Below are 72,089 nucleotides of genomic sequence, written 5' to 3' on the forward strand. Positions count from 1 at the left end.
AAAGGTACAGGGATTGGACTGCTGAGGACTGGGGTAAAGTCATTTTCTCTGATGAATCCCCTTTCCGATTGTTTGGGGCATCCAGAAAAAAGCTTGTCCGGAGAACACAAGGTGAGCGCTACCATCAGTCCTGTGTCATGCCAACAGTAAAGCATCTTGAGACCATTCATGTGTGGGGTTGGTTCTCAGCCAAGGAAGTGGGCTCACTCACAATTTTGCCTAAGAACACAACCATGAATAAAGAATGGTACCAACACATCCTCCGAGAGCAACTTCTCCCAACCATCCAGGAACAGTTTGGTGACGAACAATGCCTTTTCCAGCATGATGGAGCACCTTGCCATAAGGCAAAAGTGATAACTAAGTGGCTCGGGGAACAAAACATCGATATTTTGGGTCCTGGGCCAGGAAACTCCCAAGAACTTAATCCCATTGAGAACTTAATCCCATTGAGAACTGGTCAATCCTCAAGAGGAGGGTGGACAAACAAAAACCCACAAATTCTGACAAACTCCAAGCATTGATTATGCAAGAATGGGCTGCCATCAGTCAGGATGTGGCCCAGAAGTTAATTGACAGCATGCCAGGGCTGTCACGTTCTGACCAGTAAAAGGGGTTATTTGTTATTGTAGTTTGGTCAGGGCATGGCAGGGGGTGTTTGTTTTGTGTGTTTTGGGGGTTTTGGGTTATGTTCCATGTTAGTCTATTTCTATGTTTATTCTAGGTTGTCTATGTCTAGGTTGGAAGTGTTTGGGATTGGTCTCTAATTGGAGGCAGCTGTATCTCGTTGCCTCTGATTAGAGACTATATTTAAGTAGGTTTTTTTTCTCATTGTGTTTGTGGGTGGTTATTTTCTGTTCAGTGTTCTGTGTACCTGACAGTACTGGTTGGCTGTCGTGGTTTTTTTCTTGTTTTGTTTAGTGTTCTAAATAAAGTTAATTATGAGCACTCAACCCGCTGCGCCTTGGTCTACTCCCTTCGACGGCCGTTACAAGGGCGGATTGCAGAGGTCTTGAAAAAGAAGGGTCAACACTGCAAAAATTGACTCTTTGCATCAACTTCATATAATTGTCAATAAAAGCCTTTGACACTTATGAAATGCTTGTAATTATACTTCAGTATTCCATAGTAACATCTGACAAAAATATCTAAAGACTACTGAAGCAGCAAACTTGGAGGAAATTAATATTTGTGTCATTCTGAAAACTTTTGGCCACGACTGTAATACAGTGACAACTGAAAGATACCAAAAAACGATTTAGTCCAATCAATGTAAGCTAAATATGATGTGGCCATCCCTGGTTCTGATTTCTGTTTGCGTGAGCGTTTGTGCAAGTAGAAAAAACATTTTGACTCACCCTACTTGTAGAGAAACGCCAATGCCATCCTCCTCTCTTTCATGTTGATGAAACTCTGTCATGCAGTACACGCTTTTATTTTTTGTTGTCCTAGGCTACTTGGCTAAAATGTTTGCTCGCTAGTCTAACTTCCTTTCATGGGCAACGTTAGCTAGTTAACATTAGCCTTCTACATCTAGCTACATATTGAACTTCCATCCTCTCAGGCCAGGGGCATGATGTATGAATTTATGGTTGGATCAGAATCGCCGTTATAATCATTGGCCAGTATGGAGAAATAAGTAAAACCACAAGTCCAAATCCCAATCTCCATTCATGGCTAATTTAGGAAAGGGACCATTTTAGCTAGCTTGCTAACCACTGGAGGACAACAACACAACGAGATGCAACAATTCAAGTTGTTTCTGTCAATGACGTATGCTCTCAATGCAATTTGACAGGAGTGATGCCAAATCAAAACTGCCTTCCCTTGACACTTTTTTTTGGTGCGCCAGGACCATTCACAGTTGAGCTGTTTGGCTTTTATATTATACATTTTTTATATCAAGGGAGGCCAAATGCTCGCTCGCTTCCCTTGCGTTCAATGCAACGGGCGGCAACAATATCATACTCTTTTTGACCAGACAGCATCGGATAGATGGGCTACACATACAGAGACAAAGGGGTGCTGTTTCGCTCGCTCGGACGCTTTCTCCATTGAAATAAATTCAGCCTCTTGTGAACTGAAGGAAAATTATGAAACACAGAGAGACAAAAGATTAATTATTTCCTTTTATTCTCAATTTATTGGGGAAGCCTGGCTTCCCATGGCATCCACGAATACACCCTACTGGTTTAGTTGTGTGCCGAGGCATTGAATCTGCAACAGGGCCAGACAAAATGACAGACAGGCCCACCTAGACACCCCCCCCCCCCCCTATCTCACATTCCATCCCCTGTGAAAGTCACACAGGAAGTTAGAGCAGCATCAGAAGTACGCTCTGTTCTTCTCTGAGGTCTGGCTTAACGCTCTGACACTGCCGCGTCCCCTCGCCTGTGCCTTCAGTGTCTTCACACAGTGTGTGTGCGTGTGTGTGTGTGTGTGTGTGTGTGTGTGTGTGTGTGTGTGTGTGTGTGTGTGTGTGTGTGTGTGTGTGTTTGAGTGTGTGTGTGCTTGAGTGCGGTGCGATGCAGTGCAGTGAAGTACAGGAGAGGCAGATGTTAAATGTTGCAGTACTGCATCTGCCTCCATCTCACTGCAGTTGCAAAGGTGGTCCGCAACTTTTTTTTTAATGTTTTCTAGTATTCTTTTTTTTTATCTTCCAAAAATAGATTGGAGCATTATGGTATAATAAGCTATTTTACATTAGAATAGGCCTTTAAACTGTTACATTGACTGATAAGACTGATACATTATACACTGAATAAAAATATAAACACAACATGCAACAATTTCAAATATTTTACTTAGTTACAGTTCATGTATTGAAATCAATCAATTTAAATGGATTAGGCCCTAATCTAAGGATTTCACATGACTGGGAATACAGATATATCTGTTGGTCACAGATACCTTTTAAAAAGGTAGGGGTGTGGATCAGAAAACCAGTCAGTATCTGGTGTGACCATCATTTGCCACATGCAGTGCGACATATCTCCTCCCATAGAGTTGATCAGACTGTTGATTGTGGCCTGTGGAATTTTGTCCAACTCCTCTTCAATAGCTGTGCGAAGTTGCTGGATATTGGCGGGACCTGGAACACGCTGTCATACACATCGATCCAGAGCATCCCAAACATGCTGAATGGGTGACATGTCTGGTGGGTATGCAGGCCATGGAAGATCTGGGACATTTTCAGCTTCCAGGAATTGTGTACAGATACTGTAGATCCTTGCGACATGGGGCTGTGCATTAACATGCTGAAACATGAGATGATGGTGGCGGATGAATAGCACAACAATGGGCCTCAGGATCTTGTCACGGTATCTCCATGCATTCAAATTGCCACTGATAAATTGCAATTGTGTTCATTGTCCGTATTTTATGCTTGCCCATACCATAACCCCACCTCTGTTCACAATGTAGACATCAGCAAACCGCTCGCCCACACAACGCCATACATGCTGTCTGCCATCTTCCCGGCACAGTTGAAATTGGGATTCATCCGTGAAGAGCACACTTCTCCAGCGTGCCAGTGGCCATCGAAGTCAGTAATGATGCCAACCTGCAGTCAGGTCAAGACCCTGGTGAGGACAACGAGCACGAAGATAAGCTTCCGAGATAGAATTTCTGTACAAACAGTCAGAAACTTCGGTTGTACAAACTGAGTTTTATCAGCTGTCCGGGTGGCTGGTCTCAGACTATCGCACAGGTGAAGAAGCCGGATGTGGAGGTTCTGGGCTGGCGTGGTTACACGTGGTCTGCTGTTGTGAGGCCGTTTGGACACACTGCCAAATTCTCTAAAACTACAGTGGAGGCGGCTTATGGTAGAGAAATTAATACTCAATTATCTGGCAACAGCTCTTGTGGACATTCCTCCAGTCAGCGTGCAACACTTGAGACATCTGTGGCATTGTGTTGTGTGACAAAACTGCACATTTTAGAGTGGCCTTTTATTGTCCCCAGCACAAGGTGCACCTGTGTAATTATATGCTGTGTAATGATCAAGCTTCTTGATATGCCACACCTGTCAGGTGGATGGGTTATATTGGCAAAGTAGAAATGCTCACTAACAGGGATGTAAACAAATTTGTGCACAACCTTTGAGAGAAATATGCTTTTTGTGCAAATGGAACATTTTTTAGATATTTTATTTCAGGTCATGAAACATGGGACCAACACTTCACATGTTGTGTTTATATTTTTGTTCTGTATAAATTATTCTAACAAGGCATAGGAAAGTATGTTGCTATTTATGATGGAATTCAGTGTAATTGATTACATTGGAAAACTTCTCATTTAGGGATAAGGTCAAGGTTAGGTTTCGTCGCATATGCAACAAAATATTTAGCTGTGTGACAAGGAGTTTTATTTTGGGAGCACTGTGCGACTAGGAATAAAATTGCCCAGATAATAATTGTTGTAATGATAAGGCTTCCCTGTACCTTTGTTTCCGAGTTCCCTAGAGAAAAAAGCCAGCGCAGATTGGTTAGCGTCATGGTTGCACCATTACTACAGTGAAAACGGGTTGCTTCTAGCACAACCAGGTCAAAAGATCCGGCCCATATTAACTGCGCAACATTTTACATTAATAAACATTTTACATTCATAAACCATGACGCGGGCTGTCCTAAAAGTACTTGCACTTTGTTAACCATTTGTTTACACTTTGTTCAGTCATTTTACCTCATTGGCTAGCAAGCTAACAACCTGGTCACTTCACCAGTATATCCAAACATTTGGAGGCACCGAAAGAAAGGAGAAGGGGTTAACTGCAGCCGGATAAGAGCAGATCACCACTCTGAGTGGTTTCACCTCCTCAACCCATCTCAAACCTATTCTTCAGGAGATCAATGATCATAGTAATGAATGACTGACATATCTCCTGCATGTCATTATCACAAACCTGACGTTTTTAAAGAGACAGTGTACAATGCATCTCAATAGGAAATTAGAGGTTTTACACAATGTAGAAACCTAATATTCCACAAATGACTTCAAACGTAGCTAGAATTCAAATAGGTCCAATATAGGCTGTATCTCAATACATTTTCCCCAAAAATGTATTGAAGTTGTGCTCCTATTTTTTTTATTTGCAAGCACCAGTGCTACCAATTATTTTATTTTATTTTTTAGCCCTTACCCTAACCACAGGCTCATATGGTACTCTAACATCAAATCAAATCAAATCAAATTTATTTATATAGCCCTTTGTACATCAGCTGATATCTCAAAGTGCTGTACAGAAACCCAGCCTAAAACCCCAAACAGCAAGCAATGCATGTGAAAGAAGCACGGTGGCTAGGAAAAACTCCCTAGGAAAAACTCCCTAGAAAGGGAGGCAGAGACCATGTTACCATACTACCCACACATTCTACCTGAATGTCAACATTAAAACATTTTTTTTACCTTTATTTAACTAGGCAAGTCAGTTAAGAACAAATTCTTATTTACAATGACAGCCTAGAAACAGTGGGTTAACTGCCTTGTTCAGGGGCAGAACGACATATTTTTTACCTTGTCAGCTCGGGTATTCGATCTAGCAACCTTTACTGTTACTGGCTTAACGCTCTAACCACTAGGCTGCCTGCTGCCCCACATTTAAACCTGAACCTGTGGTATCAACCAGCTTGTCGAGCAGACATTCATCCAATGCAACTAGTATTATTACATTAACATACACGTTACACACAGTACACATTACATATGCAGGAATCAATACCTGAACCCCACTGTATATTAGCCTGGGTACCAGTCTGTCTCTGCCATCATGCCACTCCTTGACATGGCAATGAGTTGACATGATCGCACAAAGAGATCTGGGACCAAGCTAGCCGTAGATGTGACCAACCAGGTAAAAAATTCAGGTTGTCTGCACGCCTAAAGATCATGGTACAGTAGCTCTCTGAGCTAAAGCCTAGGCATTAACTCTGGGAGATAACACAAGTCTGCAGAATTCACTTTACTTTATACAGCTTAAATATGTCAGGCTGCCATTGACATACACACTGTCATGCAAGTCTGCCATTGACATCAATGCACAACTACGGACCTCATTTACTCAAGGATCTGAGAAGACGGGGTATAAATATAGAAGACAGGCTATAGCTACATCTAGTGGCCACTGCATTTCCTTCATCTACCCAGTCCTGTCCGATCTGTTTAGGCAGAAGGCAGGAAACAATTTCTCTGATGAAATGCAGTGTTTCCTCAGTCTCTCAGTCGATGGCACCATCTGCCTGTCAGATAAGAAACTGCAGCCAGCTTTGGATAATAAAAAGTGGCCTGTATGATAAAAGCGTGTTTGTGTGTGCGTGCGTGTGTGTGCGGCATAGGTGTGTGTTTTTTTCTCAACATGGGAATTGGAACTTGTACTTCAACTAAAACTACATTTAGTCCAGGAGGACATTTAATCTGTGTCTGGTCAATAACTCAACTCTCTCCCCAACAACTTCCTTCCCATCTTTTTTTACGTGTCAAGGGAAGGGTTTGAAAAACAACAGTTTAATAAAAACACACCTACACCTACACAATAACACACAGAAACAGTACATCCTCAAAATAATTCATATCATAGGCCTAATAGTACTTTAGAGCTCTTTTTGCACACAATATAGCTGGGTCTCCCTGTCCTGCCCCTAGCGGTCCACGGCCCTGCAGCGCCCCTACCTAACACAACCCACACAGCCTTAGGTTCTTAGTGAAACATAAATTATTGGTTTCAGGTGTGTTAGGCCAAGGCCAGAGTGTCAACCAACAGGACAGCAGACCCCCAGGGCCAGGACTGAGCAGCCCAGCAGCTAGGGATTGCCTAAATAGGTCTGTCCCCTGATGTGGGCATGTTTTCAATACAGACTTTTGTCGTACAGTATTCCATATAAGGCATCCAGACCTTATGAAAGTTGCACAGTATACCCTTAATCTCTGCCATCCATTGTGGGAGGATAACCAACCTTCCAATTAATGGCAATGCATTTCTTAGCCGCTATAAATGCTAGTTTACACAGTTTCTTCTGATAACAGACTCCAGTATCAACATTTCCAAGCAAACAAAAACAGGGAAGGGAGAATCTGTAGACATGCTGAGATAAAGTAACATACTCTTTGCCAGAATTCAGCCAGCCTTCACAAGACCATAACAAAGGCAAATATGTCCCCTTTTGTGTTTAACACCTCCAGCAGAATAGTTACATTTCTGTGTGCATAATATTCAGTTTCACTGGCATATAGTACGTTCTATGGATGGTCTTAAACTGCAGTCATTTATGTCTGAGATTATATGAACATGACTGGGCATTCTAATATATATGTATCCATTCATCATCATCAATACTGTCTCCCAGGTCTTCCTCACATTTTTGTTCCACATGTTTTGTGTCATCGAGAAAAGCCTGTATCAAAAAAGCTTGGTACAGTTTGGAAATCAACTTAGATAGCTCGCCAACGTTAGCCAACTTTTGGCTGGATCTAGCAGTGGTACAATGGCACAACATCAATTTTATAGGACAAACAAAGGCTACAAAACATTTCCATACACACAAGAGCTGTTAGATACTGCTACCTGACAGATAGCGAGAGACTAGCTAGAGCTGAACTGGCTGTGGTAGCTACTAGCTAGCTAGCTAATTAAACGAGCTGCTAGTAGTTCATTTACTTCAGTAGAGAGGGGATTCAATATTTAATATGTAAGCGATAATGCCCCAGAAGCTGGAGTTTGGACGATATATTGGCACCGTGCCAATATATCCTCCAAACACCATCTTCAATGCCCCATAATGTCAGTGGAATTATGTTTTTAGAAATGTTTACAAATGAATTAAAAATCAAATGTCTAAGTATTCAACCCCTTTGTTATGGCAAACCTAAATAAGTCCAGGAGTAAACATTTGCTTAACAAGTCACATATAAGTTGCATGTGCAATAACAGCGTTTAACATGATTTTTGAATGACTACCTAATCTCTGTACACCACACATACAATTATCTGTAAAGTCCCTCAGTCGAGCAGTGAATTTCTAACACAGATTCAACTACAAAGTCCCGGGAGGTTATCCAACACCTCGCAAAGAATGACACCTAATGGTAGGTGGTTCCAAAAAAATTATGCAGACATTGAATATCCCTTTGAGCATAGTGAAGTTATTAATTACACTTTGGATGGTGTATCAATACACCCAGTCACTACAAAGATACAGGCGTCCTTCCTAACTCAGTTGCCGGAGAGGAATGAAAACACTCAGGGATTTCACCATGAGGGCAATGGTGACTTTAAAACAGTTACAGAGTTGAATTGCTGTATTATGAGAAAACTGAATTCATAAGCAAATTAAACACCATTTTTTTAACATCTGGTTAGTAGACTATATAATCAGTTCAATGCAAATAACATATCCTAATATTTTCTGATACACTAATAAAATCACCAATGTCACTATTAAATTACGTTTTTTACATTTTGTGCATTGATCGGGGAAAAACAGCTTGCAATCAAGAGAAGATGTGTTCTGAAAAATCTCAAAAGAATTCTTACCATATTTCTCCAATGTCATACCAGAGTGTCTTGTTTGCAACGAAACGGTTGCTGTTTGCAAATAATAAAAATTTAGACATCCTTATGAATCTAAGCATGGCACCTTCAAAAGTGACCTTCCTACCCAGACAGAGGCTCACCTACACAGAAAAATGTAAGCTTCAACTGCTGGCTACTCATCTATTTCTTAACCCAAAAATAGAAATACTTCCGTAAAAGATGACTGGGTTTCAACATCTTTTTTTTCAATTAATATGGACAAAATAGCAAAGTACATTTTTTGTCTCCTCCAATATTGACGACTAATCAATATATTCCCATATGCATCAGAGTTATGTCTTTTGTGGGCCTTTTAAAGCTTGTGTATAGCATAAGTCATCACGGAGTTAAGCATTGTTATAGAATGCTTTGTATTATCTGGATACCTTTTATTTATTTCAAAATATAAAGCTAACAATAGGTATCCTTTTTGCCCTTTTCTTTAACAAAGGATATGGCATACAGTACCCTCACTCAATTTGAGCCCTGGTTTTAACAGAATACACCAAGTCCTTATATAAGAAAGGAAACTATACAGTGCATTCAGAAAGTATTCAGACCCTTCCACATTTGTTACGTTACAGCCTTATTCTAAAATGGATTAAATAAATGCTTTTCCACATCAATCTACACACAATACCCCATAATGACAAAACAAAAACAGTTTTATTTATTTTATTTATTACAGTTATATTAAATGTAGAAAAACAGATATCTTACGTACATAAGTATTCAAACCCTTTGCTATGAGACTCGAAATTGAGCTCAGGTGCATCCTGTTTCTATTGATCATCCTTGAGAGGTTTCTACAACTTGATTGGGGTAAATTCAAGAGTTCCTCTGTTGAGACGGGAAAACCTTCCAGAAGGACAACCATCTCTGCAGCACTCCACCAATCAGACCTTTACAGTAGAGTGGCCAGACAGAAGCCACTCCTCAGTAAAAGGCACATGACAGCCCGCTTGGAGTTTGCCATAAGGCACTTAAAGGACTCTCAGACCATGAGAAACAACATTATCTGGTCTGATGAAACCAAGATTGAACTCTTTGGCCTGAATGCCAAGCGAACGTCTGGAGGAAACCTGGCACCATCCCTACGTTGAAGCATGGTGGTGGGAGCATCATGCTGTGGGGATGTTTTTCAGCGGCAGGGACTGGGAGACTAGTCAGGATTGATGGAAAGATGAACGGAGCAAAGTACAGAGAGATCCTTGATGAAAACCTGCTCCAGAGCGCTCAGGACCACAGACTGGGGTGAAGGATCACCTTCCAACAGGACAACAACCCTAAGCACACAGCCAAGACAACGCAGGAGTGGCTTCGGGACAAGTCTCTGAATGTCCTTGAGTGGCCCATCCAGAGCCCGGATTTGAATCCGATTGAAAATCTCTGGAGAGTCCTGAAAATAGCTCTGCAGCGACGCTCCCCAGCCAACCTGACAGAGCTTGAGAGGATCTGCAGAGAAGAATGGGAGAAACTCCCCAAATACAGGTTGCCAAGCTTGTAGCGTCATACACAAGAAGACTCGAGGCTGTAATCGCTGCCAAATGTTCTTCAAAAAGTACTCAATAAAGGGTCATTTACTTACGTAAATGTCATATTTATTTTTTTTATTTTTAATTCATCAGTTTTTGCTTTGTCACTATGGGGTAGACTGATGAGGATAAAAAATTGAATCAAATTTGATTTGATTTTAGAATAAGGCTATAACGTAACAAAATGTGGAAAAAGTCAAGGGGTATATTTTCCGAATGCACTGTATATTTAGAATCCCTATTAATTTAATTCCATCTCTGTGGGCCTAGTAATAAAGATTTGTCATTTAACTTTTAAAATGTATTCTTTTACTGTGGCATAAACACAACCAGCAGTGGTGTGTATTTTTTTTTATTTTTTTTTTATTTGACATTTACTTAACTAGGCAAGTCAGTTAAGAACAAAATTCTTATTTACAATGACGACCTACCAAAAGGCCTCCTGCGGGGACAGGGGCTGGGATAAAAAAAATATATAAAAATATAGGACAAAACACACATCACGACAAGAGAGACAACACAACACTACATAAAGAAAGACCTTAGACAACAGCATAGCAAGGCAGCAACACATGACAACACAGCATGGTAGCAGCACAACATGACAACAACATGGTAGAAACACAACATGGCAGCGGCACAACATGGTAGCAGCACAAAACATGGTACAAACATTATTGGGCACAGACAACAGCACAAAGGGCAAGAAGGTACAGACAACAATACATCACGCAAAGCAGCCACAACTGTCAGTAAGAGTGTCCATATTGAGTCTTTGAATGAGTCTCCAGTTTGAGTGTTTGTTGCAGCTCATTCCACATACAACATACTAGTGTATGTTGTATGTGGAGGATGAGGGCTGCAGTAGATATCTCAGATAGGGGGGAGTGAGGCCTAAGAGGGTTTTATAAATAAGCATCAACCAGTGGGTCTTGTGACGGGTATACAGAGATTACCAGTTTACAGAGGAGTATAGAGTGCAGTGATGTGTCACAGAAGGAGCATTGATGGCAAATCTGATGGCCGAATGGTAAAGAACATCTAGCCCCTCGAGAGCACCCTGACCTGCCAATCTATAAATTATGTCTCAATAATCTAGCATGGGTAGGATGGTCATCTGAATCAGGGTTAGTTTGGCAGCTGGGGCAAAAGAGGAGCAATTACGATAGAGGAAACCAAGTCTAGATTCAACTTTAGCCTGCAGCTTTAGCTTTGATATGTGCCTGTATATGTGCACTGATATATTCATGGATGCCAAGGGAAGCCAGGCTTCCCCAAAAAATGTACCAATAAAAAAAAAGTACAATTATTTCTCTTTCGTCTTCTGTGTTTCATAATTTTCCTTCAATTCGCAAGAGGCTGAATGTATCTCACAGGAGAAAGCATCCGAGCGAATCAGCGCCCCTCAGCCTACACGTAGAGAGACAATCTATCTGTTGCTGTGTGGTTCAAACAAGTATGACATTGTTGCCACCCATAGCGTTGAAGGCATGGGAAGCCAGCGAGCATCTTGACAGAAAAGTATACAAAAAAATTAACTGTGAATGGTCCTGGCACATCAAAAGAATGTGTCAAGGGATGCCAGCTTGAATTTGGCGTCACTCCTATCAAATCCAATTGAGAGCATACATCATTGACAGAAACACTTGAATTGTTGCATCTCATTGTGTTGGTGTCCTCTGGTGGCTAGCAAGCTAAAATTGTCCCTTACCCAAATTAGCCATGGATAGAGATAGGGATTTGGACTTGTGGTTTTACTTAATTCTCCGTACTGACCAATAATTATAATGGCGATTCTGATCCAACCATTAATTCATACATTGTTGTGCCCCTGACCTGAGAGGATGGAAGTTCAATATGTAGCTAGATGTAGAAGGCTAATGTTAACTAGCTAACGTTGCCCGTGAATGGAAGTTAGGCTAGCAAGCAAACATTTTAGCCAGGTAGCCTAGGACAATAAAAAAATAAAAGAGGGTACTGTATGACAGAGTGATAGACCATTTCGTCAACATGAAAGAGAGGAGGATGGCATTGGCGTTTCTCTACAAGTAGGGTGAGTCATCATGCTTTTCTACTGCACAAACGTGCACGCACACACACACACACACACACACACACAACATGTATAAACAAGCACACAGAAATGAGAACCATGGAAAGCCACATCATATTTAGCTTACGTTGATTGGACTAAATTGTTTTTGGTATCTTTTAGTTGTCACTGTATTAGACTAAACGGGGGTGATTTGATGATGCTGAAATGTTGAAGTTGAAATGGTGCTGGAATAATGGAGGCAGCACCTGTTTTCTTTGCGACTTGCGGTAACTCTCTGTGGTTCTAAATCAATAGTTGTTTAGTGGTCCGAAAATGTCTTAAACATTAACTTGCTTGACCATGCTGTAGGTCTGTTACTGTACATGCAATATGCTTTGTGGACTTCAATGGACAGAGGTTGCTATCCGGTTTTGCGATAAAACAAAGGTGTGGTTGAATTTATTCTGGCACTCAGTCTTATTGTCTCTGCCTTTATGAATGAGCAGGTTATAGAGCAAACAATGCAATTATGACAACACATATGTTGTAATACGGATTTTTTTTGGGGGGGGGGGGGGGCTTGGCTTCGCCAGTAATTTTACCCACGCACTGCTACTGACAACCAATCATGATGTTTTCATCTGATTGTCAAACAATCCCTTCAAAGGGCACCTATAATAGGCTACACGCGCATGTTCATCCACTTTAAATATATTTCAAGCCTCCAAACAGTGGTGAATGGAAAGAGATATCCGTTACACAAAACAACAAAAAGTGTAATGACATTTGGCGACTGTCATTAGGCCAGAATGAATGCCTCCACTGCTGTCTGCCCGCGTCTTGGTGTCTGTCACTCATCTCTGCCTTGGCAAAATGTCAGTGTTCTCATCAAACCACTTTTTGGAGCAGCCTATAGGCCTACCACGCGTTTTCAAGTTCATTTGCAAAAAATGTTATGCCTCTGACATATGGTAATGGGTTAGGGTTAGGGTTAGGGTTAGTAGTGTGACAATGTTAGCTAGGTTGTGTTGTAGTAGTGTGACAATGTTAGCTAGGTTGTGTTGTAGTAGTGTGACAATGTTAACTAGGTTGTGTTGTAGTAGTGTGACATTGGTGACGGCTGCAGCAGCTGTTATCAACTTCAAGGTGGGTGTTGTTGCTAATTTGTTAACATCACCCTTTTCAAATAAAGTTTAAATAAATGCCTAGTTAAATAAAGGTTAAATAAATAAATAAAATACATTTCAAGATTAACTTCAAACTTTAGATAAGTGCTTCCCAAACTGGGGAGGGTGGAGCAAGGGGTCAGTAGGGGGTGGGCTTTAAACTTACTCTTGAAAGTTGTAATAGTAGAATGCACAAGGTACAATTTCAAAATTGGGTAGTCTATCATCAGTTCCTCTTGTCATTTTAGTCATTGCATACCTTAGAGAGCTATTTCCAGATCAACTAGCCCATGTCAGCTAACGTTTTTTAGCCCATAGATTTTGTTGTAATTTTGTCACTCAAATATCACATGAATAAACATTAGACATGGCTAAATGTATATAATTGCAAGAAAATTAGCTTTAAACCTGCAAATCCTCTCCACCATTTCAGGACCATGAGCCTGTCACCTTTGATGTGACACTGTTGTTGTCGCTATTGGTGATAGTGGTGCTGGCTACCATAAGTTGTGTAAACAGTGCATTATTTTATGCTGTGTGTCATGTTGTGTCCATGCCACTTCTGTCTCTGTGTGTGCGGCAGCCCGAAGCGTGGCCAGGCCGGTTTTATTAATTCATAATGTTATCAAAAAGTATTGCTTCTCCTTCACTAGAACTAGAATGGTGCGACTACAGAAGATATATAATGTTGGGCTCATTAAGTGATGCTATGTTTTCTGTTATTTTCTATAATTTTTTTGTTTGACACAACTTATTGGAAGATTTTTTGTCCCTGTGAAGGCCTAGGTCCTACAGTCACGGTTCGCTTGTAAATCGGCTTGTAAATCTATGGCAAGACTTGAAAATGTCTGTTTAGCTGCACCATTGAGAGCATCCTGACCAGTTGCATCACCGCCTGGTATGGCAACTGCTCGGCATCTGACCGTAAGGCGCTACAGAGGGTAGTGCGTACAGCACAGTACATCACTGGGGCCAAGCTTCCTGCCATCCATGACCTATATACTAGGCAGTGTCAGAGGAAGGCCCAAAAAATTGTCAAAAGACTTGAGTCACCCAAGTCATAGACTGTTCTCTCTGCTACCACACGGCAAGCGTTACCGGAGTGCCAAGTCTAGGTCCAAAAGGCTCCTTAACAGCTTCTACCCCCAAGCCATAAGACTGCTGAACAACTATTCAAATGGCCACCGGACTATTTACATTGACACCCCCCCTTTGTTTTTACACTGTTTACACTGTATATTATCGATGCATAGTCACTTTACCCCTACCTACATGTACAAATTACCTTAACTAACCTGTACCCCTGCACATTGACTCAGTACCGGTACCCCCTGTATATAGCCTCGTTATTGTTATTTTATTGTGTTATTTTTATTTAATTTTTACTTTTGTTTATTTAGTAAATATTTTCTTAACTCTATTTCTTGAACAGAATTGTTGGTTAAGGACTTGTAAGTAAGCATTTCACGGTAAGGTCTACTACACCTGTTGTATTCGGCGCATGTGACCAATTTGATTTGATTTGATTAAGTGCAATGGGTGTGCTAAAAGGTTTTGAGTAATGACAGCACAATGGGGTTTAGAGTGTACTTGTGTATCTTGAGTAGTGCATAAACTAAACATTCAGTACATAATTCCTACATGTCTCTACATAGTCACTACTGCACAAATAGGTTTTGTGTATTAATTCCATAGTACTTTTTCATGAGGGTGGTGTGGTCTTGCCCATGTTGGACTTGATGTGGGCTGGCCGTGTTGGGCTGGTGTGGGCTTGTTGTGGGTTAGCCTGTGTTGGGCTTGTGTAGACTAGCCCGTGTTGGGCTTGTGTAGGCTTGGTGTGGGCTAACGTATTAAACTGGTGTAGCCTGGCCCATGTTAGGCTGATGTGCCCACCTTGGCCACCGAATACTCACATGGGGGTAATGTCTGCTGGGCATCCTTCCAGCTGTGCTTTCTCAATAATCATCCATAGGTCAGTACAGTTTTACTGTAATGTCTGGAATTCCCCTGTATGTACAATACCCAGAGCCTGTGTTCGGCTGATGTGGGCTAGCCTGTGTGGGCTGGCCCGTGTCAGGCTGTTGTGGGTTTGCTGTGGGCTAGCCCGTGCCCACCTTGGCCACCGAATACGCACATGGGGCCAACAGGTTAATGTCTGCTGGACAACTTTCCCCTGTGCTTTTTCAATAATCATCCACAGGTCAGTACAGTTTTTCTGTAATGTCTGGAATTCCCCTGTATAGAAGATGCCCAGAGCCTTATCTCTTCCCTCATCTGCCATCCCACTCATTTCACATTTCACTGAAACTAACTGCTTTGATAATAAAAATGTAAAAGTTTCTCCTGTACCCTGGTATAGTTTACTCCATAACAGCTCAACTGAAACAAACACTGAGATTTTAGACGGTTATCTACTAATTTAGGCTCACGTCTTATTGATTCTGAGATATGAAGTTTTCAGAGAGAGAGAGAGAGAAACTGTCTGTGGTTTTGACAGGTACTGTGACATTACAGGTAACTGCCAAAATAAAGGAAACACCAACATAGTATCTTAATAGGGCGTTGGGCCACAATGAGCCGCCAGAACAGCTTCCATGCGCCTTGGCATGGATTCTACAAGTGTCTGGAACTCTAGTCGGAGTAATGTGACACCATTCTTCCATGAGAAATTCTCCAGAATCTCCCATATGCTGAATTGGGTTGAGATCTAGTGACTGGGACGCACACACACACACACACACACACACACACACACAAACATCCTTAAAGGGGCAATCAGCAGTTGCTACATCCATTTTTGGACAACATTATTGATATGTACCCATTGATTCTTGAAGAATATAACTTAGAAATGCCTCATGAACTTAGTTCAACTGTCGTACCCCATCAGAACCAAAATATACGCTTGTTTTACCAAAACAGGGGATTTGTTATTGTTGCTACTGCTGATTGTCGCTTTAAACCCCCTAAGCTCCTGTTAGACCCCTCTTTCAAAGTCACTGAGATCTCTTCTTCTAGCCATGGTAGCCAAAATAATGAGCAACTGTACATTTTTATAGCCTACATGACCTTATTATGATGGAATGTTAATTGCTTAAATAACTCAGGAACCACACCTGTGTGGAAGCCCCTGCTTTCAATATACTTTCTATCCCTACTTAAAATGGAACTGACAGCATTTTAGCAACATGAAATCTTATAAAGAATATGTTCATATACACCCCAAGGAATAATAAGACACGTTTAAAAAATATTTTCTCACAAGCGAGCACTTAGATATGGTCATTTAAATTTTTCATTAATTCTTAGAATGTTTGTGAAATACATATTCTAACAATATAGAGTGGGAAATCAGCCGTGCGTTTGGACAATTAATAGACACTGCAATAAATAAAACCTAATAAAAAAACTTGTCTCGTCCAAGACCGGAGTCTACACAGATCGATGCGCCATAGCCAAGATCAGCTAAAATCTAACGAAGGAACATTAGATAAACCCTCATTTTCAGCTAGTTGGCAGTCACAATTGCATTAATAAACGACGTGGAATTGTAGCTTACTCGTCCTTCTGCAGCTTGCCTGCCAATGCATGCTTGTCCCAACCAAGCACCCAAGCTCACTGGCTAAAGTTGGCTAGCTTGCTAGCTAGCTACTTCCAGACACAAATGAGAGAACACCTCACTCTGACCATTTTACTAACCCTAGCAGAGCTGGTTAGGTTGATTATCTAGAGCGTTCATGTCTATTACTGACAACAGTCATATTCAGCAGGTGTTGTGCGTTCGTAAATTCATCAGTTATTCTGCACTCTGGCACACTCAGACGAAAGTGCTCTGAAATCGGAGTAGACAACCAGAGTGAATTTGCGAACGCAAGAGATATGTTAACTGGATAACAGTCGTTCAAGTTCTTGCTAGCTAACCAAATGACACCTGCATCTGTCGCTGTGTATAGCCACAGAAAAACAATATGAAGGGAAAAACCCAGTCACTCACCTCCTCCAATGACATGATATCGTCCTAGCAGATAGCTAGCTATCTAGCTAAAGTTAGGCTCTGTGTTTTTAGCTTGCTACATAAATAGATATGCTAGCCTATTATCCACATTATGACTGACTTATGATCATTGCCCTTGCTAGTTTGATTGTGTTGACATTCCCAGCCTTAGTTACATTCGTCCATTTTTGTCCAGAATATTGAGTCATTGAAACTGAAACAGTTCAGGAGGCAGCAAACAATGTACCAGGCCAGCTGTGATTTACAACCTGATAGCAATATTGTTGGGACTACCAAGAAATGTATTGGTGAATTATATTAATCATACATCCATCTGTATTCATCAATGATGTTGCTCTTGCTGCTGGTGATTCTCTGATCCACCTCTACGCAGACGACACCATTCTGTATACTTCTGGCACCTCTTTTGACACTGTGTTAACTAACCTCCAGACGAGCTTCAATGCCATACAACTCTCCTTCCGTGGCCTCCAACTGCTCTTAAATGCAAGTAAAACTAAATGCATGCTATTCAATCGATCACTGCCCACACCTGCTCGCCCGTCCAGCATCACTACTCTGGATGGTTCTGACTTAGAATACGTGGACAACTACAAATACCTGGGTGTCTGGTTAGACTGTAAACTCTCCTTCCAGACTCACATTAAGCATCTCCAATCCAAAATTAAATCTAGAATCGGCTTCCTATATCGCAACAAAGCATCCTTCACTCATGCTGCCAAAATACCCTCGTAAAACTGACCATCCTACCGATCCTCGACTTCAGTGATGTCATCTATAAATATCCTCCAACACTCTACTCAACAAACTGGATGCAGTCTATCACAGTGCCATCCGTTTTGTCACCAAAGCCCCATACACTACGCACCATTGCGACCTGTACGCTCTCGTTGGTTGGCCCTCGCTTCATACTCGTCGCCAAACCCACTGGCTACATGTTATCTACAAGTCTCTGCTAGGTAAAGCCCCGCCTTATCTCAGCTCACTGGTCACCATAGCAACACCCACTCGTAGCACGTGCTCCTGCAGGTATATCTCACTGGTCGCCCCCAAAGACAATTCCTCCTTTGGTCGTCTTTCCTTACAGTTCTCTGCTGCCGATGACTAGAACGAACTGCAAAAATCTCTGAAGCTGGAGACTCATATCTCCCTCACTAGCTTTAAGCACCAGCTGTCAGAGCAGCTCACAGATCACTGCACCTGTACATAGCCCGTCTGTAAACAGCCCATCTATCTACCTACCTCATCCCCATACTGTATTTATTTATCTTTCTCCTTTGCACCCAAGTATCTCTGCTTGCACATTCATCTTCTGCACATCTACCATTCCAGTGTTTAATTGCTATATTGTAATTACTTCGCCACCATGGCCTATTTATTGCCTTAACTTACCTCATTTACACTCACTGTATATAGACTTTTTGTTTTCTTTTGTTCTACTGTATTATTGACTGTATGTTTTGTTTATTCCATGTGTAACTCTGTGTTGTTGTATGTGTCGAATTGCTATGCTTTATCTTGGCCAGGTCGCAGTTGCAAATGAGAACTTGTTCTCAATTAGCCTACCTGGTTAAATAAAGGTGGGGGGGGAAGAAAAAAAAAAATATATATATATATATATATTCTGCCCACAATGTCTTAGTGTACTTATAAAGTTTTGTAGCATAAACTGGGAATGTGATATTTTTTACTAACATTATGATTTTATGTTTGTTTCATATCTGCAAAGTAGTTAAAATGCTGTCATTTCCACTTTAAGTGTTTCCTTTATGTTGGCAGTTACCTAGTGACCTTTGAAACTGACCGGATTCCAGTAGTCCCACTCTAGCTCTGTGGCTTTTCACAGTCACATCACCCTGGGTATGTGTCTGGGCTGAGGTGAGAGATGTGAGAATGACACAGGAAGAAGGTTAGTGGAGAGAAAGATATTGTGAAATGAAGAGATAGGGAGTAGAGGTAGAGAGAGGCGAGGGGAGAGAAAAAAAGGTGAGATAAGGGAAGAGAGAAAAAGAAATGAGTGTGAAAGACACTTGTTTCAGATTTCCTTATCGAGTCCTGATCTTAGTCAAGGTTTTCATCAGGAAAAACCACAGAGAGATACATGTCTGGTCATGCTCTGACATTGTTTACCTTCATGGAATATACATATAACATATTACAGGTCATATTACCCACCATCCGTTATCCTGATATAACACACGAGTATCACTTATACAAATAAATACGTCGGGCTTCGGGCGTTGAAACGGAAGCCCATTCATTTTCAATTAAAGAAGCGATGTGGGCGGAGGGACCGTTGGGTGAGCAAGGCATGGACGTGAAAAGGGTCGGACCAAAGTTGGGGAAAGATGAATATATTATATTCAACAATTCCAGTACATCGCTTTGCTATTGACCAATCGAAGCTCACTACAATTTCCAGCCCCTAATGGATTGGCTTTTGATACATCACACTACCTATGCTAGCTTGTTTGCACCAATAGAGAGCGATGCAAGCGTGGCTACCAGATCTTGCCTGTTAGGAGCTGAAACTAACAAATGTCACCAGTCAACAATCCTATTTTAGAAACTGAAAACAGGAAACATAGAAGAGTTTGTGTTTTTTTCTTTTCTTAGGATGAGTGGGATGTTTTCAGTCACTCCTCTCATACTCACTTGCCGGTTTATTAAAACACAGAGCCGAGATGCCACAGAGCATTCTCACAAGCGCGCGATGATTACTGTATGTGGAATAATCATTGGCAATAAAATGCCATGTAATATAATAGTTTAGACTGGGAAAGACAGGTACAAAGAAGCCTAATATTGGACAGTGTGTCAAGACATTGTACAAACCAGTAATGGATGGAGAAGTTCACGTGGAGACGGAGGTGGAGTACGTCACTGTTCGGGCGCATCCTCTCCGGAGAAGCTGGAGGCTGGCGGTGGTCCTGTCCGTTCAGAACGCGCTCGTGGCAGTTTGTTTGGCTGTAAGCTTCTATTGCTTCTGGCTTGAGCATCAACGTGTGAGTAGCTACAAGAAGACTATGATTTTAGCTATGCATGATTATCTCTTTTTTTGAATAACCAAAAAGAGCCAGAGAATTCTGCACACACAGACCTAAAATCAAATCAAAGTGTATTCATCACGTATACAGGGTAAATGCTAATGCCTACCCCCTGCAATTGACCTGCAATTGAATCTTTTGACACAATGGAAAAATAAAAAGCGCTTCTTACATCACCAACAAATAGACGTACTATTGATAAGGCTATTTACTTTACAAGTTCGGGGGAATTGACTAGTCCTAAACCACTAGATGTCATCATAAACCATACCACAGCAATGCACACAAACTAATCATAAACAACCAAACATAGCAAGTTAATCATATCACCGTATCTGTCAGTGTTCATATACAGTCACCTCCAAAATTATTGGCACCCTTGGTAAAGATGAGCAAAAAAGTATAAAATAAATAATACAAATACAGAGCAATATTGTATTCAAACAAATTGGGAAATTATATTATTTTATGCTAATACAATTGCTCAGATAAAGATATTTTGTTTAACAATTACAACAATTATAATAAAAAAGAGAGGTGTCAAAATGATTGGCATCCCTAAAGATTCTTGAAAATAAAATCAAACAAAATGAAGTCTGCATTAATAGTTAATCTCAGTTTAAGGAACTGTATTGTGGCCTTTCTGTTTCACTGGAGTATAAAAATGAGGTAACACACATGTAAAATCCCTTTGTCATCCATTCAAAGAACTCACAAATAAAAAAAGACACATGGTTGTTGACTTTCATAAATCAGGCAATGGGTAAAAAAATAAAATATGAATAAATAAATATACACCACTTACCACTATTAGGGCAACCATTAAGAAGTGTAAAACTAGAACAGTGGTAAACTTGCCTGGTATTAGACGGAGGTCTATCTTGTCCCCACACACAGTGCGGAAGACGGTTTGGGAGGCAAAGAAAAGTCCAAGGGCCACAGTTGGAGAATTACAGAACTTGGATGCATGTTGCAGTCACCAAGTCTACATGTCTACAATTAGACGCCGCCTCCATGCCAATAGGCTGTTTGGAAGGGTTGCCATAAAAAAATGTTTTATTGAAAGCAACAAACCAATGTATTAAAAAATATATATAATAATAATAATAACCTTTATTTAAATTTAACGAATGTAAACGCCTGGAGTTTGCTAAATAGTATTGGCACTTGCACTGGCACTTGAATATGCTCAGATCTAGGATCGCCTTACCCATCCCCATCCTAACCATAACCATTAGAGTGTAAGCTGACCTTAGATCAGTGTAGGGGCAGCCCCCACACAGACCACAGGACTCCCCAGTGCTCTGTAACCTTTCTGATGGGCTATCAGGGAGACATAGAGGATGTCCCTTACTGACACACTGACTCACTATATACTAATATCAGGAAAGCAGGACGAACAACCAGAGACCACAGACCATAAACATGTGTGTGTTGTGTGTTCTCTGCCTGTGTGTGTTCTGCTGTGCCAGGTGTCTGAGAGGCCGGAGGAGAGTGAGATCTACATCCACTTTGACCCTATTACAGGTGAGTTATCCCCTGTTCGTAATACTCTATCTCATTACACAAGGCCTCATAACAGGACGTCCTGTTATTCACACATTTTTTAACAGTCGGTGTTATAACAGTGTAATAATACATTATAAGGCTAGGAAAGGGAAAGGGGGATACCTAGTCAGTTGTACAACAATGCATTCAACTGAAATGTAGCAGGTGAAGAATATGTTATAACATGAAAGTGATGCAGGAGGTTATCCCTCTCCACCCTCATTTCCTCCCCTCTCCGTCTCTGCAGGCATCACAGACAATGAGCCAGTCAGGTTTAAGAGGTACGTTAACCATACAATGAATCTCTGCGGCGATAGTGGGATTCAGGTCAGGTGTACTGGTCCTTACATGCTGTACATGGAGGTGTGCAGTGAGGGTCTGGATGGACTGTTAGGCAACGGGACCCTGGAGCTGAGGGAGGGGAGTCGGGAGCTGGCCAGCTTCAGCCTGCAGGCCAGAGAAGAGGACTGTAGGCATTCTCACCTCCACCAGACAGTGTACCTCAGGAAGGGGGAAATCGCCACTCTACACTTCACCTCGAAAGGCAAGAAAAGCTTGGTGGTGAAGAAGCTGACTCTGGGTCTGCACTACCTGCTGGGGACACAATGTCAGCACTGAGGGGCTGGGGACAACACACATGTGCGCATGCACGTACACACACACACGCACACACACAGGCTTGCACAAGAACAGCATTTTTATAAAGATGATATTCAGGGAATGATGATGAATGTAGAAATGTAGAAATACAAATTATTTTTGGATATGATATCAACTGTCATGTAATTAACTTTCATGAAAATGATGATTCCATTGGTCTTCATAGTAGATCATATAGTTGATAATAAGGTGCGTGAGCTTTCGGTTTTAATGCAACCTTTATGGTAATAGTCATTGTATTTAATGCCAATAAATCATTGTTTCTGTGTAGTATGTGGTTAAAAGTATAGGTGATTGAAATCTAGATACTGATGTGTCTTCTATTTGTTTATCGTTATTGTCATATTGTACATTTTGAGACTAAGAAGTCTTGTACATCTTTAAAATGTGTGTCACATCAGAGTACTGTATTTCCTGTCCCTGATCACTGACTGGAACTGTTAGTTTAGTATCACTTTAGTAACACTCTTGCCTTACTATTTACTTTCATCTTTCTCTCGCTCTCTCTCTTTCTCCCTCTCACTCGGTTTTGACATCATTGTATCAGTGTACAGACAGATGTATTACATATGACTGCTCTGAAAGTGAAAGTAAGAAATGTTTTTATTGGTTTTGATTCGGCTGGTTTTCACTACTGTTTCTGTTGTTGTTGCTGCTGTTGTGACCTTTATGCACTTCTCCTTTTTCCATTAGAAACCCTTTTGTACTCTTTTTGTTTCATAAATAAAATGAGAAGATGAAACCTCTGTTTCACTGATATCTCAGCTGAGTGTTCTACAGTAGTGGTTCCTAACCATGGGTACTAGGACCCCTGTGGGTACTTGGCCTATCCACAGAGGGTACTTGAGAAGACGCATGAGACCATAGGCCTACTGGTAAAATGCACATGAGGGGGTACATCAGGGGTACTCCGGGCAAAGCAAAATTCAGTTGGTGGTATAGTAACCGAAAAAGGATGGGAACTGTTCTACAGTGTATACACACACACACACAATAGGGTAGAAGCAGCACATCATCAGCCTGGAGCACTGTAGTTGCAACATTTTTATGGCACAATGGAAGTAGGTGGCACCTGGGATAAACTACATTCGGACAGATTTTTCATTCTGAACCTGAGATTCGAACCAGCAACCCTCTGGTTACTGGCCTGCTATGGAACGCCGTTTCGGTCTTTGCGTGTCAGAAAAGATACACGTCAAATAAGCTTTTAATTTGACACGTCAAATATCACAATTCTATTATAGAATGTTGTGTGTGCTGAATTTGCACGTGCAAGCCAAGTGCCACCATTACGATCACTGTCAAAGCTGTACGATACCGCGTTGGTAATAAGGCATTATTTGTTAGGCCGAATGTGAAAACGTCTGTTTCAGCAACTTCTGGGGTAACTTGCTAGCTTTTGCTTGGTACCTAGCTAGCACCAACGCAACCAGCCTGAAAACAATGAACAGTAGAAACGAGTCATTTTCAATATTCTTAGCAATGGTTTAAGTAATCCATGTGAGTGAATATTAGCTAGGTAGACACTTGTTCTGCTATTGAAATAACTAGCTAGCCTTCTACTTAACCCTGCTGCCCAAAACTAACGTTATAAGCATCCAACTAGCTTAATCTGACTACTATACAGTACTATGGTTTGACTTGACCGGGTTATGTGTTGTGAACCTAGCCACAATGAGGATTAGCCACAATAGTGGAATTTGGGATTCGCCTTTAAAATAAAAGTCCCTCTTTGAAAGTGATGCAGAAGGTTACAATTGGTGAAATCATGCCATATTTAGACGTGATGATGTTAAACGTGGTTGGAGTGTTGGAATGTGGAGCAATGAAATGGGGTATCAGTCTATTCGATGACACCCAGAGAACACAATTGTGAAGAGTTTACGGAAATATATGCGTCGTAGCTCATATTGCGGGACTTTCACTGTGGGAAATCACCTCTTTGCATCACTGACAATGTCATACTTTTATTTTGAAGGCTAACCGCAAAGAACTGTTTTACAAATTGGGGTTATTTTAGATGACACCTAGCTATATAGTTAGCTAGCTAACTATAGCTAATGAAACATATCATGTCGTTTTGCTGCGTTTTTGGGGAAGAACATTGTTTGCCTCCATCAGCTAACTTGCTTTTTTATGACCAGCACTGTCCAGAGCTTGGGGAAGGACAGGTGCGCGAGACAACTTTACCAGCATCATAGCATACATATGATGAATCTTTGTGACATATGAAATACGAATGATAGTGTAATCAATGTGTAATAAATACGTAAAAAATAAATGAACGCGTTAAATTATTATGTGACGTGCAGTCATATTCAGGTCCTGATTGGTCAACAAGCTTATTTGACACATTAAATAGTGTTATTTGACGTGTATCTTTTTTGACACATAAAGACCAAAACGGCATTCCATAGCCTACCTCTCTAACCTCTAGGCAAGCAATGAATGCCTACCATGACTGATAACAGTTTCCTAGGCAAAATCAAACATGGATTGTGGTATTCACAGAGCCCACTCATGTCCCCAACTCTAGTCAAGTCAACGTTTATCTACCACCTCACAGCTTCTCCGCGTGATCCCTCTGATCCTGAATTCTGACTCAACCTCTCCTGTCATTTCACCCTATGGTAATACACTGAGTATGCAAAATATTAAGAACACCTGCTCTTTCCAAGACATAGCCTGACCTGGTGAATCCAGGTGAAAACTATGATCCCTTATTGATGTCACTTGTTAAATCCACTTTAATGAGACAATTGAGACATGGATTGTTTATGTGTGCCACTCAGAGGGTGAATGGGCAAGTGTTCACATTTTGCTGTCATAATATACAATTTCAAAGGGGGGAATCCCCTAGCGATCTACACAACCTACTCCAAATTTTACATTTACATTTACATTTAAGTCATTTAGCAGACGCTCTTATCCAGAGCGACTTACAAATTGGTGCATTCACCTTATGATATCCAGTGGAACAACCACTTTACAATAGTGCATCTAAATCTTTTAAGGGGGGGGGGGGGGGGGGGGGGGGGGGGGGTTATAAGGATTACTTTATCCTATCCTAGGTATTCCTTAAAGAGGTGGGGTTTCAGGTGTCTCCAGAAGGTGGTGATTGACTCCACTGTCCTGGCGTCGTGAGGGAGCTTGTTCCACCATAGGGGTGCCAGAGCAGCGAACAGTTTTGACTGGGCTGAGCGGGAACTGTGCTTCCTCAGAGGTAGGGGGGTCAGCAGGCCAGAGGTGGATGAGCGCAGTGCCCTCGTTTGGGTGTAGGGACTGATCAGAGCCTGAAGGTACGGAGGTGCCGTTCCCCTCACGGCTCCGTAGGCAAGCACCATGGTCTTGTAGCGGATGCGAGCTTCAACTGGAAGCCAGTGGAGAGAGCGGAGGAGCGGGGTGACGTGAGAGAACTTGGGAAGGTCGAACACCAGACGGGCTGCGGCGTTCTGGATGAGTTGTAGGGGTTTAATGGCACAGGCAGGGAGCCCAGCCAACAGCGAGTTGCAGTAATCCAGACGGGAGATGACAAGTGCCTGGATTAGGACCTGCGCCGCTTCCTGTGTGAGGCAGGGTCGTACTCTGCGAATGTTGTAGAGCATGAACCTACAGGATCGGGTCACCGCCTTGATGTTAGTGGAGAACGACAGGGTGTTGTCCAGGGTCACGCCAAGGTTCTTAGCACTCTGGGAGGAGGACACAATGGAGTTGTCAACCGTGATGGCGAGATCATGGAACGGTCAGTCCTTCCCCGGGAGGAAAAGCAGCTCCGTCTTGCCGAGGTTCAGCTTGAGGTGGTGATCCGTCATCCACACTGATATGTCTGCCAGACATGCAGAGATGCGATTCGCCACCTGGTTATCAGAAGGGGGAAAGGAGAAGATTCATTGTGTGTCGTCTGCATAGCAATGATAGGAGAGACCATGTGAGGATATGACAGAGCCAATGACTTGGTGTATAGCGAGAATAGGAGAGGGCCTAGAACAGAGCCCTGGGGGACACCAGTGGTGAGAGCACGTGGTGCGGAGACAGATTCTCGCCACGCCACCTGGTAGGAGCGACCTGTCAGGTAGGACGCAATCCAAGCATGGGCCGCGCCGGAGATGCCCAACTCGGAGAGGGTGGAGAGGAGGATCTGGTGGTTCACAGTATCAAAGGCAGCAGATAGGTCTAGAAGGATGAGAGCAGAGGAGAGAGAGTTAGCTTTAGCAGTGCGGAGAGCCTCCGTGACACAGAGAAGAGCAGTCTCAGTTGAATGCCCAGTCTTGAAACCTGACTGATTAGGATCAAGAAGGTCATTCTGAGAGAGATAGCAAGAGAGCTGGCCAAGGACGGCACGTTCAAGAGTTTTGGAGAGAAAAGAAAGAAGGGATACTGGTCTGTAGTTGTTGACATCGGAGGGATCGAGTGTAGGTTTTTTCAGAAGGGGTGCGACTCTCGCTCTCTTGAAGACGGAAGGGACGTAGCCAGCGGTCAAGGATGAGTTGATGAGCGAGGTGAGGTACAGGAGAAGGTCTCTGGAAATGGTCTGGAGAAGAGAGGAGGGGATAGGGTCAAGCGGGCAGGTTGTTGGGCGGCCGGCCGTCACAAGACGCGAGATTTCATCTGGAGAGAGAGGGGAGAAAGAGGTCAAAGCACAGGGTAGGGCAGTGTGAGCAGGACCAGTGGTGTCGTTTGACTTAGCAAACGAGGATCGGATGTTGTTAACCTTCTTTTCAAAATGGTTGACGAAGTCATCCGCAGAGAGGGAGGAGGGGGGGGGGGGGGAGGGGGAGGAGGATTCAGGAGGGGGGAGAAGGTGGCAAAGAGCTTCCTAGGGTTAGAGGCAGATGCTTGGCATTTAGAGTGGTAGAAAGTGGCTTTAGCAGCAGAAACAGAAGAGGAAAATGTAGAGAGGAGGGAGTGAAAGGATGCCAGGTCCGCAGGGAGGCGAGTTTTCCTCCATTTCCGCTCGGCTGCCCAGAGCCCTGTTCTGTGAGCTCGCAATGAGTCGTCGAGCCACAGAGCAGGAGGGGAGGACTGAGCCGGCCTGGAGGATAGGGGACATAGAGAGTCAAAGGATGCAGAAAGGGAGGAGAGGAGGGTTGAGGAGGCAGAATCAGGAGATAGGTTGGAGAAGGTTTGAGCAGAGGGAAGAGATGATAGGATGGAAGAGGAGAGAGTAGCGGGAGAGAAAGAGCGAAGGTTGCGACAGCGCAATACCATCCGAGTAGAGGCAGAGTGAGAAGTGTTGGAGGAGAGCGAGAGGGAAAAGGATACAAGGTAGTGGTCGGAGACTTGGAGGGGAGTTGCAATGAGATTAGTGGAAGAACAGCATCTAGTAAAGATGAGGTCAAGCGTATTGCCTGCCTTGTGAGTAAGGGGGGAAGGTGAGAGGGTGAGGTCAAAAGAGGAGAGGAGTGGAAAGAAGGAGGCAGAGAGGAATCAGTCAAAGGTAGACGTGGGGAGGTTAAAGTCACCCAGAACTGTGAGAGGTGAGCCATCCTCAGGAAAGGAACTTATCAAGGCGTCAAGCTCATTGATGAACTCTCCAAGGGAACCTGGAGGGCGATAAATGATAAGGATGTTAAGCTTGAAACGGCTGGTAACTGTGACAGCATGGAATTCAAAGGAGGCGATAGACAGATGGGTCAGGGGAGAAAGAGAGAATGTCCACTTGGGAGAGATGAGGATTCCAGTGCCACCACCCCGCTGGCCAGATGCTCTCGGGGTATGCGAGAACACGTGGGCAGACGAGGAGAGAGCAGTAGGAGTAGCAGTGTTATCTATGTAACATTTTATACTAATGAACAAAAACTACAAAAATGGTTTATTCCCCAGAGTTAATACTTGATGGAAGCGCCTTTGGCAGCCATTATAGCTGGGAATCATTTTGAATAAGATTCTACCAACTTTGCATAACTCTTAGAGCAATATTTATCCATTGTTTTTGTCAAAATTGCTCAAGCTCAGTAAATTTGGTAAGGAGTCATTGACAGACAGTAATATTCAAACCTAGTCACTGATTTTCAAGCAAATTGAAGTCAGGACTGAGGCTGGAACACTCAGGAACACCGCACTTCTTGGGTAATTGTCCCGCTAGACAATTTCTTACCTTTATTTAACTAGGCAAGTCAATTAAGAACAAATTCTTATTTACAATGATGGCCTACTAAGGGTGTGTTTTCCTCAAACTTTTTACATGAGCTTTGCTACTTTTATATGTATGTTGATACAGACTAACTCCCCAGTCCCTTCTGTTGACAATCATACCCATAACACGATGCTGCCACAACAACACTTGTGACCGATGTCGATAGGAAAAAAGGAGTGTACTGCACACACTCAGTTTCTCTCTCCCAGGGAATCCCTGTACAAAAGTGCGAAGTACATTAGAACACTGTATAGTAACCCTGTGCGTGTGCATGCGTGTGTGTAGTATTTTTCATGAATTTGGAAAATGTTCTATAATTTTGGAAATGTGGAGTATGTTGTGCACATCGATAGGGAAAAAAGTCTAATTTAATCCCATTTTTAAAATTGTATTTAAAGACAGCAAAATGTGAAGACTGTGCAAGGTGTGTGTAGACTTTCACTAGGCACTGTACTGTATATATTATATAATCGAATCCAATGAAGGCGTGGTCAGTAGGCTTCCATGTTAACATAAAGCGTGTGACTCAGTTGGCCGGACAGTCATGTGTTTTGTCCATTTGGCCGAAGCACAATACTGGTCACCTCACAGCAGTCAATAATTCACACATTCAATTTGATATGGAGTCAAAATCTATATTTACACTATTTAATTTTTAACGTGAAACATTAGACATTTGTGGGATCTGTGAGGTTCCAATATTTGCTATTCCCAGGAAAACCTAGTAAAATCTGTATTACTTATCATCATCATAGCTGTCATCCTCTTTAGTTCTACATGGGATCAGTTCATGTAACGGCACACAAACGTTCCACCTTATTTGGACAGGTCACATGGTCAGAAAAACTCTTGGCCCTACACGTTAATCATCTCTTACGATTGGGTCAGTAACTGACTCTGGGGACAAGGACCCTTGTCAAATGTAACACATACAGGAAACTGTATATTCAGTGTTTTGTTGCCTGAAGGCAAAATGGAACACAAGCATGAACCTGTCTTACATTTTCAAATGAAGCAGGTTTGCAGATGGGATTTTACATACCTTTTGTTTTATTAATAGCGTTAAGGGGGTGTTTTTCTAGGTTTTCCTCTCCGCTTCTTTGTCTGCAGGTTATCAAGACTGTTGCAGACAGAATGACGGAATTTCCAAACCAGCAAACCGTTCTTGTTTTGTTGTTTTCCATTTTCCATTTGAGGCAGGGAGAGTGTTCTCATGGTGGAAAATGTGATGAGAGCTCCAGGTCCGGTTGAAGTCAAGTCTCCAACAGGGTTGGGGTCAATTTGAACTTTAGCCACCAATTCAGGAAGTGATTTAAATAAATAAAAATATTTTCAGTATATTGAGAAATTGAAAAAATATGACTTTTTTGCTATAATTGAATTGGAATTTGAGTTTACTTCCTGAATTAACTGCTTTCAATCGAATGTTCCCCAACCCTGTCTCCCAGTACACTCTATCTAAGGGTTTGAAAAACTGGGCGCAGTCCAGATACAACCCCTAGATCCTTCCCTAAGGCCTTACACCTTTGCAGATCTGAAGGAATTGGATAGGTGCAAGCAATATCATGGAAGCAGTGAAAAGCTATCCATCGTCATATTGCTAACACAGAAAACTGTAGTGTAGCCAATCCCCCTTGCTACAAAGACAGACAGACAGACAGACAGACAGACAGACAGACAGACAGACAGACAGACAATGAAACTGTAATTCCCACACTCTCCCCTCTCATTGAATTAAGCCTGTGTGTGTGTGTGTGTGTGTGTGTGTGTGTGTGTGTGTGTGTGTGTGTGTGTGTGTGTAATGCATTTGTGTTTATTAAAATGTGTGTTCTGAATGGCAGTATTTAGCTTTTTATTAAGATCCCCATTAGCCACTGCTAAAGCACCAGCTACTCTTTCTGGGATCCACACAAATCATAAAACATAACATAGTACACAATTTCCTGCAAGACAGGAATGTCAGTGTTCTGCCATGGCCAGCAAAGAGCACGGTTCTCAATCCCATTGAGCATGTCTGGGACCTGTTGGATCGGCGGGTGAGGGCTAGTGTAACAGTATAGCTTCCGTCCTTCTCCTCGCCCCTACCTGGGCTCGAACCAGGGACCCTCTGCACACATCAACAACTGCCTCCCACGAAGCATCGTTACCCATCACTCCACAAAAGCCACGACCCTTGAAGAGCAAGGGGAACAACTACTTCAAGGTCTCAGAGCGAGTGACGTCACCGATTGAAACGCTATTAGCGCGCACCTCGCTAACTAACTAGCCATTTCACATCGGTTACACTAGGGCCATTCCCCCAGGAATGTCCGGGAACTTGCAGGTGCCTTGGTGGAAGAGTGGGGTAACATCTCACAGCAAGAACTGGCAAGTCCATTTATGTTAGTCACATGTCTGTGGAACTTGTTCAGTTTATGTCTCAGTTGTTGAATCTTGTTATGTTCATACAAATATTTACACATGTTAAGTTTGCTGAAAATAAACACAGTTGCCAGTGAGAGGACATCTCTTTTTTGCTGAGTTTACATAGACATGGAACACTGGTCACTTTAAAGTGGAACTGACAGCGTTTTAACTACTTTGCTGATATGAAACAAACAGACAATCATAATATATATCAAATTCCCAGTTTATGCTTCAAATACAACTTTATAAGAGGTTTGAAAAATAGGTTATATTTTACCAAAAAAATCCATGCTGTAAAGTAAGGCATTGTTGGCAGAATAGATGGATGCATTAATGAATGATTAATACATCTCTTTAGAACCCTTAGCGGCCATGGACGGCATTTCTTTAAATTACAATAGCGGCCGCGAACTGCCTTGTTTTTCTAACAATAATATCTGTCAATATCGCAAAATGAATTTGCTTGTCGTATCCGCGTGGCTGTTGTCATCAACCGGAAACAGGGTTTGTTGTCATTTTACTTTTCAATGTTTTTTTTCTTCATTACTCAAAATGACGGCGCCAAAGCAGATAAGGCTCTTCACTGTGAAAGATGCTGTATTTTCGTTGGTTGGTGATATAGATTCGGAAACGTCCTTGCACTTTAAAAAGCGATGATGTCGAGGTGAGTGAAATAAGTAAAAAGCAGATAAATGTTTGGTGTTGTTGATGTTTGATGCTGTGAAACTTGGGGAATAGCTCTCGGATTAGCAAATCCTGTAATGTCATCATAACGTGGTTGGTACAGGCGAGCACATCAGTGGTGGAGCTCGAATAATTGCTCTCTGTCTCATGGAAATAGTTACAGTGTTTAGTTGTATATAGTAATTGTATATGTAATTCATATGGAAACGGCCCAAGCTGCTTGCTACAGCTAGCTAGTTAATTAACTTTAGTCTGTCAGGCAAGAAAATGTGTGTAGCGGTTAAATATGGGCTGCGCTCACGAAGTGTCAACCTCTGCTGTCACTTTCACTAGCTAGCCATACAGATATCCAGCTAACTAGCCACCGACATGAAGGCTTGAATCATTTGTGTTTATCTGTTGGGTATGGTTTGCTAGGTGCAGATATTCATAGTCCATACATTGCCTCCTATTCCTATTATTTGACAGCTTAGCTGTCGTGTTAGGGTAGTAGATGCCCGTGCAGTGGAGCTCATATTATGAGGTGGATATTTGTTTACATAGCCTGGAAACAAGTTGCTCGTTTTTTCCTGTTTCTACAGATGCAATTCATTTGGAAACTGTCTCAGCTTCGTAACTAATCAGCTAACATTGGCGAACTCTGTAGTCCAGCCTGTCATGCAAGAAAGCAATAGTTGATTGGAGGAGAGAGAGGTTGCGTGTAACTTTATCACAAAATGTATTATGGAAACCCCTTATTAGGAAGTTTTTTTTATGGTTGAGAAAAAGAAAGAGAGAGAACGAGTCTCACACACCGTGTCCCTCTGTGTGTGAGAGATTATTTTCCTGACCACAATTGTATCATATGTCTTGCTTCTCCCTCTGTTCCTCTAGGTCAGTGAAAGCAAAGGAAGTGATGTGGAGAGTCAGGGCTATCTTTAAAAGGAAGAGACCTTCAGCCTTGGTTATTAGGAATCTCTAGACTAACATATGGCACTCTATCTTTATATCTTGACAGTAAAATAAGCAAGGAGATAGACCAGATGCTTTTCAACTTTCTGTGGAGAAGCAGTACCCATTACATTAGGAAAACTGTTGTAATGAACACTTATGAGAATGGTGGGCTGAATTTTCTGGACTTTACTACCTTAAATAATACGTTTAAGATCAATTGGATAAAACAATTCCTAAGAAGACCCACTTCTATGTGGAATTTTATTCCTCATCATGTCTTCTCTACTTTTGGTGGCCTTAACTTCATGTTGGTTTGCAATTATAATATTGACAAAGTTCCAGTGAAACTTTCTGCTTTTCATCGGCAGGTGTTCTTGTCATGGTCCTTAATGAACTCTTTAGGGATAGGGGGCAGCATTGGGAAGTTTGGATGAAAAGCATGCCCAGAGTAAACTGCCTGTTACGCATATTATCTTACCTTTGCTGATCTTCGGCTGAATGCACTCGGAAGGTCTCCCACTTCCACAAGAAATGTTAATTTGTTCGATGAAGTCCATCATTTATGTCGAAATAAATCTGTTTTGATGGCGCATCCAGATCACTATTCCAAAATGCATATATCCACCGTCGACGAAAAGTTATAAAGTTCCCTCAGCGTTTGTAGAAACATGTCAAACCATGTTCACAATCAATATTTAGGGTGTTTTTAACGTAGAATTTCGATAATATTCCAACCGGACAATAGCAGATTCATTACAGAAGAAAAATAAAAATGGCTAATCCTTCATGAGTGCGCGCGAGGTAAGGCAACGACACCAGGTCGACCACATACTCTTCCGGGTATTATTCAATCAAATTGCATTGTAGAAGCCTCAAACAAGGTTCTAATGACTGTTGACATCTAGTGGAAGCCTTAGGAAGTGCAATATGACATCACAGACACTGTAGATTTATACAGAACATCATTTGAAATGACTACAACCATGTGAGGTCAAACTTCCTGGTTGGATTTTTCTCAGGTTTCTGCCTGCCATATGAGTTCTGTTATACTCACAGACATCATTCAAACAGTTTTAGAAACTTCAGAGTGTTTTCTATCCAAATCTACTAATAATATGCATATCCTACCTTCTGAGTCTGAGTAGGAGGCAGTTTAATTTGGGTACGTTTTTCATCCGGCCGTGAAAATACTGCCCCCTATAGTGAAGAGGTTAACATGAAGTGTATCTTTAATCGTATGTATAACACTTTGTCATGAGAATTTTCTATCCCAATGATAATAACTAACAATCAATAAGCTTTGACCAATCCCCAAGGTTTGTAAGACACTGGTTAATAATAATTAGTCCAGGACTCAGCTTCTGCTAAAGGTCTGTACAGTTTATTCAGAGAACGTTCTGAAGTCCATAATACAGAGACATTCATTTTATAGTTCATTCCCAACTTACGCACATACATCCACACAAACAGTAGATATCCTACGCACATACATACACATGAACAGTAGGTGAGCTGTGTCCCTCCCCAGAGTTCTCCCCACTGTTTATCACTACCCAACGCTGTCCGTTCCATTCCCCCGAGATTAGAGGAACCTTGAGAAGTACTCCCTGTCCTATCATAAGTTTCTCAGAGTTCTAGCCAGGTCGAGCCAAACACAGTCTTAATTGTTCTCGGTATTCTTAGGCACAGACATACATTTCTCTTCCTCACAGGTCTCTACTAAACCTTATGGGACTGATGTTTAGTACTTTAATTATTCATTATACATGCTACATAAACTAATAATCATTAATAGTTAAGTTTCAGGGTAGAATTATTTAATCATTACATTTAAACATATAAATCCCTTATCACACTTGTATCTTATATCAATGTTTTTGATGAGTATTTCTGTAATTTGATGTGGCTCTCTGCGACAATGCATTTCTGAACATAACACGGTTTTTGGACATAAAGATTAACTTTATCGAACAAAACAAACATTTATTGTCTAACATGGAGTCCTGGGAGTGCCACCAGATGAAGATCATCAAAGGTTAATGATTAATTTTAACGCTATTTCTGACTTTTGTGACACCTCTCCTTCTTTGGAAAATGGCTGTATGGTTTTTTTGTGGCTAGGCGCTGACCTAACATAATCGCATGGTGTGCTTTCACCGTAAAGCCTTTTTGAAATCGGACACTGTGGTTGGATTAACGAGAAGTTTATCTTTAAAATGGTGTATAATACTTGTATGTTTGAGGAATTTTAATTATGAGATTTCTGTTGTTTGAATTTGGCGCCCTGCAATTTCACTGGCTGTAGGCCAGGTGTTCCGCTAGCGGAACCCCCTTCCCAGAAAGGTTAATTTATAAGCATAATTTTTCTCTACACAGATATTATATATGGAATAATCGGGATATATTATATAAAAGTACTTCTTTGTTTTTAGAATATTGGTTCTGAAATAATATCCTATTGGTGAGCCAACTGGTAAATGAAGAGGGTCTTTTACTCAGTTATAAGGAATTATTATCACTTTACAAGGTCCCTGTAACACCTAAAGATTTTGCAATTGTTTTAGATGCCATTCCTTCAGGTGTTGCTTTATTATTCAGGAACGTGTCAAGACCTGACCCTCAGAGCCTACCTTCCGCTGACCCTGTTGACTCATCAGTAGGAAAGATTTGTTCTCTTTTGGTCCATTCAACAACAGAGCGATACAAACCTTGTTTCAGCAGGATGTTGTATCTATACCTTATGTCATGACTTATTGGAATGGATTTATTGATAATATCTGTTGGAAAAAAGTTTGGATGTTGCCACACACATACCTACTTGTTAACAACTTAAGGAAGTTTCCTTTAAAATGATTCATAAATATTATCCTGCCAACCACTATATGAAGAAGTTTAAGGAAAACATCAACTCAAATTGCTCCTTTTGTAATGACCACCCAGAAACAGTGTTGCATCTTTTTTGGCATTGTATTCATGTAAGAAAACTGTGGCAAGACATCAGTAGATTTATAATTGAACAGTTTTATGAAGGTCTTACACTATTGTGGAGAGATGTACTGCTTGGATTCTTTACCTACGATAGAAATAAGCTGAAACATTTTTATGTAATTAATTTCATTATTCTTTTGCCAAAATTTCATATTCACAAATGTAAATTTACAAACAAAACACCACATTTTCTTATCTTATAAAAAGAAATTGAACTGTATTTTAAGACAATTAAATACTCTACTAACAAAAAAGCTGTTAGAATTATAAGTGTATGTATGTCCCTTAAGGTCCTTGTGTAATGTGATGTTGTACCCCCTAGCCCAATTGTCCTTTGTATATTATTTATATATACTTGTGTTCCCACATGTACTTCCTGTATTGATTTGTTGTTAATAAAAAAAAAAAATGTTTTAAAAGAGAGTCAGGGCTCAGCAGCAAAAGGCAGGGAGGAAGAGGAGTTAGAGATGACTGGAGGGATAGAGATGAGGGGGAAGTGAGAGTGAAGGAGTGGAGAGAAGAGGAGGAATCAGAGGGAGAGGCTGAAGCAGAGGGAGAGCTCACCCAAGAGGGCACGTACATTTCCATGGAGTGTGTTCTCCCAAATTCTCACCATTAACCCTTGTACAACACAGCCTGGGCCTGAAAGTGACAGTGGCAGGGGTTTTGGAGTTGTTTTTAAAAGTGGTAGGAACTAACATATGTTCCAGAGCTTGTAATGGATTACAAGAAGAAAATGGGCGGGGTTGACCATCTTGACCAACTGAGGAACTATTACAATGTGGGACGCACAGGTGGAAGTATGTGTTTTGGGGGATGCTCAACATTGTCATCATAAATGCACACATTGTGTGGGGGACCCTGCAAAGGTCCCTTCCCAGTGGCAGGAAGAGGGGAGCCAAGAGTGTTGCACCAGGGTGTGTGGACCAAGTTGTAACTTATTTGAAATCGGGTGACGTTTGAAGGATGCAAGAGAGGGTGGGTGGTGTGCATCTGGAGTGGACACATGGCAAAGAGTGGGAGATGTGTAGAAACATCCTTTGGGTGCTCTACGTGTTCTGTGCCACATTGCAGGATAGGGCAGTGCTTCCAGAAGTTCAAATAAACCTACCATTAAAATTAGAGACTGATCATTTCTTTGTCAGTGGGCAAATGTACAAAATCAGCAGGGGATCAAATACTTTTTTCCCTCACTGTACCCTGACTCTGTTGCACAGAACGCAAGAGAAGTGACACAATTTCCCTGCAATTTATGGTTAGGTACACATTGGTGCAACTACAGTGCTATTTTCGCGAATGCGCTTGTTAAATCATAACCCATTTGGCAAAGTAGGCTGTGATTCAATGCTAAATTAACAGGCACCGCATCGATTATATGCAACGCAGGACAAGCTAGATAAACTAGTAATATCATCAACCATGTGTAGTTATCTAGTGATTATGTTAAGATAGTTTTTTTACAAGATACGTTTAATGCTAGCTAGCACCTTACCTTGGCTCCTTGCTGCACTTGCATAACAGGTAGTCAGCCTGCCATGCAGTCTCCTCGTGGAGTGCAATGTGGCTCAGTTGGTAGAGCATGGTGTTTGCAACGCCAGGGTTGTGGGTTCGATTCCCACGGGGGGCCAGTACGAGGAAAAAAATAAAAAGGGATAAAATGAATTGAAATGTATGCATTCACTACTGTAAGTCGCTCTGGATAAGAGCGTCTGCTAAATGACGTAAATGTAACGTAAATGTAAATGTAATCGGATATGATCGGTGTCCAAAAATGCTGATTACCAATTTGTTATGAAAACTTGAAATCGGCCCTAATTAATCAGTCGACCTCTAGTGTGAAATATGAATTTGTCCTAAAAATATTTTGTCTCTGAACAGTTGTGTTTTATATCTTCTTTCTTTATCTGACTGTCTAATACTTGTTGCATTTACTGAATTGTTGTCAAAGTAGGCTACTATTTCTACATTTTGTTTCAGGCCTGGTCTGTACTCAGTCTTATTGAGAGAGGTTACCTACATTTTGAAATAGTCTGAATAGTTTTTTTTTTTGCCTTTTTACATTGACAACGATTCTTACTTCTGTAACAATCAAATGGCCTACTTCGTGTGAATTCTGAATATTGTCCTCTGGTCACATTTTGGATAATTATTTATATGTAAACAATATTTATAAGTATATTACACTTGGTACATATTGAGTGAGTAATTTAGTCAAATAACTACAATTTAAATACTCCAGGGTTTTTTGTTGTGTTGAGTGTTAATCTTTTTTTGATAGTGAGTGTCTTCACACAATGGAAGACAAAATGAGTGTTATTCCTATTGACATGAATGTGATGTCATATTAAATAAGAGGTTGTGCTCTTTAAAACTAAGTTAATTTGTAATTGTCATTTGTTTTGTTTTTGAGCTATGTCTTTTTTATTTTTTTATGTGTGAGGAAAATTAGCTTTTTCTTTAAAATGTTCAGTAATCTACAGCAGCATTCTAGAATTCTATTGCGGTTTGAAGGGTTAATATAATTCGACAATACATTTCTTGGTAGTCCAAACAATATTGCTATCAGATTGTGAATCAGATGGCCTGGTACATTGTTTCCTGCCCCCAACCTCTCGGGATGCACCATTTCAATGACTCAATATTTTGAACAAAAACGGACCACTATAACGAAGGCTGAGAATGTCAATGCAGTCAAACTAGCAACAATCACAAGTCAGTCATAGCGTGGCTAATTGGACACACCAGCAAGTCTAAATGAGTCTTCTACTTTCTGAAATTACAGCCTGATGTGTTCGCATTGGTGAATTCAACTTGGCTACTCAACTACAATACATTTTGAGTGCACCATACAGCAATGCTGCATTTAACCACAACGGTGATGCATGTGGTGCAAAAAAAAAAGAAAAACATGTTTTAAGTTTAAATGTTACAACAACCAATAGCTAAGTTTGTGTTATTTTGAGTTATTAAATACTTTTCAGTTAAGGTTGCAGCATATTATGCACATCTAAAGCATAGCAGCAAAGGCTGGACAGATATTATTTTTCTCTTTTGTTTTAACCCTTGTGCTTTGCTAAAAAAAATGACATTCATTGTGGTATGGGTGAGATTGACCCGCACAGTTTAAACACGCAAGACAGTCAAAGAATCAAGTAAAAATAGCCAAAACTTTTATTTTGTTGTCAGTCCTTTCAGAAAGAAGAAATGCAAGAACATTTGATTTCAAAAACTCTATATTTAAGAACTATTTGTTAAGTACATTTCCTTTCTCACAAACAAGCATTTTCTGTTTCTCCAAGTAGGCATTTTTTTTGTATTTCACAGTAACACTTAGGTGGGATTTGACTCTATTGGTCAAAATGATCCCTTCAGTCTTTCTCTCCACATGTTGAATACAATGTACGTGTGTGTGCTTTCTGCAGATTAATTTATTGCATTCTACACAAGTGGTGCTGGTTTTACTGTCTTAGCAAGCAGAGCAGAGCAGAGCAAATCGTGTAGGCCCAGGAACAATTTTGATTACATTGGAAGCTGACAGTCTACCTTGACTTCATTGTGGTGACGGTGCCCATTCTATATTACCATCTTTAGACTTCCATGTCCTCTCTTCTCTGGATGATGGTTGTTGCATGCTCTCTCATCTGATGGAGGGGATGGTATGGCAGACTCCTCTGAATTGTCTTTACCAAATAAAAATTCACAATCTGTATCCTCAACAGCATTGTCCTCTATCACTGAAATGTCCTCTGTCTCTGAAACCACTTCTTCTATTTCACTGTCAGTCCAGAATTTGTGATAAGGCTTCATTGGCTGAAAATCGTTTGGAGCTCATTTGAGTGTCTGTGTCAGATCTGCTGCTCTCACACTGAGAAGGAGAAACTTGGGAAAGTAATTTACACCCAAACATAATTATAAAAGTGCAACCAGAACCAGTCAAAACAAAATACATCAAAGACACTTGTTTATTTAGGACCTGTGCAAATATCTATACACATGAAAGCCTCTGGGTCAAAATGACCCACAACATCATGTTTGTCTACACAATCTACACAGACATTCCAGAACACATCAGCATGTCCACATTTTGAAGTTAGGTGCATGACCCTAAATGAGGAAAAGTCATTTAATTTCATGGATAAAAAGATAGGTTAACTAGTATTTTAGACAACTCAAAAGTGGAAATGGGTCAAATTGACCTGCAACATAACAGGAGGGTTAATATGTTAAAATGCTATATATAGCATTCTATGTGCATAAGTTAACATTATAAAGGGCAATATTGTTTTATAAAACAATGGCCAGTTTGGGTCTCAGTTGCACGTTTTTTGTAAAAAAAAAATAGGCTATGTCTCGTCCGCGAATCCGTTGTTTTTTCTATATGGCCTGTGTGCTGATTGAGTTTGACACCCCTGAGCTAGCATATCCATTTATGTAACTAGCTATTTATTTAGCAAGCTAAAAACACGGAGCCTAACATTACCTAGCTAGTCATGTCATTGGAGCAGTGGGTGAGTGACCAAACTTTTCCCCTCATATCGTTTTTCATTGGCTACAGCTAGAGATGCTGCAGGTGTCATTTGGTTAGCTAGCAATAAATGTTCATCGCTTTGCGTGGGAGGGACATAATTGGTGAGGGGTCTGGTGGTCCTCCCATTTTGGGGGGCATCTAAAGCTCATTTCCTGCATTTCTACACAATCTAATATGGCCCTTCTAGCCGTCTCTATTTAGAACAACATAAAGTACGCAAAATTACACAGTCATCAAGCTATGTAAGATATGTTTAAGTGATAAGACTGAACTCGATGAATGATAATTCAATAATCAATATTGTGTTGCAATTTAACCAATAGCCTAACAAATGAACAACTCTTACAAATAAAGTACAAATACTTTTGATGGTCTTTATTAAGACAACCTCTATATCAAATTTCTGCAAAGCCAGCCCGAGCAGCCTGCACGCCCAACCACCAAACCAGTCTAGTCAATAACTCAACTCTCTCACCACACAACTTGGGAAAGGTTTGGAAAACAAAAGTTTTTATAAAAAAGATCTACACAGAAACAGTACGCCCTCCGTATAATTCATATCATAGGTCTAATAATAGCACAGACTGGAATATGTTCTGGGATTCTTCCGATGGCATTGAAGAGTACACCACATCAGTCACTGGCTTCATCAATAAGTGCATCGATGACGTCGTCCCCACAGTGACCGTATGTACATATGTAACCGATGTGAAATTGCTAGTTAGTTAGCGGTGGTGCGAGCTAATAGCGTTTCAATCAGTGACGTCACTCGCTCTGAGACCTGAAGTGGTTGTTCCCCTTGCGTTGCAAGGGCCACGGCTTTTGTGGCGCGATGGGTAACGATGCTTCGTGGGTGTCAGTTGTTGATGTGTGCAAGGGTCCCTGGTTCGAGCCCAGGTTGGAGCGAAGAGAGGGACGGAACCTACACTGTTACACATACCCCAACCAGAAGCCATGGATTACAGGCAACATCCACACTGAGCTAAAGGGTAGAGCTGCCGCTTTCAAAGAGTGGGACTCCTATAACCCGGAAGCTTATAAGAAATCCCGCTATGCCCTCCGACAAACCATCAAACATGCAAAGCGTCAATACAGGACTAAGATTGAATCGTACTACACCAGCTCCGACGCTCGTCGGAAGTTGCAGGGCTTACAAACTATTACAGACTACAAAGGGAAGCAAAGCCACGAGCTGCCCAGTCACAAACCTACCAGACGAGCTAAATGACTTCTATGCTCCCTTCGAGGCAAGTAACACTGAAACATGCATGAGAGCAACAGCTGTTCCGGACGACGCTCTCCGTAGCCGATGTGAGTAAGACCTTTCAACAGGTCAACATTCACAAGGCCGCAGGGCCAGATGGATTTCCAGGACGTGCACTCCGAGCATGCGCTGACCAACTGGCAGGTGTCTTCACTGACATTTTCAATCTGTAATACCAACATGTTTCAAGCAGACCACCATAGTCCCTGTGCCCAAGAACACTAAGGTAACCTGCCTAAATTACTACTGACCCGTAGCACTCACGTCTGTAGCTGTGAAGTGCTTTGAAAGGCTGGTCATGGCTCACATCAACACCATTATCCCAGAAACCCTAGACCCACTCCAATTTGCATACCGCCCCAACAGATCCACAGATGATGCAAACTCTATTGCACACAACACTGTCGTTTCTCACCTGGACTAAAGGAACACCTATGTGAGAATGCTATTCATTGACTATAGCTCAGCATTCAATACCATAGTGCCCTCAAAGCTTATCAATAAGCTAAGGACCCTGGGACTAAACACCTCCCTCTGCAACTGGATCCTGGACTTCCTGACAGGCCGCCTCCAGGTGGTAAGGGTAGGTAACAACATATGTGCCACGCTGATCCTCAACACAGGGGCCCCTCAGGGATGCGTGCTCAGTCCCCTCCTGTACTTCCTGTTCACTCATGACTGCATGGCGTGATCAAGACAAAAGGAGATGATTGTGGACTACAGGAAAGGGAGGACCGAGCACGCCCCTATTCTCATCGACGGGGCTGTAGTGGAGCAGGTTGAGCGCTTCAAGTTCATTGGTGTCCACATCACCAACAAACTCATGGTCCAAACACACTAAGACAGTCGTGAAGAGGGCATGACAAAGCCTATTCCCCCTCAGGAGACTGAAAAGATTTGGCATGGGTCCTCAGATCCTCAAAAGGTTCTACAGCTGCACCATCGAGAGCATCCTGACTGGTTGCATCACTGCCTGGTATGGTAACTGCTCAGCCTCCGACTGCAAGGCACTACAGAGGGTAGTGCGTACGGCCCAGTACATCACTGGGGCCAAGCTTCCTGCCATCCAGCACCTTTATACCAGGCGGTGTCAGAGGAAGGCCCTAAAAATTGGCAAAGACTCCAGCCACCCTAGTCATAGACTGTTCTCTCTGCTACCGCACGGCAAGTGGTACCGGAGCGCCAAGTCGAGGTCCAAAAGGCTTCTTAACAGCTTCTACCCATAAGCCATAAGACTCCTGAACAGTTAATCAAAGGGATACCCAGACTGCTCTTTTAGACTGCTGCTACTGTCAGTTTATAATCTATGCATAGTCACTTTATCTCTACCTACATGTACATAAACTCAGCAAAAAAAAGAAACGTCCTCTCACTGTCAACTGCATTTATTTTCAGCAAACTTAACATGTGCAAATATTTGTATGAACATAACAAGAGTCAAAAACAAACTGAACAAGTTCCACAGACGTGACTAACAAAAGGCCTCTCTAGTGTCCTAAGTTTTCATAACTGTGACCTTAATTGCCTACCGTCTGTAAGCTGTTAGTGTCTTAATGACCGTTCCACAGGTGCATGTTCATTACTTGTTTCTGATTCATTGAACAAGCATGGGAAACAGTGTTTAAACCCTTTACAATGAAGATCTGTGAATGCATTTCTTAGCCGCTATAAATGCTAGTTTACACAGTTTCTTCTGATAACAGACTCCAGTATCAACATTTCCAAGCAAACAAAAACAGGGAAGGGAGAATCTGTAGACATGCTGAGATAAAATAACATACTCTTTGCCAGAATTCAGCCAGCCTTCACAAGACCATAACAAAGGCAAATATGTCCCCTTTTGTGTTTAACACCTCCAGCAGAATAGTTACATTTCTGTGTGCATAATATTCAGTTTCACTGGCATATAGTACGTTCTATGGATGGTCTTAAACTGCAGTCATTTATGTCTGAGATTATATGAACATGACTGGGCATTCTAACATATCTGTATCCATTCATCATCATCAATAGCATCTCCCAGGTCTTCCTCACCTTTTTTAGTTTTGTGTCATCTGGAAAAGCCTTATCAACCCTTGGTACAGTTTGGAAATCAACTTTAGAGATTTCTCAGACTGCCTTAAAATAGTTTCAATCTTTGAAGCTTTTCGCTTGTCCAGTGTTTGCTGCACAGAGAAAATACATTGTTGTATCTGCAAAAATTCAGCTCAGCTCTGTCACAGACTGGTCTTCCCTGGCTGCCTGACCCTGATGAGACCCCTGTCACCATCTGATCCTGCTCAGATGAGGCATGACAAAGAATTTCATTGGTGTACATTTATACATGGATTCTATTCATGGATAACATAATGGTTAAATTATTGAAATTGCCATTATTCACAGATCTCCGACTGTAGCCTACCCATTAACTCAATATGGAACTTTGTATCCATTCCCTGATTGTTATAATATACTGCAAAATTCACCTGAGCTCTGTAGACTGGTCTTCCCTGGCTGTCTGACCCTGCAGGGACACCTGTCACCATCTTATCCTGCTAAGACATGATGAGCATAGTGTTGTGTACTGACTGTGCACCATGACAGTGAAGCCTGTAGAGCTGTTTATGCCGTGTGAAAAGTAGGGAATTAGCTAGGGAAACTGACAGATTAATAATGTTACATTGCTATACTGACTAATTAAAAAGAAGTCTGAATATCAGTCTTACATTTTTTTGCCCGCTGGTTTCATCATTTGATTCAGATCTAGTGTGATTGAGGCAAACATAATAGCTAGTTAGTTAACTAACGTTAGTCAACTTTTGGCCAGCTCGGCTAGCTAATGCTATAATGGTACATCATCAAATTTACTTCTGTTGAAATGGGACAAAACAAAGCCCAGAATACATTTCCATACACACAACAGCTGTTAGATACTGCTACCTGACAGATAGAGCTAAACTGTCTGTGGTAGCTACTAGCTAGCTAACTAGCTGCTAGTAGTTCATTTAATTCAGTCGAGAGGGGATGAAACAGCTACCGTAACATGTCAGTTACACTACTAGCTCAGCACTGGAAATAAAACAAAATGATTTCTATCAAACAGCAGTTACCTTGCCAGCTAGATCAGTCAACTAAAGAGTGGCCAGTTTCTGCTCTGCTTGCTTTTACAACACGTAGAAAATCGCAACACAGACTGCAGCTGCCTCTGTTCATATCTCCCATATTGGTTCTATACGCCAGCCTTTCAGACGTTTTGCCTTCACACAGCCTGTCCGCATGCTCTGCAGTGTCTGTGCGTTCCTAAATCCATCCGGCTGAAACTGGAAAACAGCCTACCCCACCGCTCTGAGGCGTCCGCATGGTCCTGCAAAGCACAGCGGAGCTGCGTTTTGTATCACAGTGCAATGATAAAACTGGGGGGGACATGTCCCCGGTGAAAGTTATGCCGCTGGCAGTGCCTATTAATTGTCCAGATGTATGGCTGCTTTCCCACTCTGTTGTTATAGAGTGGGAATATATCGGCATTCCCAAACATTCTATGAATTTGTGAAAATGACCATATCTCGCTTGTCAGATCTTTTTTTTTTTTTTTTACAGGTGTCATATTCTTCCTGGGATGTATATGAGCAGATTTGAATAAGATTTTATTTTGCTAAAATGCTGTCAGTTCCACTTTAATAATGGAACACTGGTCACTTGAATAATGTTTACATACTGTTTTACCCATTTAGTATGTATATACTGTATTCTAGTCAAGGCCATTCTAGCCAACTATTGCTGTATATATATACTATTATATCCTTCATATTCTTCAGATATACTACGTATTCTATCCACATTGACTAAAGACATTTCAGCTTTTAATTTTTTATTAATTTGGAAACATTTCTAAAAACATAATTCCACTTTGACATTATGGGGTATTGTGTGTAGGCCAGTGACACAAACTCAAAATGTAATCCATTTTAAATTCAGGCTGTAACATAACAAAATGTGGAAAAAGTTAATGGGTGTGAATACTTTCTGAAGACACTGTACAGTACATTACTTTCAATGCAGATACCTGGGAGGCTTAGAAAAATGATACAAGTGTTGGCGCCATAAAATAAAAAAATAAATATAACATTAAAATATAACCATACATATGTGTGTGTCGCATATGCATGCTTTCACACATGTATGTCTTTATAATCATGTGATTCATAGACTTACTGAAAGCAAGTCCAACACACAAAAACGAAAATGCAATATTGATTGAATTTATTTCATACAAAAAAAAGGGCACTCCAGACGGTGACGCCTCCACATACTATTTAAGAAAATCATCAAGGATAACACAATAAATCTTGAAAACATAGTTCCACTGTTGTCCTTAACACTTCCCTGAATTCCCCTGATGTGAATATAGCAACCTTGTTTCTAAAGTTACCACCTGTAATGGGTATCCTGTGATAAAGTATAGACTTTTTATAGTTTCCACCCGCAATGGGTTTCCTGGGGTAACATGTACAGTGGGGGGGGAAAAGTATTTGATCCCCTGCTGATTTTGTACGTTTGCCCACTTACAAAGAAATGATCAGTCTATAATTTTAATAGGTTTATTTGAACAGTGAGAGACAGAATAACAACAAAGAAATCCAGAAACACGCATGTCAAAAATGTTATAAAATGATTTGCATTTTAATGAGGGAAATAAGTATTTGACCCCTCTGCAAAACATGACTTAGCACTTGGTGACAAAACCCTTGTTGGCAATCAGAGGTCAGACGTTTCTTGTAGTTGGCCACCAGGTTTGCACACATCACAGGAGGGATTTTGTCCCACTCCTCTTTGCAGATCTTCTCCAAGTCATTAAGGTTTCGAGGCTGACGTTTGGCAACTCGAATCTTCAGCTCCCTCCACAGATTTTCTATGGGATTAAGGTTTGGAGACTGGCTAGGCCACTCCAGGACCTTAATGTGCTTCTTCTTGAGCCACTCCTTTGTTGGCTTGGCCGTGTGTTTTGGGTCATTGTCATGCTGGAATACCCATCCACGACCCATTTTCAATGCCCTGGCTGAGGGAAGGAGGTCCCCACCCAAGATTTGACGGTACATGGCCCCGTCCATCGTCCCTTTGATGCGGTGAAGTTGTCCTGTCCCCTTAGCAGAAAAACACCCCCAAAACAATGTTTCCACCTCCATGTTTTATGGTGGGGATGGTGTTCTTGGGGTCATAGGCAGCATTCCTCCAAACACGGCGAGTTGAGTTGATGTCAAAGAGCTCCATTTTGGTCTCATCTGACCACAACACTTTCACCAGTTGTCCTCTGATTCACTCAGATGTTCATTGGCAAACTTCAGACGGGCATGTATATGTATTCTTGAGCAGGGGGACCTTGCGGGCGCTGCAGGATTTCAGTCCTTCACGGCGTAGTGTGTTACCAATTGTTTTCTTGGTGACTATGGTCCCAGCTGTCTTGAGATCATTGACAAGATTCTCCCGTGTAGTTCTGGGCTGATTCCTCACCGTTCTCATGATCATTGCAACTCCACGAGGTGAGATCTTGCATGGAGCCCCAGGCTGAGGGATATTGACAGTTCTTTTGTGTTTCTTCCATTTGCGAATAATCGCACCAAATGTTGTCACCTTCTCACCAAGCTGCTTGGCGATGGTCTTGTAGCCCATTCCAGCCTTGTGTAGGTCTACAATCTTGTCCCTGACATCCTTGGAGAGCTCTTTGGTCTTGGCCATGGTGGAGAGTTTGGAATCTGATTGATTGATTGCTTCTGTGGACAGGTGTCTTTTTTACAGGTAACAAGCTGCGGTTAGGAGCACTCCCTTTAAGAGTGTGCTCCTAATCTCAGCTCGTTACCTGTATAAAAGACACCTGGGAGCCAGAAATCTTTCTGATTGAGAGGGGGGGTCAAATACTTATTTCTCTCATTAAAATGCAAATCAATTTATAATATTTTTGACATGCATTTTTCTGGATATTTTTGTTGTTGTTCTGTGTCTCACTGTTCAAATAAACTTACCATTAAAATTATAGACTGATCCTTTCTTCGTCAGTGGGCAAACGTACAAAATCAGCAGGGGATCAAATACTTTTTCCCCCCACTTTAACCTCTTAAACTTGTAGGCCTTTTGTTATACAGTTACCACCTGCTATGGGTTTCATTAGGTAAACAGTAACATGAAATAAACAGGCCTTGAATCTTGAGCCTTGTTACAGTCTATTGCCCTTAACGGGTTAGTTGAGATATAGTGTAACGTGTTATAGTCTACCGCTGAGGTATGGACCTGCTCATAAAATAAACAACGTCCCCATGAATCAGATAGTTGTTATATAATATGAATCAGATGGGAGTTTACCCAAGGTCCTTGGCTCCCACTTAGGCCTTCACCTCTGTCACCGTGATGAGCGTACATTTTTTTAATGTTTACTTAACTAGGCAAGTTAAGACATGAATGAAGCACACTTGAATCGTGTGTAGTTTCCTTCCTCAAAAGTTTCTACTTAATGGTTTCCACATCAGCAACTTGTCTTACATTTCCACCTTCATTTCCCTACACCACATTCACACCAAGCAGCGTCCACCAGTCACACACATGCACACATATCAGTATATACTTAGGTATCAACTCAATGACAAAAATATTTACATTTAAAATAAGAATACACACTTTATACACTGAAGCCTTACATTCCATACATCAATAATACTTTACTCAACTGAGGCAGGCCCTGATATCCTAATGTCATTGCTCAAATGTTCTTTAAACATCCTGAGAGATTGTTACATTGGTTAGTCAGTGAGCTGTGCAGAGTATCATATGGAGCACGGCTGAAGTCCTTACTCTACTGAGGCCTTTCTTACAATTGTTTTCTGAAGCAGGCCCTGATATACTCATGCCAAGGGCACATCATATCTTTAACTTGAACTCAAACACCAGATGTGCTTGGGAGGAAGATGCTACAAGCTATTTAGGTCAGAGGTGTTGTGCTGTTTTACTTGTTTTTTTAAAACAAATGTTGCTGCTTTTGTTGCTTGCTTGAGTGATTTGTGATTCCAGGGAGCTCCATGCTATCATGGCTCTATATATTACTGTGCATTGCTTTGAATTAATTTTGGCTATAGGAACTGTGAAGAGACTTCTGGTTGCATGTCTTGTGGAATATGAATGTGTTTCAGAGCTGTATGTTAGTTGATTGAATAGACCGTTTTTAGATTTAAACACATTCATATTTCTTACAAAAACGAGAAGTAATGCAGACAATCTCTCCTCTACTTTGAGCCAGGAAAGTCAACATGCATTTTGTTGACATTAGCTCTACATGAACAATAAAGTGCAAGATGTGCTACTCTGTTTTGAGCCAGCTTTAGTATGTCTTTCTTTGCAGCACCTAAACACAGCCTGTGTGTGTGTCTATGTCTGCTTATGATTCAACCCTATACACGTCAGCGGCCACAGCTAGTGAAATCGCTGCAAATCTAAACAGAGAGTTGCAGTTAGTTTCAGAATGGGTGGTCTGTAATAAATTAGTCCTGAATATATCTAAGACTAAGAGCATAGTATTTGGTACCCTAAGGTCTAGACCTCAGCTGGATCTGACAATGGAACATCTCTCCTATTATGATACCATGAAGAAATATAAATAATAATAATAAAATAAATAGTGTGTATTCTGTTGCACGGGTTGTAAAAGTGATCTGCGATATTAACAACTGAGTGTAACTTTCCAGCCGAACGGACTGTTTTAGAAGAATACATGAGTGATATAGAGGCCTGGCTGTTCCTGGCAGCCTGGCACATTCTGACTGTCTGTCTGCATGGGAACGGCCTTGGTACTGGGAACATTCTGGGACACACACCAACGTGCACTTGCATGCAACAAACTCAAGTACGCTCACACACGCACGCGCACACAGCGGCCTGGCTGTTCGCAACAAAGTGTTTTCTTCCTCTTTGTGCATGTGCCATTAAAAAGGAGCAGGGCAAGAGCGTGTGTAGAGCGGTGTTTGTAGGCGGGCCAAAGAGAACAGTTTGAAGTGTGTCATGCTGTCTGGCTGGGGGCCGGACTCAGGATCTCTGCCTTATAACAGTGTGTGGGAAGACAGGAGCCTTATTAATAAGGAACATGGTCAGGACTGCCAGTCAGACAAGTAGACACACTACTCACACACATCAGAATGGAGAGACTGGTAGACTGTCAGGTAAACTTACAGATGGACAAACAGGCAGACAGACATAAAGACACCAAGGTGTTCCTTCCTGGGCCCCTCTCACCAGCAGCCCCCTGCCCCTGGTTCAGGTGTGTGGTTGCCTTGGTATCAGTGATGGGGCTCGTGATCATGGCTCTATTCGTGGGGTTCTGCATTGGGTTCTACACCCAGAGAGCCACACAGGTAAGGGTGTGTGTGTGTGTGTGTGTGTGTGTGTGTGTGTGTGTGTGTGTGTGTGTGTGTGTGTGTAAAGTTGTATTTCTCATCTCTCTCTCTTTCTAGGGAACTGGACAAGCAAATTGCACAGAGAAATTCAACAAGACCTTCATACTTCAAGGTTAATGCTTCTGTCTTTATTCTCCTATGGTCTTCATATCACACAGTAATCTCCACCTCAGGTAGTACTTTATACATCCTTTATGTACTGTAAGTGTATGTTAACTGTCTCTGTGTAATGAAATAAGTAGACACAGCAATAGACACAAGGCTCTGGTTATGGCAAGAACATCTGTGTATCCAATACACAGATGGTAACTGTAACTGTCTCCTCTGTCTTCAGAGGGCAAACCGTCAGAGGAAGAAATAGACGAATTCGACTATGACATCTTCATCGCCCCAAAGGACGCCATCTATTTCATCCATGGCCAGGTGACGATGGCAGACGGCAAGGGGAAAGTCTACCTGTTTTGGAGACTTAAAAGCAGCCGTAAGATCAAAACCAACAACGGAACCTGCCCTGAGATCACCTTCGCTACGGAGGTCAAGTTGTTGAAAGGCGGTCGGGTTTACCTCGTCTTCAACGCGGGCAAACCCAACCTGAAAGAGAGCACTTTCTCAGTCTACGAGCTCGTCGAACAGTGACCGGACTGAAACAGTACAGTCTAGAAGTGTTATGCCACACTCTGTAAGATGCCGTTAAAGACTGAGTCAACAAGAAAACATAAACAACGGAGCTGATACATTTCTACATGCAACTTAAAATCGTAACGTTTGCTTAAAAGAATCGGGTAGTAAATACTGGTACATTACATGCATACGTGTTCACTTGTGTACAATAAATATACATTGAGTGTACAAAACATTAGGAACACCTTCCTAATATTGAGTTGCACCCCCTTTTGCCTTCAGAACAGTCTCAATTCGTTGGGGCATTTAACTCTACAAGGTGTTGAAAGCGTTCCCCAGGGATGCTGGCCCATGTTGACTCCAATGCTTCCCACAGATGTGTCAAGTTGGCTGGATGTCATTTGGATGGTGGACCATTCTTGATACACACGGGTAACTGTTGAGCGTGAAAAACCCAGCAGCGTTGAAGTTCACCCTCTGAATGGCACACACAATGTCTCAATTGTCACAAGGATTAAAAATCATTCTTTAACCAGTCTTCTCCCCTTCAGCTACACTGATTGAAGTGGATTTAACAATTGACATCAAAACGGGATTATAGCTTTCACTTGGATTCATCTGGTCAGTCTATGTTCCTAATGTTTTGTACACTCAGTGGATGTGTATACTGGTATCGTTATTGTATGTTATCAGAATGTTAGGGGACAGGGAATCCCAAGAAAGACATACATACCTTATTTTCTATAATATTTTAGTTGTAAAACGTATTGATCAACCATTAAGTTACAAAGTGATTAAATCTAATAAGGTGGTGGAATATGAGTGTATGTAAATATGTTGTCTATGTAATTATATTGTGGTCCTCTGTAGGTCAGTTGGTAGAGCATTTTTCTTACAAAGCCTTGCAAAGCCACTATCCTAGTGGGTTCGAATCCCAGGACCACCCATACTAAAAACATATATGGACGTAAGTCGCTTTAGCTAAATGGCATGATATGAGGACTCTTATCTGAGAAATTCTGATCTTGCACTGTATTATTTTAACCCAGTGGTTTTCCTGTCATAGTGAATGTTCTGAATATTTACTATGCTTTGGATCAAATAAAGTATTTTATGTGAGGCTGTGCAGTTTTTTCATATCAAATACCCAGTCATCAGTGCTGATTGTAAAGATTTTCCAGGGCCCAGGTCTGTCTGTCAGCCAAAGACCGCTTGTTGATTGTGTGATACTGTGCCCGAGGACATTGCGTAAGCGTTTGTTCCACCGCAGGGACCATTTAGAAAGTGAAAGTTCAGCAGGGACGTGATGCAGTGTTTCTCATCATCATGGTCATGAAGCAATGTTTGTTTGCTGGCTAGACCTGAGCCACACCTATGCAAGGCCTAAGTAGCCAAACCTGTTTCACATGACTGCCCTACGCAGCCAAGCCTTAACAGCATCTCTACCCTATGGATTACAGTACTTAAGGCCATTCATCCACTGCCATGTGCGCAGGTTGTTTGTCAGATTTGTGTTGTAGTGAGTGGGTGTCTGGGACAGCACAGTGGTGTACATTACAGCACACACACTCATTCATGAATAAATGAATGTTGATTGATAAACAACCATTTACATCCAGTCAGGTAGAGGAAGTTATTTGGCAGTCAGGGCAGGGAGTGATAATAATAGCTTCCGTTCACTACAATCTTTGGCTTTAACCTTTTACTGCATTGGGCTACACAGTGTCACACTGTTTCTTGGTAGTCTTAAACAAATCTACTTTGTAACAAAAGTATACACCTCACACACATGGTTATGGGCTTAAAAACAGAAGACACCTGTACCATGTCAGATATAGAGTAGAAAGATATTCAATTTGGAATTCTCACCCCAATATTACACTTTATATCACAGAAGACTTAAATATAACAAATCTGCAGTTGTTTTGTAATAATGTTGGTTATGAAAAATATGAATATCATTCTATCCATGAGGCCACTAGAGGGCGAGTTGGTCATTTGACTGCAGGAAAGGGTTTTAAATGGAAGTTCTGTTAATAATATAATATAGAAGGAACCGCTATAGAAAGTGCTAACACTGAACTGCACACTCCTTCATGATAATAAAATCTTCCTTGGAAGTCATATGTATAAGGGTGACTTTGCAAATATGGGTCTTTTTGTGTCCCAGGGTAAGATTTTTAACATAAAATGTTAATTTAGATTTTTTTCCCCCACATCCATTAAGTAGAGACTAAAATAACAAACCTTTTTTTTCAGCTTTCAAAATGTTTTTATTTTATTTTCCAAAGCATTTCATGTCTGGATTTCACTGTTTTTGTCCTGTCTCACACCCAGACTTTTGACATTCTTCTATGTATTACACTTACAAAAGTCTTGATAATTAAAAAAATATTTAATGCACCTGTTTAAAAAAACGGTCAAATAAATGGAAACTATATACATATTAGATGTGAATAAGCCATTTCATACTTTTTTTTACACAAAATACAGTCCTATCTAAGTATTGTGTCATTACCACCACGACAAGAAAATTATATGATAATAACTTTTTTTTATTTGTTTACTTGATTACCATGGACATGAATAGTGGAGGGGAATTCCAATTTTGATGCCAGGAAATTATAGAAAAATAAAGGTAAATATGACTTGAGAAGATATTTGTATTGTACATCATTACCAAATAGGCTAGTTATGAGTATTTAGGATACATTGTATGCTAGCTGTTCAACTGGAGTTAGCATGCTAGAATCCCTGCTATTTATGACCAAATACTGTAAAAATGTCATTCCCACCACACCTCATTACCACCACATAATGAACTGTGATGGTAAGGACAGAATGTAGTGGTAATGACAATGTATTAGTTCATACATTTTTACTTACCTGAAAAGACAAACACATGACATATATGATCATGGTTAAGTTGAAATTGAACACGTATTTGCTAAATAAGACCATTACATATTGTATTATGTTAGGTTGATTGAGTGATTTTGATGTCTATTTATGTGACTTACTATGGTTATTACTGACTTTGGTTATTTATATTAAATGTTTCTATAAGATGCCCCCTAAATCAACCAAGGAGAGGACAAGGACATACACTATATATACAAAAGTATATGGACACCGTATGTACCGTCATAGGATGCCACCTTGCCAACAAGTTCATCAAATGTCTGCCCTGCTAGAGCTGCCCCAGTCAACTGTAAGTGCTGTTATTGTGAAGTGGAAACGTCTAGGAGCAACAACGGCTCATCCGCGAAGTGGTAGGCCACACAAGCTCACAGAACAGAACCGCCAAGTGCTGAAGCGTGTAGCGCATACAAATCGTCTGTCCTACATTGTAACACTCACTACCGAGTTCCAAACTGCCTCTGGAAGCAACATCAGCAAAATAACTGAGTCGGGAGCTTTGTGAAATGGGTTTCCATGGCCGAGCAGCCCCACACAAGCACAAGATCACCATGCACAATGCCAAGCTGGAGTGGTGTAAAGCTAGCCACCATTGGACTCTGGAGCAGTGGAAACGCGTTCTCTGGAGTGATGAATCACGCTTCAACATCTGGCAGTCCGACGGATGACTCTGGGTTTGGTGGATGCCAGGAGAATGCTACCTGCCCCAATGCAGAGTGCCAACTGTAAAGTTTGGTGGAGGAGGAATAATTGTCTGGGGCTGTTTTTAATGGTTTGTGCTAGGGCTTCAGCTCCAGTGAAGGGAAATCTTAATGCTACTGCAGACAATGACATTCTAGACGATTCTGTGCTTCCAACTTTGTGGAAACAGTTTTGGGGAAGGCCCTTTCCTGTTTCAGCATGGCAATGCCCCCGTGCACAAAGCGAGGTCCATACATAAATGGTTTGTTGAGCCGGTGTGAAAGAACTTGACTGGCCTGCACAGAGCGCTGACCTCAACCCCATCGAACTCCTTTGGGATGAATTGGAACGAATGGTCTGTTCTAAATCTTCAATAAAATGAAACATGTACAACTGTGACATTAAAATGTTTAATGGTATTTTTCATCAGATGTTTTATATGAAATGTAATTTCCACCACACTGTCATTACCACAACGCTAAGTCATTACCATCACAGTACATATTTTTAAGGCAAAGGTGCATTAAATTACAATTGATATTGATGATTTTTCCCATATGTGAATCTTATATGCTTGTTTTTAAGATAATTTCTAAAGTAATGTAAAATATTAAGATTGATGTCAATACATGTTTTTGAGTATCATCAAGGCATATATTAACATTTAGACATGACAATGATGAATACATGTAATTACGAAAACTTCCAAATAGTAAATAAATAACATGAAAAAATACAATTAATGTGAAATGTTATATAAAATACCATAGGCACAATTTCTGTAATTTCCTTTTCAACTAAAATAGCACATTTTATGACGTGGCACTGGTGGTAATGACATTCCCATCGGGTTTTTTGGGAAACTCATAAAAATCTTTATATTCTTAAATAGTATGGTCTCAGTGTAACAGTGTAGGTTCCGTCCCTCTCTTCGCCCCAACCTGGGCTCGAAGCAGGGACCCTTGCACACATCAACAACTGACACCCCACGAAGCATCGTTACCCATCGCGCCACAAAAGCCGCGGCCCTTGCAACGCAAGGGGCAACCCTACTTCAAGTCTCAGAGCGAGTGACGTCACAGATTGAAACGCTATTAGCGCGCACCACCGCTAACTAACTAGCCATTTCACATCGGTTACACTCACCCCCCCTTTCACCTCCTCCTTTTCCGCAGCAACCAATGATCCGGGTCAACAGCATCAATGTAACAGTGTAGGTTCCGTCCCTCTCTTCGCCCCCAACCTGGGCTCGAACCAGGGACCCTTGCACACATCAACAACTGACACCCCACGAAGCATCGTTACCCATCACGCCACAAAAGCCGCGGCCCTTGCAACGCAAGGGGCAACCCTACTTCAAGTCTCAGAGCGAGTATTTACAAAATCAACCATATACTGTATTCTATTCTACTGTATTTTAGTCAATGCCACTCTGACATTGCTCGTCCTAATATTTATATATTTCTTAATTCCATTCTTTTACTTTTAGATTTGTGTATTGTGGTGAATTGTTAGATACTAAGGCACTGTTGGAGCTAGGAACACAAGCATTTCGCTACACCCGCAAAAACATCTGCTAAATATGTGTATGTGACCAATAACATTTAATTTGAATAGCGTGTCAAACTGTCAAACCTTGGCACAACACTGGAGAATAGGCTTCTATTAGCATTGGAGGCCATAATATTAGCCTGGCTCCAAACTATAATTCACTCTTAGAAAAAAGGGGTTCCAAATGGGTTCTTCTGCTGTCCCCATAAGAGAACCCTTTTTGGTTCCAGGTAGAACTCTTTTTGGTTCCATGTAGAACCCTCTTTGTAAAGGGTTCTACATGGAATTCAAAAAGGTTCTACGTGGAACCAAAATGGTTCTACTTGGAACCAAAAAGGTTTCTTCAAAGGGTTCTCCTATTGGGACATCCGAATAACCCTTTTAGGTTCTAGGTTATTTCTAAGAGTGAAACCTGTGTGTTTCACTCTTTTCCCTTATTAAACAATGTCATTGAACAGCTGCATTCAAAATAGGTGAACCCTTTTTAAATGGTGCACTTTTTCCAGTTACTGGTATTGTATCAGCCATGGTAAGGCCTTTGCATGAAATTTGAAAACCAATAGGATTTTTTTGGTGTGTGTGTTGGGGAGGGTCATACATAGGCTACTGTAGGAGGGGTAAAGTGAGGAAGAGGAGAGAGATTACTGTGTGATTGACAGCTCAGTCAGTTATAGTGACAGTTGATCTGCTTTTCTTCTTGTTGGTGGTGGGCTATAGCAAGCTATCTACTTTAGTTTTCGAGATGATAGATCTGTTTCGAGGGAGGAGCTGTTTTTTTACATACTGTTTGTACTTACTTTTATGTTCGCTAGCTGGACAGGCAAACGCCGCAGATTACTAAACTGTAAACCCATAAAAATGTGTGTACTAGCCATGGTACTCTCTGTTGATCACGTCTGCCAATCACCTTTTACGTATATAGGGGTTGTCTATACACAGCTGAGCAAGATCTCCGTCCGACAAACTAGTATCAGGTAAAATCATGTTTGTGTGTGTAATCGAACTATTGAGTTATAGAAATGTAATACCATCAATGCAAGCTGTAAAATGACTCGCAATTTAGAACACAGCAACCTCCGTAATGTAGCTAGCTTACTAGTTAGCTAGTTACAACAAGTATATCTTGCTAGTAGCTAGGAGGAGCAGATAGCTTTCTCACTAGCTATTATGTCATTCTGGGACAAGGAGCGTCCATTTGGTATGGCAGTATAGAGCCCCACAGTGGACGGTTCATAATACCCATACAATATTTTTTTTACATACTTCATTTGAAGCGTTTGTAAAAATCACTATGTGTTTGGTGTAGGCTTACCTTGGCGTGACGTGTTGATAAACGTGTAATTCTCTTTCGGGCAAGGTGAGTTTTATTAATATATTCGTCTATGCTAATTATCAACAGAGAAGACCTCAGCAAGACTACAAATTCCTGCAAGAAGCTCCTGCACGTCATCCCTAGACACTGTCAGCTACTGTTCACCAGCACTGAACTTCTTGCACCCCCTTTCTCTGTCTAAGCAAGACACTGACTAGACCTTTGCTAGCTAGTAAGCAGAGCAGTAGATCAATATTTCTGTTTTACATAGCCTAGATAATTGGTTATAAAGTATGTTGACTTTGGTGCCTAGTGCAGACCTTATTGCAATTTTCAAGGATGAGCATAAGAGCATTAAAAGGGGAGAAGGTCACTATAAATCTGCCCATGTGGAGAAATGCCGCTATGGTGAGGGGCAATTTACTGGTTTGGTCAGCGCTAGCATGAGGGTTAAAGTTTATCCTGTGTTGATGAGTGTAGCTATTAAGTTAAGCTTGAGCATTTTAGCAATACAATGTGTTCTATAAAGCTGTCAATATTCTACAAGGAAAGAGACAATTATATAATCACTAACCAGATTACCCCAGATACCAGCTTTAGATGTTGTTCTAGAATGTTGTCATTGATGAGAATGAATCTAAAAAAAATCTATTGACATTCAGAATAACTGACTTTGTTTAGCCTGTTGGGGATAGGGGGCAGTATTTGCACGGACGGATAAAAAACGTACCCGATTTAATCTGGTTACTACTCCTGCCCAGTAACTAGAATATGCATATAATTGTTTGATTTGGATAGAAAACACCCCAACGTTTCTAAAACTGTTTGAATGGTGTCTGTGAGTATAACAGAACTCATATGGCAGGCCAAAACCTGAGAAGATTCCAAACAGGAAGCGCCCTCTCTGACCATTTCTTGGCCTTTTTTGTCATCTCTATCCAAAACAGAGGATCTCTGCTGTAACGTGACACTTTCTAAGGCTCCCATAGGCTCTCAGAAGGCGCCAGAACGTTGAATGATGACTCTGCAGTTACTGGCTGAAAAACAGTAGCGCATTTGGTAAGTGGTCGATCTGAGAACAATGAGACGGGCGCACGCGCGCATGTGAAGAGTCCATTTTACTTTTTCAGTCTTTGAACGAAAGCAACGACTCCCGGTCGGAATATTATCGCTATTTTACAAGAAAAATCACATTTTTTAAAAATTTTAAACAGCGTTTGACATGCGTCGAAGTACGGTAATGGAATATTTTGAATTTTTTTGTCACGATATGCGCCGGCGTGTCACCCTTCAGATAGTGTCTTGAACGCACGAACAAAACGCTGATATTTGGATATAACTATGGATTATTTGGAACCAAACCAACATTTGTTGTTGAAGTAGAAGTCCTGGGAGTGCATTCTGACGAAGAACAGCAAAGGTAATCCAATTTTTCTTATAGTAAATCTGAGTTTGGTGAGTACCAAACTTGGTGGGTGTCAAAATAGCTAGCCTGTGATGGCCGGGCTATCTACTCAGAATATTGCAAAATGTGCTTTCACCTAAAAGCTATTTTAAAATCGGACACCGCGATTGCATAAAGGAGTTCTGTATCTATAATTCTTAAAATAATTGTTATGTTTTTTTGTGAACGTTTATCGTGAGTAATTTAGTAAATTCACCGGAAGTGTTCGGTGGGAATGCTAGTTCTGAACGTCACATGCTAATGTAAAAAGCTGGTTTTTGATATAAATATGAACTTGATTGAACAAAACATGTATTTATTGTATAACATAATGTCCTAGGAGTGTCATCTGATGAAGATCATCAAAGGTTAGTGCTGCATTTAGCTGTGGTTTTGGTTTTTGTGACATTATATGCTAGCTTGAAAAATGGGTGTCTGATTATTTCTGGCTGGGTACTCTGCTGACATAATCTAATGTTTTGCTTTCGTTGTAAAGCCTTTTTGAAATCGGACAGTGTGGTTGCATAAAGGAGTTCTGTATCTATAATTCTTAAAATAATTGTTATGTTTTTTGTGAACGTTTATCGTGAGTAATTTAGTAAATTCACCGGAAGTGTTCGGTGGGAATGCTAGTTCTGAACGTCACATGCTAATGTAAAAAGCTGGTTTTTGATATAAATATGAACTTGATTGAACAAAGCATGCATGTATTGTATAACATAATGTCCTAGGAGTGTCATCTGATGAAGATCAAAGGTTAGTGCTGCATTTAGCTGTGGTTTTGGTTTTTGTGACATTATATGCTAGCTTGAAAAATGGGTGTCTGATTATTTCTGGCTGGGTACCTTGCTGACATAATCTAATGTTTTGCTTTTGTTGTAAAGCCTTTTTGAAATCGGACAGTGTGGTTAGATTAACGAGAGTCTTGTCTTTAAAATGGTGTAAAATAGTCATATGTTTGAGAAATTGAAGTAATAGCATTTCTAAGGTATTTGAATATCGCGCCACGGGATTCCACTGGCTGTTGACTAGGGTGGGACGCAAACGTCCCACCTAGCCCAGAGAGGTTAGACATCCAGCCTGTATTGTAGTCACATGACCAGAGACACATCTTCAAAGGCACAGTATTTATTCGGAGTGGTACATGCATTCACACAGTCTTGATTTATGCGATCCTTCCCACTGTATGATTGATATGTCAAGTGATTAAATCCTGAGTTATCAAGAAAAACTGCACTTGTCCTCGTGAAAATAAGTGTATTAAATATTCTACAGCTGTTATGTCATCAATCAAATCAAGCTTTATTTATATAGCACATTTCTACAGCATATGCATTTCAAGGTGTTCATAGTCATCTATCGAAAGGCATCTGGCACTTACCATCCTTCCTCTTGGCAGGTCTCTACAGGTGACCAGGGGATTCTCTCTACCACAAGCGAATGCCCCCGTGGAGCTCATAAGTGTTGCCATGCAGCTGCATTGACTATTTCTCCAGTTCATAATATCGGCTGTGCGGATGTGGAATGCGATTGGAAGAAGCCAACCGTGCCCAGTCAGCGGAGGACCTGTACCCAGCTGATGACTACAAGCCTCTGTCCCTGGAGCCCACAGATGAGGATCTTCAGTGGTTAAGGAACCACTGCTAAAAAGGGTCCTCAGATCACAGTCGTTGGATGGGGTGTTGTCTGTAAAGTGAGGCACAGATAACAAAGAGGAGGGCATCAAGGCAGTGGTGAAGGTCAAGTGTCCCTATGGTGCAAGGGGACCTTACCATTGATAAGGCAGTGAAAGTTCTTACCGCCTCCATGAAAACTGTCCTTACTGGCACCAGGTCCGGAGGCAGCTCCACATCACTGGAAGGGACTTGTTCGTTGTGTGGGCCTCCATGACCATCCCCATCCAGCGTGACAACATCTGGCAGACTCATATTGCTGGACTAAATTAGTTCTGGCCTCCCTAATGGCACAGCGATCTAAGGCACTGCGGAGTCACTACAGCCTGGGGTTCGCCTGAGAAACCCTATAAAAACAGGTATTTCCTACCTGTTACTTTTGGGCAACATCTACTGAACAAAAATATAAACACAACATTCAACAATTTTACTGAGTTATAGTTCATATAAGGAATTCAGTGAATTTTTAAATAAATTCAGTAGGCCCTAATATATGTTTTTCACATGACTGGGAAGGGGTGTAGCCATGGGTGGGCCTGGGAGGGCATAGTCCCACCTACTTGGGAGCAAGATCCACCTACTGGAGAGCCAGGCCCAGCCAATCAGAATGTGTTTTTCCCCATAAAAGGGATTTATTACTGACTGAAATACTTCTTAGTTTCATCAGCTGTCCGGGTGTCTGGTCTCAGACGATCTTGCAGGTGAAGAAGCTGGATGTGGAGGTCCTGGGCTGGCATGGTTACTCGTGGCCTGAGGTTGTGAAGCCGGTTGGACGTACTGCCAAATTCTCTAAAACGATGTTGGAGGCAGCTTATGGTAGAGAAATGAACATTCAATTATCTGGCATCAGCTCTGTTGGACATTCCTGCAGTCAGCATGCCAATTGCACGCTCCCTTAAAACTTGAGACATCTGTGGCATGATGTTGTGTGACAAAACTGCACATTTTAGTGACCTTTTTAGGTGGACCTGTGTAATGGCTATGCTGTTTAATCAGCTTCTTGATATGCCACACTTGTCAGGTGGATGGATTATCTTGGCAAATGAGAAATGCTCACTAACAGGGATGTAAACAAATTTGTGCTCAAAATTTGAGAGAAATAAGCTTTTTGTGCATATGGAACATTTCAGTGATCTTTTATTTCACCTCATGAAACATGGGACCAACACTTTACATGTTGCGTTTATAGTTTTGTTCAGTATAGTTTACTGAGTCATAAAAAACCTAGCCAAATATGCAGAAAGGGAAGCACAAGAGGTCAAAGTACCAGTATCTCTGAAACAGCTCCCCTACAGGGCACCTGTCAGACTGCATCTTGTCAACGCTACAGTGCAGGGTAGGAAACCCTGGTCCTGGAGTGCTGCAGACAATTCCTGTTTTTGATTTAGCCGACTTGGAAGACAAGGTGTGCTGAATTTAGGCATCACTGAACTGATCAATTAGCTCAGTTGGTTGGGAAGGTGACTAGTTGGAACAGAATCCTGCATTACCTGCGGCACTCCAGGAACAGAGTTACCTACCCCTGCTTCAGTGGGTGCCATAAATGTTTTAACTGAACATAACTGAAACTTGTATCCATATAGCTAACAGTAAGTAACATACCAACTACTTTTTGTCTGTTCCTGGAAAAGTTAAAGGCTGTGAAAAAGTGATTACTGGCCAGTTTGCATTCATACCAGGGTCGTGGAGAGCTGCACGGGGGCAGGCTTTTGTTCCAGCCCGGCACTAACCCAACTGATTCAGATCATCCAGTCTCTCCAGTTATCACTGGGTTGGACACCTCTGTTTTATAAAGGTACCAATCAGAACTGCAAATGTAAACACTGTTGGACCTGCATGTAGAAAAGATTATGTGAAATAATCCACTGGTTATCCATTGTTAGACTGGCTGACCATTTAGAACTGAGGCTTTTGTCAGTAAAAAGTAAAATTTTACTTGAATCTATTCATCTATAGGTTTTACTAAATACCTATCCACAGACTCAGTTTTATTGATTAAGAATAAACTGCAACATGCTGTACTTTTTTTTAATAGTTGCATCAGGAAATAGACAGCAGTGCAGTAAACAGAGCTGTACAGCATTTCCTGAAGATTGAACACTGCATCATTCTGTTTATGTTTACACAAGTTATGTTATCAGATTCAGAGAGAATATATTTGACACAGACAGAAAATCCGTTTTTATAGGTTCACCAAATGTAAGGTCACAGTAGTGTCATTGTGTTAAATCTCACACACTTTCACTCCCATACAATTTTTTTTATCAGCCTTAGATTTTTCCCTTCTGATGAAGGTAGGAAACTCAGTCTGCGGTGGGCCGTGTGTCACAATGCACCCGTTATACCCTGAGTCACTGTTTTCCTTCTGATCTAAACTGTGTTTGTTAGAGTTGAACCATCATGATTCCATCCCAGTATTGTCATGATAGGAAACACTGCAAATAATTGACTGGACTACAAGCAGCTTGATCATTAATTAAACAAGGGCTCTCACACTGAGTTGAGCAGATCTAAGGTTTGTGTGTGTCTGTTTTCCAAGCCCTCTGATAAGTGTGTTGACATTACAGTTCCCAGAAATCACGAATGGGCACCCACCCACTGACTTTTTGTGTGGGTATTTCTCCATTTTCTTTCTCAGCATTGTTGGAAAAGGGCCCCCGAAAATAAGCGTTTCACTGTTAGGCCACACCTGTTGTTTACGAAGCATGTGACATGAAATGTTATTTGAAGTGCGTGTGTATGCGTACATGTGTATGCAGGTCAGTAAATACCCCTCTCACCCACAGAGCAGTAGCTCCCATTAGGGGCTGTACAATATGTAGTTGTGATATGTTTCATCAGGATGGGATGTGGTGACAGATTAATCACTCTCACTCCCGTACCGTGACGCTTTCTCTCTCTTTTCTCCTGTATAAACAGTTTTCCCCCCCCTATTTCTCGGTCAGTGATGCTGATTTACAGTCAGTGATATAAGCATCAAACAACAGCTTGAAAGAAAGTGAGCTCTGCTTCCAGTTAGCTGGTTGATATAGGTCAGAGAGACAGAGGTTGGTATTACATGTCTGGACATGTTCTAACAAACAGCTATTCTCTCTTGATATCCCCAAGTGGTAAAAATATTGCACATTTTTCCAGATAACCTTTTACTTCTGAGGTTCCATATACAGACTAGCTTAGAACAAATGGCATTGGTACAACAGACACATCTTCAGATCTCAGGCATGCTTACTCATCATCCTACTAGCATAGTTCACAACCACCCAGTGAAGACATGTAGATGCATTTCATGGGAATGTTGCAAGAATATTAATGTGTCCAGATATCAGGACCTCACCTGATGGTCCCAAAACCTTTTTTCTTTACACCCCAGGCGTTGTTATTGTTGCCACAGGAATCAAAGCCCTGATTAGTGTACCACTGATAGTGTCCCTTGCCAACAGATAAAGCTCTCACAGCACTTAAGTGTTTTGAACTTATATATTTGACACACATTATTACATTGTGCATGTTAATTTATACAATGTTTATTATTCGACATGTCCTCACCTGAGATTTGAACTCCCAACCTCTTGGTTCACAGAACCCCGTTCTTCCCATTATGTCACCATGTCAGGTATCAGTTAATCTGACTATTCTCATCATTGACTTGACTTATTTGAGAATTTTAAGGGCTTTCTGTATACAGTCGTGGCCAAAAGTTTTGAGAATGACAAATATTAATTTTCACAAAGTCTGCTGCCTCAGTTTGTATGATGGCAATTTGCATATACTCCAGAATGTTATGAAGAGTGATCAGATGAATTGCAATTAATTGCAAAGTCCCTCTTTGCCATGCAAATGAACTGAATCCCCCCCCCCCCCCCCAAAACATTTTCACTGCATTTCAGCCCTGCCACAAAAGGACCAGCTGACATCATGTCAGTGATTCTCTCGTTAACACAGGTCACATCACTCTGTCATGCTGATTGAGTTTGAATAACAGATTGGAAGCTTCAAAAGGAGGGTGGTGCTTGGAATCATTGTTCTTCCTCTGTCAATCATGGTTAGCTGCAAGGAAACACGTGCCGTCATCATTGCTTTGCACAAAAAGGGCTTCACAGGCAAGGATATTGCTGCCAATAAGATTGCACCTAAATCAACCATTTATGGGATCATCAAGAAATTCAAGGAGAGCAGTTCAATTGTTGTGAAGGCTTGAGGGCGCCCAAGAAAGTCCAGCAAGCGCAGCAGGCAGGTGTGAGTGCATCTGCACACACAGTGAGGCGAAGACTTTTGGAGGATGGCCTGGTGTCAAGAAGGGCAGCAAAGAAGCCACTTCTCTCCAGGAAAAACGTCAGGGACAGACTAATATTCTGCAAAAGGTACAGGGATTGGACTGCTGAGGACTGGGGTAAAGTCATTTTCTCTGAATCCCCTTTCCGATTGTTTGGGGCATCCGGAAAAAAGCTTGTCCGGAGAAGACAAGGTGAGCGCTACCATCAGTCCTGTGTCATGCCAACAGTAAAGCATCCTGAGACCATTCATGTGTAGGGTTGCGTTCAGCCAAGGGAGTGGGCTCACTCACAATTTTGCCTAAGAACACAGCCATGAATAAAGAATGGTACCAACACATCCTCCGAGAGCAACTTCTCCCAACCATCCAGGAACAGTTTGGTGACGAACAATGCCTTTTCCAGCATGATGGAGCACCTTGCCATAAGGCAAAAGTGATAACTAAGTGGCTCGGGGAACAAAACATCAATATTTTGGGTCCATGGCCAGGAAACTCCCCAGACCTTAATCCCATTGAGAATTTGTGGTCAATTCTTAAGAGGCTGGTGGACAAACAAAAACCCACAAATTCTGACAAACTCCAAGCATTGATTATGCAAGAATGGGCTGCCATCAGTCAGGATGTGGCCCAGAAGTTAATTGACAGCATGCCAGGGCGGATTGCAAAGGTCTTGAAAAAGAAGGGTCAACACTGCAAATATTGACTCTTTGCATCAACTTCATGTAATTGTCAATAAAAGCCTTTGACACTTATGAAATGCTTGTAATTATACTTCAGTATTCCATAGTAACATCTGACAAAAATATCTAGACACTGAAGCATCAAACTTTGTGGAAATGAATATTTGTGTCATTCTCAACTTTTGGCCACGACTGTAGTTGTCTAATGTTGGTGGGGCATGTTAACCTGTTAAAGTTTTTCATGAGTGTACTTTTTTAACAGAGCTGAAATGTACTTAAGTGCATTCACCCTATTGCTTAGAGCCTTACACATCTCCACTAGTGCCTAGGGAGGAGGGGTTAGGGTTTATTTTGGACAGGACAGGGCCTAACTTTACTGGCCCAATAAGCACATCCTAGAGATATCCCTTATTGGAACAGTGGATAGGGTTTTCGTCATATGTACTGGTGGCCTGGGTTTAAGACCAACTGGGGCAGTCACGCTTCTCTCACATTCTTAGCAAAATATCAAATTGTTATTTGTCACATGCGCCGAATACAACATGTGTAGACCTTACAGTGAAATGCTTACTTACAAGCCCTTAACCAACAATGCAGTTAAGAAAAATAAGTGTTAAAGTACTTACTCAAATAAACTGAAGTTAAGAAAATGGAAAAATAACACAATTAAAGAGCAACAAAGTAACAGTAGCGAGGCTATAGACAGGGGGCACATATGTTAGTCATTATTTGGCAACATTTACAACGCATCTGATCTAATTTAAAATGTCACAAGGGACATCTCTAGGGTGTGTGGTTATTGGGCCAGTATCATTAGGTCCTGTCCAGAAGAAACCCTAACACCTCCTAATCTAGACACTTATGTGGATTAAACAACTTGATAGGTGTAAACAATAGGGTGAGTGCACTTTTAAGTAAATCTCAGCTCTCTTAAAAGTACATGCAATTAAAATGATTCAACATGTACAAAGCGAGTTGTATATGTACACTACCGTTCAAAAGTTATGGGTCACTTAGAAATGTCCTTGTGCTTTTCTTCCAAAAACAATTTTTTTGGTCCATTAAAATAACATCCAATTGATCAGAAATACAGTGTAGACATTGTTAATGTTGTAAATGACTATTGCGGCTGATTTAAAAAAAAATTTTTTTTATGGAATATCTACATAGGCGTACAGAGGCCCATTATCAGCAACCATCACTCCTGTGTTCCAATGGCACGTTGTTAGCTAATCCAAGTTTATCATTTAAAAGGCTAATTTAACATTAGAAAACCCTTTGGCAATTATGTTAGCATAGTTAAACTGTTGTTCTGATTAAAGAAGCAATAAAACTGGCCTTCTTTAGACTAGTTGAGTATCTGGAGCGTCAGCATTTGTGGGTTCAATTACAGGCTCAAAATAGCCAGAAACAAAGAACTTTCTTCTGAAACTCGTCAGTCTATTCTTGTTCTGAGAAATTAAGGCTATTCCACGCAAGAAATTGCCAAGAAACTGAAGATCTCATACAACGCTGTGTACTACTCCCTTCACAGAACAGCGCAAACTGGGTCTAAATAGAATAGAAATTGTGGGAGGCCCCAGTGCACAACTAAGCAGGAAGACAAGTACATTAGTGTCTAGTTTGAGAAACAGACGCCTCACAAGTCCTCAACTGGCAGCTTCATTAAATAGTACCCGCAAAACACCAGTCTCAACGTCAACAATGAAGAGCCGACTCTGGGATGCTGGCCTTCTAGGCAGAGTTGCAAAGAATGACATTTCTGAGACTGGCCAAAAGAAAAGATTAAGATGGGCAAAAGAACACAGACACTGGACAGAGGAACTCCGCCTAGAAGGCCAGCATCCCGGAGTCGGCTCTTCATTGTTGACGTTAAGCCTGGTGTTTTGCGGGTACTATTTAATGAAGCTGCCAGTTGAGGACTTGTGAGGCGTCTGTTTCTCAAACTAGACACTATAATGTACTTGTACTCTTGCTCAGTTGTGCACCGGGGCCTCCCACTCTTTCTATTCTGGTTAGAGCCAGTTGATGGTTGCTGATAATGGGCCTCTATACACCTATGTAGATATTCCACAACAAATCTGCCGTTTCCAGCTACAATAGTCATTTACAACATTGTTAACGTCTACACTGTATTTTGATCAATTTGATGTTATTTTAAATGGGCAAAAAGGTGTTTTTCTTTAAAAAAAATGACATTTCTAAGTGACCCCAAATTTTTTAACGGTAGTGTAAGTTGAAAACACTAAATGTTAAAAGCACTGTGTGGTAATGCCTGACCTTGGCAACAGACAAAGAGCTATCAGTGGTTAACCAATCAAGGCTTTGATTGACTTGGCAACAGTAACAAGGCATGATGTGTAATGAAACAAAGTTTCTTCAGGACCATCAGGCCGATGTCTTGACAACTGATACACAAATGTTCTTGCAACGTTCCAATGACACGTCTAGGGCATTAATATCTTATATTCTGAGAACATGGCAACCATGTTCTGTGGGCTGTTGACGGAATATTCTGAGAACCTACCAACCACGTTCTAGGTATGTTCAGTTTGACATTAAGGGAATTTTCTCCTAACCTTCAGAGAACTGGACACATGAATGTTCTTGCAACGTTCTCATGAAACGTGTCTAGAACATTAATATAGGATATTCTGAGAATGTTCTGTTTGACATTAAGGGGATGTTCTCCTAACTAATGTCAAAACTTGCTAAAAAGGGTTTTGCTAACAGAATGTTCCCCTAACGGAGAACTGGAAACTCAAACATTAGGGGAACATTACAAAAACACTCTCTACCCCTAGAATTGTTAGCTGGCTTGTGACCATTCTGCAGAGCTGCCTCCAGAACAAGATTCATGACAAAAAAATGCTATCCTGCCCCCCAAACATCCCCCCCATCTGAGGGAGGTGTTTGTGTGACAAGTTTTTGATGTCGCTGAGTCATAGTGAACCTGCAAAAGTGCATCAAAGAAGAGAGAGACGGGTGGATGAGAGGAAGAAAAATAGCATGAAACCAAGCATCTCTGTAAGCACGATTCAATGGAAAATAAAAATGTGTGTTATTTTGTTACGCAGACAGCTGAGAGCTGGGGTTAGTGGAAATGATGGGTGGATGCAGTTCAGTGCTGGATCTGTTCCACATACACTCCTAGGGGGTCTCCCCGTGTGTATGTATGTGCCTGTTCCTCCCACCCTGAGACTGGGAGACCAGGCCTGGGTATGAATGGGCTGTTATGCACATAATATTAGTGGTGTACCACCATCCCCCCAGAGATGGGGAGAAGGCCCGTTCTCCAGTGGTGTTCATGGGACTCCCCCTGTAAGTCTGTTTGTATCTGACAGCTCCATCTCGAACACACAAAGTTAGGTTTTTAGTTAGCAATTCTGTTCTTGGAATTCTTCCACTCAAAGATTGACTTACCGGTAACAGACCCCCTTCGTGACATTATTAATATTCAGAACTACGGTGACTGTGTTTGTATAATGATGGCATATAAAGGGTTATTAACAACACCCAACACCTCCCAGCAGACAAACACAATATTCAGGCCAGCCAGTCACAGTTGGAAATTCCAAAGTTCAGTTTGATTAGAAACTATGTGGTCATGTGAAGCTACCACCACCACTGGTCCCACACAAGGCCTTTCACACGCTCTGTTCTCTCTCTATGATTGTAAAACTTGTTTTAATCTGTCGACACCTGGCGATGCCACAGACCGTTTGTGCCAGATGGGAAGGAAGGAGGAGAGAAAGTGGTGAGATTGGTTGTCCGATAGAGGACTCTAGTGCCCAAAAGCCCATTTTATCATGGGCAGCATGCTTTCACCACATTGAAGTAGTCAACTGGGTGGGACTTCCAATGGGTTAAGGAAAGATCACATAATTCCATCTAGGTCACCAGGAGGGATCAGCCAATGAATTATACTCGTGAGCAAACATTCCAAAACTGCAGGTGGCAGTAAATCGCCAACCTTGGCTTTATACCTGTTCAAACAACATACTCCAGGTGGCAGTACGTACCCTTTCAAGTTTGTTTGCCAACTCAATGTACTACTTCAAAATGAAGATGGCCTCTGGCGTTGCCCGTGCTCTCATGGAGAGGATCTCAATTGCATACTTCTCGCGTCCTCTCTCGTTCTCAAAGGGGAGGGACATGTGGCTTTCTCATCCAATGGGTTCTCCCACAGATGCCATTATGGGACAGATAAAATGATGTGATGTCTAAGTTGATAGTCTATATCTAGATATCTCTACTGTAATGATCTGGCTCCCTCTAAGGGAGGAACACTAAAAATGCAGGTTATTGTATATAGACAGTAACAGTTGATAGTTTGAGCATCTCTAGACCCCCTATACAGGAGCATCTACGCGAAAGCATCCATAAAATCTATACAAGAGCAGCCAATTGAAGTGGAGACATTAGTTTTTTTTGTTAAACACTGAAATACAGCATATTTAAATAGATAATTTTTAATGTTGAAAACATACATACAGTCCCAAACTTCCCAGCAACCCCCTCAATTTCCCAAATTCTTTCTTTAAGGTCAGTTGCAAAATGTATATAATTGCAGGAAAGTAACCCTGTTTTAATCCAGAAAAAAAAGTGCTTATTGCTAATAGCACACTTGCCTGATAATATGGTATGGTGCCATGTATAGGCTATGGCAAGAGAGTCAGCCCTAAACATACATTTTTTTTGCAATGGGCTCATTTATGGAGGGAGATCATAGACAGATGGTGTCGGCATAATTAGATTTTCATTCATTTTAGAGTAGAACGTCCTTTTAAAAAGAAATGACATTCTCACAGTTCTTCTATAAAAACTGTCCGGGGGGGGGGGGGGGCATGTCCCCTGTGCCTGCCCCGACCCCCGTGACCTTTTCCACTGCTGCTGAAAAAAAAAAAGAATTCGGGGAAACATTGGACTCATGCACACACACACACAACACACACACACACACACACACACACACACACACACACACACACACACACACACACACACACACACACACACACACACACACACACACACACCATCCAAACTTGACACTAAATTAGGTTTCTTTAATATTATAATTCTCAATTATACTCTGTTATGCTATTCATCAGTATGTACACTGGTCATATCTCAAATGACCCCCTATTCCTCAAATAGTGCACCAGTCCTGACCAGGGCCCCAAAGGCTAGTTCCTGGGACCCAGATAAAGTCTAATCCCAGACTAAAAAAGCATGCTCAATAAAGATAAAGACATCAATCAAATTCAACCAAAATAATGGTAATGCCACATGTGTACCCCCCGTGGGGTATAAATCCAGAATCTCCTCATTGCCGGCAATCAAAATGTGTTTACATGTGTATTTCAAACTATGTTGGGGTAAAAATCTGAGTATAATGCTGGTATGGATGTCAACCCCAATACATGTTCATATCATTGTTACCAATCAACTGCATTACACTTCAAAAAAGACAGACTGGCCAGATGAACCCAGGTGAAGGCTATGATCCCTTATTGATGTAATTTGTTAAATCGACTTTAGAATCATTGTAAATTAAGGAGAGACAGGTTAAAGAAGCCTTGAGACATGGATTGTGTATGTGTGCCATTCAGAGGCTGAAAGGCCCCAAAAATGATATATGTGCCCTTGAACGGGGTATGGTAGTAGGTGCCAGGCGCACCGGTTTGTGTGTCAAAAACTGCAACGCTGTTGGAACACTTGACACCTTGTAGAGTCCATGCCTGACGAATTGAGGCTGTTCTGAGGGCAAAAAGGAGGGGGTGCAACTCAATATTAGGAAGATGTTCCTAATGTTTTCTACATTCAGTGTACATCATGAGAGAATTGACGAATATCCACTGTTAGATCAGATTTTTTGAATGGGCACCAATGACAGTGTCCCTCTTCTATCCCCCACGGTCTGCGTTCCATTGATCTCTTTATGGCATGTATAAAGAATCTCTATTGAAAGTGCTTTTAGTCCAGGAACAGGAAATGGGTCTGAGAAACAGGGGCAGGAACTAGTGCAATATGTGGAATAGCATCTGTAGTCCCTGGTGAGACTGCTCACATCGAGCAGATGTGAAATGGCAGCCAATTCCCTCTCTATACAGTGCACTACTTTTGGAGCCTTCTGCATTATACAGGGAATAGGATGCCATTTTGGATACAGACACCTGTTTGTCAGTCACAATCAGACTTACCCCAAAATCCCCCTCCTGCCCCCCATGGTCAGTTAGCCAGTCTCTCTCGCCACTGTCTGTCCAGTGGATTGTGTCCAGATTGGGGGGGGGGGGGGGGGGGGTGTTATGGACCTGTGAGCGACCCCCCCCCCCCCCCCCCCCCCCCCCCTTTCTGGGGGGCCGTGAGAGGAGGGGTTTATCATCCAGCTCCTCCTCCCATGGCTCAACCCTCTCTCCCTCGAGGCGAGACAGGTTATCCTTTCCCTCCCTCCCTCCCTCCCTCCCTCCCTCCCTCCCTCCCTCCCTCCCCCTCTCTCCTGTCCTTTCTAGGGGTGTGGCAGGATCATGCGGTCCTCTATCAGTGTGTTGTCGGGGCCCAGCGACTCCACACACTGCTGGATGGTTGCTATGACACCAGACAGCCGTCTGTCCAGGGCAGCCAGGTGGGGCTCGGCCAGGACAGGGTTAATGGGATCAAAGGTCAGGGCCTGTCTTAGGGCTGAACTCAGAGCCCCAGCTCTCAGCAGGTTCAACCTGTTCCACGTAGACACACGCACCCTGACGGGAGAGGGAGGAACAGAAGGAGAGTAAGAGAGAACTGCTCATAAACACTAGAAATGGGTTGTGATTCCTTTGAGGAAATGCTGGTATTTTCAGTGTGTGTCTACTCACATGCAACACTGATATAGAGGGGCCAGAATGCTTCTTTCATCCAGAGCTGCATTCCCAAAACTGCAAACAACAAAACACCATAGAAACTGTCTTCAGATGCCTTAATATCTCAAGGCCATGATACTGTTAAATAGTCATCCCTAGCCGGCTAACACC

The 72,089-nt window shown here is 41.6% G+C and overlaps 3 protein-coding genes across 5 annotated transcripts in view; 2 read left to right on the plus strand and 1 right to left on the minus strand.

The window, feature by feature from the left end:
• The first annotated feature begins 19,184 nt into the window (after window positions 1-19,184).
• Window positions 19,185-23,314, plus strand: LOC145862987 (uncharacterized). The gene is made up of 3 exons (XM_082967996.1): window positions 19,185-20,322; window positions 21,837-21,891; window positions 22,160-23,314. The coding sequence occupies exons 1-3, from the start codon at window positions 20,158-20,160 to the stop codon at window positions 22,528-22,530; spliced, it is 591 nt and encodes a 196-aa protein (XP_082824122.1). The 5' UTR covers window positions 19,185-20,157; the 3' UTR covers window positions 22,531-23,314.
• An 8,181-nt stretch (window positions 23,315-31,495) lies between these two features.
• LOC145862988 (uncharacterized) lies at window positions 31,496-51,662 on the plus strand. 3 transcript variants are annotated; one of them, XM_082967998.1, is made up of 3 exons: window positions 31,496-31,778; window positions 49,980-50,095; window positions 50,257-51,662. In XM_082967998.1, exons 1-3 carry the CDS (start codon window positions 31,768-31,770, stop codon window positions 50,556-50,558), a joined length of 429 nt encoding a protein of 142 aa, XP_082824124.1. In that variant the 5' UTR covers window positions 31,496-31,767; the 3' UTR covers window positions 50,559-51,662. The 3 variants fall into 3 exon arrangements, 2 of the variants coding, with proteins under 2 accessions (XP_082824124.1, XP_082824123.1); XR_014382297.1 differs by having other exon boundaries at window positions 31,498-31,778; window positions 49,980-50,034; XM_082967997.1 differs by lacking the exon at window positions 31,496-31,778 and adding an exon at window positions 49,171-49,880 and having other exon boundaries at window positions 49,980-50,034.
• A 19,902-nt stretch (window positions 51,663-71,564) lies between these two features.
• The window catches only part of LOC106584281 (glycosaminoglycan xylosylkinase), a 24,846-nt gene continuing 24,321 nt past the window's right edge, over window positions 71,565-72,089 (minus strand). Inside the window, exons 8-9 of the mRNA XM_014169348.3 lie at window positions 71,934-71,993; window positions 71,565-71,819 (exon numbers count right to left, since the gene is read on the minus strand). Coding sequence (XP_014024823.1) covers window positions 71,588-71,819; window positions 71,934-71,993 — 292 coding nt within the window. The 3' untranslated portion in view covers window positions 71,565-71,587. The remainder of the gene's footprint in view (window positions 71,820-71,933; window positions 71,994-72,089) is intronic.

The sequence above is a fragment of the Salmo salar genome, chromosome 23 (genome assembly GCF_965601325.2).
Source record: "Salmo salar chromosome 23, fSalSal1, whole genome shotgun sequence".
NCBI classification, from domain to species: domain Eukaryota; kingdom Metazoa; phylum Chordata; class Actinopteri; order Salmoniformes; family Salmonidae; genus Salmo; species Salmo salar.

Coding starts and splice junctions, on each gene's coding strand:
- LOC145862988 (XM_082967997.1), top strand. CDS start 49,665: ATGGAGAGACTGGTAGACTGTCAGGTAAACTTACAGATGGACAAACAG. Junction 49,881..49,979: donor ACACCCAGAGAGCCACACAG/GTAAGGGTGTGT, acceptor CTCTCTTTCTAG/GGAACTGGACAAGCAAATTG. Junction 50,035..50,256: donor CAAGACCTTCATACTTCAAG/GTTAATGCTTCT, acceptor CTCTGTCTTCAG/AGGGCAAACCGTCAGAGGAA.
- LOC145862987 (XM_082967996.1), top strand. CDS start 20,158: ATGGATGGAGAAGTTCACGTGGAGACGGAGGTGGAGTACGTCACTGTT. Junction 20,323..21,836: donor TCTGGCTTGAGCATCAACGT/GTGAGTAGCTAC, acceptor CTGCTGTGCCAG/GTGTCTGAGAGGCCGGAGGA. Junction 21,892..22,159: donor CCACTTTGACCCTATTACAG/GTGAGTTATCCC, acceptor CCGTCTCTGCAG/GCATCACAGACAATGAGCCA.